Source organism: Populus nigra, chromosome 16 (genome assembly GCF_951802175.1).
Source record: "Populus nigra chromosome 16, ddPopNigr1.1, whole genome shotgun sequence".
Taxonomy (NCBI): domain Eukaryota; kingdom Viridiplantae; phylum Streptophyta; class Magnoliopsida; order Malpighiales; family Salicaceae; genus Populus; species Populus nigra.
Window position 1 is genome coordinate 8490965 of NC_084867.1, and position 72089 is coordinate 8563053.

General features: G+C 32.7%; 5 protein-coding genes and 1 long non-coding RNA gene across 9 annotated transcripts; 2 read left to right on the forward strand and 4 right to left on the reverse strand.

Moving 5' to 3' along the window:
* Positions 1–12132: 12132 nt before the first annotated feature.
* On the reverse strand, positions 12133–13071 carry LOC133675559 ((-)-isopiperitenol/(-)-carveol dehydrogenase, mitochondrial-like). Its single transcript, XM_062096978.1, has one exon. It carries the CDS (start codon positions 13023–13025, stop codon positions 12231–12233), a length of 795 nt encoding a protein of 264 aa, XP_061952962.1. The 5' UTR covers positions 13026–13071; the 3' UTR covers positions 12133–12230.
* A 5322-nt stretch (positions 13072–18393) lies between these two features.
* Positions 18394–24248, reverse strand: LOC133675760 (uncharacterized). Of its 2 annotated transcripts, XR_009835470.1 has the most exons (5): positions 21637–24248; positions 20445–20577; positions 19558–19977; positions 19128–19342; positions 18394–18881 (listed from the first exon to the last, which is right to left on the reverse strand). It is a non-coding gene; the product is annotated as an uncharacterized LOC133675760 (long non-coding RNA). The 2 variants fall into 2 exon arrangements; XR_009835469.1 differs by lacking the exon at positions 21637–24248 and having other exon boundaries at positions 20445–21313.
* Positions 24249–26942: 2694 nt separating this feature from the next.
* LOC133675151 (grpE protein homolog 2, mitochondrial-like) lies at positions 26943–30990 on the forward strand. Of its 2 annotated transcripts, XM_062096439.1 has the most exons (6): positions 26943–27217; positions 28362–28590; positions 28675–28868; positions 29012–29179; positions 29304–29432; positions 30559–30990. In XM_062096439.1, exons 1-6 carry the CDS (start codon positions 27062–27064, stop codon positions 30646–30648), a joined length of 966 nt encoding a protein of 321 aa, XP_061952423.1. In that variant the 5' UTR covers positions 26943–27061; the 3' UTR covers positions 30649–30990. The 2 variants fall into 2 exon arrangements, with proteins under 2 accessions (XP_061952423.1, XP_061952422.1); XM_062096438.1 differs by having other exon boundaries at positions 26944–27217; positions 28362–28868.
* Positions 30991–35620: 4630 nt separating this feature from the next.
* On the forward strand, positions 35621–41841 carry LOC133676341 (trigger factor-like protein TIG, Chloroplastic). Its single transcript, XM_062098004.1, has 13 exons — positions 35621–35988; positions 36124–36207; positions 36318–36446; positions 36659–36747; positions 36963–37146; positions 37631–37721; positions 38865–39019; positions 39896–39988; positions 40079–40171; positions 40400–40480; positions 40657–40806; positions 41011–41106; positions 41556–41841. Exons 1-13 carry the CDS (start codon positions 35725–35727, stop codon positions 41631–41633), a joined length of 1587 nt encoding a protein of 528 aa, XP_061953988.1. The 5' UTR covers positions 35621–35724; the 3' UTR covers positions 41634–41841.
* A 3305-nt stretch (positions 41842–45146) lies between these two features.
* On the reverse strand, positions 45147–53910 carry LOC133675073 (ATPase 11, plasma membrane-type). 2 transcript variants are annotated; one of them, XM_062096352.1, is made up of 22 exons: positions 53564–53910; positions 53391–53470; positions 53158–53277; positions 52973–53071; positions 52724–52861; positions 52399–52533; positions 52131–52310; positions 51834–52040; positions 51628–51747; positions 51427–51546; positions 51187–51309; positions 50993–51097; positions 50683–50827; positions 50104–50268; positions 49708–49946; positions 49601–49633; positions 49416–49497; positions 48939–49099; positions 48408–48593; positions 48141–48323; positions 47862–48040; positions 45147–45807 (listed from the first exon to the last, which is right to left on the reverse strand). In XM_062096352.1, the coding sequence occupies exons 2-22, from the start codon at positions 53442–53444 to the stop codon at positions 45711–45713; spliced, it is 2871 nt and encodes a 956-aa protein (XP_061952336.1). In that variant the 5' UTR covers positions 53445–53470; positions 53564–53910; the 3' UTR covers positions 45147–45710. The 2 variants fall into 2 exon arrangements, with proteins under 2 accessions (XP_061952336.1, XP_061952335.1); XM_062096351.1 differs by having other exon boundaries at positions 53391–53910.
* Positions 53911–64056: 10146 nt separating this feature from the next.
* On the reverse strand, positions 64057–67990 carry LOC133675249 (uncharacterized). The gene is made up of 2 exons (XM_062096570.1): positions 67308–67990; positions 64057–64970 (listed from the first exon to the last, which is right to left on the reverse strand). The coding sequence occupies exons 1-2, from the start codon at positions 67883–67885 to the stop codon at positions 64526–64528; spliced, it is 1023 nt and encodes a 340-aa protein (XP_061952554.1). The 5' UTR covers positions 67886–67990; the 3' UTR covers positions 64057–64525.
* Between the last annotated feature and the right edge of the window lie 4099 nt (positions 67991–72089).

The following is a 72089-nucleotide window of genomic DNA, read 5'->3' on the forward strand; positions in this document are numbered from 1 at the left end:
GAGTACTCATAGGGTTCAATATGGTATTAATACTCGAAAAACAAGGTAAGAAGTGTGTCAAAAATACATTTGACATGAAAAATACAATAAGAGGATGTGTTCCTAAAAATAGCTTAAAGCAGAGAATAAGTTAATGAGTCATGAGCATCTTATGCTCTCTAAATAAAGATGATAGCAAAGACATTTCTAACATATGTAAAGATAAAAATATGAGCTATTATAGAGCACTTGGTTAAGGAGTTGCAACTTCCTAATAAAAAAAAAGTGAAGAAACCTTGGTTTGAAAATATGAATAGAGTCACCAAGTATTCTGAGTAAAAGGGTACAAGTGCTAAAGCGGAAGGTAAAGAAGCTATGAACATAGAAATCAAAATAAAAGTTATGAAAGGTGCAAACCACAACTCTTTATTTCTTTGTGATTAGTGGAAATGATCTCTTTCATAATGCACATGTTTGTAGAGAGTGTTAGAGTCACTTTTAGATATCTTCGATGAAGGAGGATGCAACCATTGTATTATAAAAAAGGTAGATACCTTTAGTAAAAAGGTATGAGGCTCAGATGTGAGCTCAAGTAAATGGCTTAACATGAATGGATATAACAATGGTGGAGTATTGGTTAGGACGAGTGTGGAGACAAATGTCGAATTGATTTTTATAGATATTGTCTCCATGATAAAGTAAAGAATTAACAACATCTACTCTTGATGAAAAATAGATAACTTATAGAGTAATAAGACATGACTCCTAAATAGACGTGGAGGTCATACGTAGGATCGTAGGTAAGCAAACTCTTTTAGAAATAATGAGCTCATGATGACTTTGTAATTCTTAGAGCATTAGACAAATACAGATAGACATTCATGGGTTGTCTCTATAGTAAAAGTGGATAACTAGTTGGACTCTTGATCAAAGAGCGAATGACTTATGCTGTAAAAAGATGTAGTTTTTAGGTCGGAACAAAAAATAAACATAACATCTTAGATGAGAAGACTCTTGAAAGAATGATGAGCTCTTAATAGCATTGTAATACTTGAATGGTATTATCACATTAAGAATTGGATTTATGGTCAGACTCATTGATGCAACCATATTATTCAATAGTTTCACCCACATTTAACTAGTGTTTTGCCTATGTTTTATATATAAAATGCCTTGATATTCTTTGTTTTATGTTTTGAAGGCACTTTTGGATGAAAGATGCAAAAAGGAGTAAATTGGAGATAATTGGCAGATTTGACCTTCAGTCGATGTTTTGTGCAGAGCGTGAGCTCTAGAGGTTGAAATGAAGTGATTCTAATGGAATTAAAAAGGTAACATCCATACCTTTCTGGACATCTAAGGCAAGAAAATAAAATAAGGAAAAGCATGGAAATCGCAGCCTTCAAAGTCAAATCTCGCAATCTGCCAGTGTTGACCTTCGGCCATTCCAACTTGAATATCTGGATCTACAGACGTCCAATTGATGTAAACTAAATTTTTTTGGATTCATGACTCAAAGTTATATAAACGCTCAAAATTTCAGCCAAAAAAGATGTCATATGAGGGAGATATGATTTTTCAAAGATGACATCTGAATTCTGCCAGCAAACAGGTTTCGTGAAAAAACGAGTCCAAATTACGTTCCGAAGCATCTAAACTGATATCCAAGTTTTTATTTCAGAAATTTAGCTCCTCTAAGTCAAGGCTTGAAGATTTCATGCAAGGCTATTTCTTCTTTTTTAGGAAAATAGTTATTGAAGTACTTAAATGTAAACAGTCTACTTAATGGAGGAGTATTTTGTAAAATAGAGATCTAGGGTTTCCTAGGATATAAAAAGAATGAGAGAAGAGAAGTGAGGCAGCCAGCCAAGGAGAGAAAAACGCCCCCTTCCTCTAAGAAACCCTAAATTATGCATTCTTCCTTCTTTTTGATTAGTTGTTCAACAAACATGCAAGGCTAAACACTTTTTCTTGGTTGCAAGGACACGGGAACCTTCGGATTTCAAGAACTGTGAGATTTATTTTACCTTTTCTTTTCAGTTTATATGATGAATATGTTTGTTCTCCTATGCTTATTTTTCCTATGATTGTTTATTTTAATTGCTAGAGCGGACTCTAAGTTATTATTGTAGACAATCTATTGTTAAGTTTGATATCAAAACCGGAGTTGTGGTATATGAACTTGTGAAGCAACTAAGTTTAATAATTGTGGCGGATCTACGTTATTAATCTTAGGGAGAACATTCAATCAAATCAAACATAGACTGCGGACAGTTATGTTTTCTTGATTAATCAACTTATCTAGTTCTTAAGGCTGCCATTGAATTAAATTACTAGTGCGGACACTGTGGTTGTTTGATGGTTAGGGCTAGTTATACGGCGGATCCGTTAACTAACCAATGTTAAGAAGAGATAAATATTCAGAATATAAATTGATGTTTCGTTTCCATGATCAGTTCTGATTTCTGTAGGTGGATGTGTGCTTGTGACCAAAGTTTGTTCTCTTGATAATTTTCTGATTTTATTAAATTTAGTTTGATAGTTTTCTGTTTTCTTTTGCTTTAGCCTAGATAACGTCCAACCCCCCCCCCAAATTACATATCATCTAGCATAAAAATCTAACTTGAATCTTCCTCGTGGGATCGACCCCTTGCTTGCTCTATACTATCTTGTGTGTTGTGTTTGAAGCTAGGGTAATTAATTTGTGCGACCGCGACATCGCAACAAATTTTGGCGCCGTTGCCGGGGAAGTAATTTTAGTTGATTCTTGTGCTATTATTTTTATTTGCTGTGATTGTTATTTCTTTTTCTAAAAAAAAAAAACAGAATTTTTGTTTGCTGCGGTACTGTTCATTACGGCAGCGGTACTGTTCAAAACAGATTTTTTGGTGGAATTAGGTATCGGCCGTTTGTTTCCTGAAGGGAAACGACGTTCTAAACAGGACTAGTGTTCAACCACTAGCCCCACCCTATCGAGGCCAAATTCCGCTGTTTTCTAGGGTTTTTAGGCAGTTTTTGTTTTCTATCGTAGGATTTTCGTACAATTTGCATTGTTTTCGATCTCTTGTGTGGTTGGTTTATTTTGAGTTTTCTTGATGATTTATGCCAGTAACCCGTACTACTAATCAAAGTCAAGTGCATTTGGATCTCGAAATAGAAAAAACTTTACGCAGGTTACGAAAGGAAGCTCGCCTTAACACCATGGCTGTTGCACGACAACAAACACTCAAGGAGCTTGCTGCTCCTAACGTGGAAAATCAGCCATTGTGCATAAACATCAACAATAATGTAAACTTTGAGCTCAAATCTGGTTTTATACATTTGCTACCAACTTTCAATGGTATTGCAGGAGAAGATCCTCATACTCATCTCAAGGAATTCCATATGGTTTGCGTTGGCATGAAACCGAATGGAGTTGATGAAGAACAGGTTAAGTTGAAAGCTTTCCCTTTCTCTTTAAAAGGGGCAGCAAAGGCATGGCTTTTCTCCATTCTACCAGGTTCAATTGGAACGTGGAATGGCATGAAGAAGATCTTCCTTGAGAAGTATTTCCCAGCATCTCGAGTTGCCAATATAAGGAAAGAAATATGTGGGATTCGACAATCTCATGGAGAGACACTTTCCGAGTATTGGGAAAGATTTGAGCAACTGTGTATTCAATGCCCTCATTATCAAATACCCGATCAGCTGCTCATTCAATATTTCTATGAAGGATTGATGCCTACTGACCGTAGTATCATTGATGCTGCAAGTGGAGGGGCATTGGTAGATAAGACACCCGAGGCTGCACGCCAATTGATCTCAAACATGGCAGCCAACTCGAAACAGTTTGGCACTCGTGGAGACTTCGCAAACAAACGAGTAAATGAGGTAAGTATTTCTAACCTTGAGAATAAAGTTAATGATCTTACTTCTCTTGTGCGTTCTTTGGCTTGTGGCAATATACAACAGGTGAAAGTTTATAGCATATGCTCCTTACAAGGACATGCTTCAGATATGTGCCCAACAATGCAAGAAGATTACATTGAACAAGCTAATGCAGTTGATGGAGCATTCAATGGACAACCTCAGCATAAGTATGATCCTTTTTCCCACACGTACAATCCTGGATGGAGAGATCATCCCAACCTACGGTATGGGAACCAGCCTCAACAAGGCAATCAAGGCCGACAATTCCATCCCCATGGGTTTCAGCCCCAACAGAATTATCAAGCAAGACAACCCCCTCCATTCACAAACTCCAATGTTATGGGGTCGTCATCCAGTGATGATCTTCGTGAGATGATGAAAACTTTGGCTTCTAACACTGTGACCTTGCAACAAAATGTCATGTCTTTTCAACAGGAAACAAGGTCAAGTATTCACAACTTGGAGAAGCAAATGGGGTAAGTAGCTTCAAGTGTAGGGAAATTGGAAGCACAAATGAATGGAAAATTGCCCTCCCAAGCATTGAATCCAAAAGAGAATGTTAGTGCGATCATGCTGCGAAGTGGGAAAGAACTTGAAGAGAAAAGGTCGAAACAAATTGAGATGGAGGAAGAAGAAGAGATAGAAACTGAATTGAGTACAAAAAATAAACATCCTTCTCCTTCACAAATTGAAACCACGACCAACACTCTAAAGGTAAGTCCTCAATCAATGACTTCCAGTTTTAAAACAATTCCACCCTTTCCTGTGAGTTCTTCTAGGTCAAAGAAAGAGGACAAAGAAAAAGAGATTTTAGAGGTTTTCAAGAAAGTAGAACTCAACATTCCTTTGCTTGATGCTATCAAGCAAATTTCCAAGTATGCAAAATTCTTGAAGGAGTTGTGTACTACCAAGAGAGCTTTCAAACTGAAAGGTCATGAAACGGTAAGTATGGGTGAAGTTGTATCTGCCGTTGTTTAAAAGAATCTGCCTTTGAAACAAAAAGACCCAGGTGCGTTTACTATCCCATGTGTTATTGGTAATGCTAGTTTTAAAAGAGCTTTATGCGATTTAGGTGCATCCATTAGTGTTATGCCCAAACATGTTTATGATTCTCTTAGTCTTGAGCCTTTGAATAAAACTAGCATTGTAATACAACTTGCAGATCGTAGTTTTGTTTACCCACTTGGTGTGATAGAAGATGTCCTAGTTAAGATTGATAGTTTGGTCATTTCATGCGACTTTTATATTCTTGATATGGAACATGATTCTTGTGATTCATCAAACAGCACTCCTATATTGTTTGGGAGACCATTCTTGAAAACTGCCAATACAAGGATAGATTGTGGTAAGGATACTTTGTCTATGGAAGTAGGAGATGAAAAGATTGAATTTAATTTTCATGATGCAATGAAATATCTTTATAGCAATGTTTATTCTATCACATGCTATAACCAAGTTGATAAGTGTGTGCAGCAAGTTTTTGATTTTGATTGTGAGGATGGATTAAACGTAGCTTTGAGCTATGGCTATGATTTTACCGAGATAGAAGAGATGGAGAGGCACATATGTGTTCCCCAAAACGTGCATGAATCAGCATTGGCTTTGCAATCATTGCAAACTGTTCCCCATGGTAATGTCTTTGTTGATTTAGTACTCTCACATAAAAAGCTTTTGCCATCTATTTTACAGGCACCCGAGTTAGAATTGAAACCTTTGCCCGATAATTTGAAGTATGCATTCATTGGCGACAACAATACACTTCCTATTATTATAGCATCAGGTTTGACAAATACGCAAGAGGAAAAACTTGTGAAATTGTTGTGTGATCACAAGACGGCCATTGGATGGACTTTCGCTGACATCAAGGGCATTAGTCCCTCAATGTGTATGCATCACATACTATTGGAGGACAATGCGAAACCAACAAGGGAAATGCAAAGGAGGTTGAACCCGCCTGTGATGGAGGTAGTGAAAGTTCAAATTTTAAAACTGTTAGATGCAGGAGTCATTTATCCCATCACGAATAGTAAATGGGTTGCGCCAATCCATGTGGTGCCTAAAAAGACCGGAATCACGTTGGTGAAAAACAAAAATGATGAGCTCATTCCTACTCGCATCTCGAGCGGATGGAGAATGTGTGTTGATTACAGAAAGCTAAATCTTGCTACACGCAAAGATCATTTTCCATTACCATTCATGGATCAAATGCTTGAACGCCTAGCAGGTAAGTCTTTTTATTGCTTTCTTGATGGATATAGTGGATACAATCAGATTGTTATTAATCCTGAGGATCAAGAAAAGACTACATTTACATGTCCATTTGGTACATATGCATATAGGAGAATGCCCTTTGGTCTCTGTAATGCACCTGCAACTTTTTAAAGATGCATGATGAGTATTTTTTCTGACTATGTTGAAAGAATAATTGAGGTTTTCATGGATGATTTCACGGTGTATGGTGATTCTTTTGATAAATGTCTAGAAAATTTATCTTTGATCTTGAAAAGGTGCATTGAAACTAACCTTGTCTTAAACTATGAGAAGTGTTATTTTATGGTAGAACAAGGAATAGTTCTTGGGCATGTTGTGTCTTCACGTGGATTAGAGGTTGATAAAGCTAAAATAGACGTTATTTCATCATTGCCTTACCCCTCCTGCGTGAGGGAAATTCGTTCTTTTCTTGGCCATGCAGGTTTCTATCGATGCTTTATTAAAGATTTCTCAAAGATTACAGCACCCTTGTGCAAACTATTAGCCAAAGAAGTGGATTTTGTGTTTGATCAAGCATGTAAAGATGCCCATGATGAGCTTAAGAGGCGTGTCACATCTGCCCCTATCATCCAACCACTAAATTGGGATGAGCCTTTTGAGATAATGTGTGATGCAAGTGACTATGCGGTAGGGGCTGTCCTTGGGCAAAGAATTGGGAAGAATTTGCATGTTATCGCCTATGCTTCCCGCATGTTGGACAGTGCACAATGCAATTACCATACAACTGAAAAGGAACTTTTTGCAGTGGTGTTTGCTCTTGAAAAATTTAGGTCATATCTACTTGGTACAAAAGTCATTGTTTTTACTGATCATGCAGCTTTAAGGTATCTTTTGAAGAAAAAAGAGTCCAAACCAAGATTGATTAGGTGGATCTTGCTTTTACAAGAATTTGATCTTGAGATCAAAGATAAAAAAGGTGCCGAAAATCATGTGGCTGATCACTTGAGCCGACTGAGGACTGAGGATATACAAACCGAAACAATAAGAGAGACATTCCCCGATGAGCAGTTGTATGTGTTACATTCCTCTACAAGACCATGGTATGCTGATTTGGTGAACTATTTAGTCACCAAAGAATTCCCTCCAGGTTTGTCTACATCCCAAAAAGACAAGTTACGAGCTGATGCTAAATATTATTTTTGGGATACTCCTTATCTGTGGAAATTTTGTGTGGATCAAGTAGTTAGGAGATGTGTACCACAAGATGAATTTCATTCCATTCTTACCTTTTGTCATTCTAATTCTTGTGGTGGGCATTTTGGAGCAAAAAGAACGGCCCACAAGGTACTTGAAAGTGGTTTTTATTGGCCTTCAATTTTTAAGGATGCATATCATTTTTGCAAATCATGTGAAAAATGCCAAAAAACAGGTAATATCACTCATAAGAATCAAATGCCTTTAACGAATATTCTTGTGAGTGAAATTTTTGATGTTTGGGGTATTGATTTTATGGGTCCATTTCCTTCTTCTTTTGGCAATCTTTATATCCTTCTTGCTGTTGATTATGTGTCCAAATGGATTGAGGCGAAAGCCACACGAACTAACGATGCTAAGGTTGTTTTAGATTTTTTCAGGACTCACATATTTGACAGGTTTAGAATCCCTAAAGCTATCATTAGTGATCGTGGCACTCATTTTTGCAATTGTTCAATGGAAGCATTGTTACGCAAATATCATGTGACTCATCGAACTTCCACAGCATACCATCCTCAAACGAATGGCCAAGCTAAAATTTCAAATCGAGAAATCAAGTCCATTTTGGAGAAGACAGTGCAACCTAACCGGCGAGATTGGAGTCTACGACTTGGTGATGCACTTTGGGCTTATCAGACTGCTTACAAATCACCTATAGGAATGTCACCTTATAGGATGATTTATGGAAAAGCATGTCATCTACCGGTGGAGCTTGAACACAAAGCTTTTTGGGCCATTAAAAAATGTAACATGGATTATGATGCTGCTGGGATTGCAAGAAAGTTGCAATTGCAAGAGTTGGAAGAGATTCGAAATGATGCTTACGAGAATGCAAGGATTTATAAAGAAAAGACTAAGAGTCTCCATGACCGAATGATTACAAGAAAAGAGTTTAATGTTGAGACAAAGTCCTTCTTTATCATTCGCGTTTGAAACTTTTTCCTGGAAAGTTACGCTCTCGTTGGATTGGACCATTTGTTGTTTCTAATGTTTTTTCTTATGGTGCAGTTGAAATTACAAGTTTAGAAACCAACAAAGTACTCAAGGTCAATGGGCATCGCTTGAAACCTTTCTATGAAGGTTGGACGACAGAACTCACCGCTTTTGCGGAGTTAGCTGAACCAATCTATGAAGAATAAGCATGCAACATGTCGAGCCAATGATATAAAACAAAAGCGCTTACTGGGAGGCAACCCAGCACACACAAAAAAAACAGATTTGCTTTCTTTTTCCCTTGTCTTTTATTTTTCGCATTTTACTTTATTTTTGTCATTCTCCAATATTTCTTTTCTTTTATTTCAACATTGAGGACAATGTTATGTTTTAAGTGTGGGGGTATTGGGAGAATGTTGGTTTTCTAATTTTGGTTTTCTTTGTTATTTTTCAAAATAAAAAAAAAAGTATGTTTGATCTTTTGAACTCCCATTGGTTTTTGAGAATATGAGTATTATGTATGAGAATTAGTTGAGATAGATGAAGATATAAATCGAATGAAGGAGTGTGCATGCAAGTTTTAAGGTTTAATTGGTTTAGGGATTGACTTTGAGAATATGCCATGTTGACTTTATAGTGTTATACCAATGCAAGCTTTTGAGCCTTCAACATTATATTCTTTGATTGTGCCTTCTTTCAATGATATGTATCTTTAGAACTTACTTCATATCTTGTTGAGATTACATTCATATTACATACATACATGAAGATGATAAAGGCATTAGGAATTTTAACCACTTGAGCCTAAAAGCCAACCTAAAGCATATTATCCTTAGTGAGCCCCTTTTGAGCTTGTTTATCTTTTCTTTGCTTTATCCATGTATAAGCCTTAACTTTCTATATGTTTTCCTTTTCCCCTGGCCAAGGATTAGTAGAGCATATACTGATGATATCTCATGGAATTATGGTTGGAAATTATGTGAAAAGAAAGAAGAAGTAATGCTTGATGAAAAGATGGGCAAAGTTGCCAAAGGTAAAAAAAAAAGGAAAGAAAAAGAAAAGAAAAAAAAAGAAAAAGAAAAAGAAAAAGAAAAAAGTGTTCCTTTATGTTCTTAAGATTTTATATTGAAAAAGCTTGAAATCAAAAGAAGTTAAGCATTGGTGATTAAAGATGGAAAATTTATGTGCTTTGATGGAATATCTTGTTTGAAATATCATTTTTCAGAATGCTCTACTTTCTTTGGTTTGAACCTTTTCTTTTACTCTCTCTTACCTCACCTTAACCTTAGCCCCATTACAACCAGAAAATAAGACCTTTTGATTCATGCATTGTTTGTAATATGTTAGTAATGGAGATGAGATTGAAGAGCAAGTTTATGGTAGAACATATTCATTGATTGAATTTGAGAGATTTAAACACATAAGCCTTAAACACGTGAGTGTTGGAGTGTATATCAATGAGAGGACCTATCACTTTGGCATGGCATAGATTTCATTTAAATCCCGACGATTAATTAAGTTTTGAAGTTTGCATGTAAATAAATTCATGAAAATTTATACTCTTTATCCTTCTTAATTGTGTTCTTGTTTATAATGCATATATTCTTGGATATTGATGGGAGATTAGAAGATTAGTCATAGTGATTTCATTTAATTTCACTTCAATTTGGTTTTACCTATCCTTTCTCGAGGACGAGCAAGAGGTAAGTGTGGGGGTATTTGATGCAACCATATTATTCAATAGTTTCACCCACATTTAACTAGTGTTTTGCCTATGTTTTATATATAAAATGTCTTGATATTCTTTGTTTTATGTTTTGAAGGCACTTTTGGATGAAAGATACAAAAAGGAGTAAATTGGAGATAATTGGCAGATTTGACCTTCAGTCGATGTTTTATGCAGAGCGTGAGCTCTAGAGGTTGAAATGAAGTGATTCCAATGGAATTAAAAAGGTAACATCCATACCTTTCTGGAAATCTAAGGCAAGAAAATAAAATAAGGAAGAGCATGGAAATCGCAGCCTTCAAAGTCAAATCTCGCAATCTGCCAGTGTTGACCTTCGGCCATTCCAACTTGAATATCTGGAGCTACAGAAGTCCAATTGATGCAAACTAAATTTTTTTGGATTCATGACTCAAAGTTATATAAACGCTCAAAATTTCAGCCAAAAAAGATGTCATATGAGGGAGATATGATTTTTCAAAGATGACATCTGAATTCTGCCAGCAAACAGGTTTCGTGAAGAAACGAGTCCAAATTACGTTTCGAAGCATCTAAACCGATATCCAAGTTTTTATTTCAGAAATTTAGCTCCTCTAAGTCAAGGCTTGAAGATTTCATGCAAGGCTATTTCTTATTTTTTAGGAAAATAGTTATTGAAGTACTTAAATGTAAACAGTCTACTTAATGGAGGAGTATTTTGTAAAATAGAGACCTATGGTTTCCTAGGATATAAAAAGAATGAGAGAAGAGAAGTGGGGCAGCTAGCCAAGGAGAGAAAAACGCCCCCTTCCTCTAAGAAACCCTAAATTATGCATTCTTCCTTCTTTTTTATTAGTTGTTCAACAAACATGCAAGGCTAAACACTTTTTCTTGGTTGCAAGGACACGGGAACCTTCGGATTTCAAGAACTGTGAGATTTATTTTACCTTTTCTTTTTAGTTTATATGATGAATATGTTTGTTCTCCTATGCTTATTTTTCCTATGATTGTTTATTTTAATTGCTAGAGCGGACTCTAAGTTATTATTGTAGACAATCTATTGTTAAGTTTGATATCAAAACCGGAGTTGTGGTATATGAACTTGTGAAGCAACTGAGTTTAATAATTGTGGCGGATCTACGTTATTAATCTTAGGGAGAACATTCAATCAAATCAAACATAGACTACGGACAATTATGTTTTCTTGATTAATCAACTTATCTAGTTCTTAAGGCTGCCATTGAATTAAATTACTAGTGCGGACACTGTGGTTGTTTGATGGTTAGGGCTAGTTATACGGCGGATCCGTTAACTAACCAATGTTAAGAAGAGATAAATATTCAGAATATAAATTGATGTTTCGTTTCCATGATCAGTTCTGATTTCTATAGGTGGATGTGTGCTTGTGACCAAGGTTTGTTCTCTTGATAATTTTCTGATTTTATTAAATTTAGTTTGATAGTTTTCTGTTTTCTTTTGCTTTAGCCTAGATAACGTCCAACCCCCCCCCCCCAAATTACATATCATCTAGTATAAAAATCTAACTTGAATCTTCCTCGTGGGATCGACCCCTTGCTTGCTCTATACTATGTTGTGTGTTGTGTTTGAAGCTAGGATAATTAATTTGTGTTACCGCGACATCGCAACACTCATAGACGAGGAAAGTATTCCATTAGTATGTTAAGAAAGATAACATGCATAAAACACAAGGATGTGCATCGAGCATGTGCTAGATAGGCTGCTCAAATCAAGTGGGACTTATTTGGCTAACAACTACTCAAATCAAGTGGAACTTTGCCAAGTGATGAATATTTAAATCAAGTACGAGTTAACTTATGAAAATTTTTTAAAAATTTTAGTTTTGTTTGATTTCAGTTTTAGATTTAGAAACGAAAAATACTAAACGGATCAAAACTAAAAGGGCATTAATTCAAAGCCATTCAAAAATAGTAGAGCTAAAGGCTCATTAATTCAAATTAGACTTATTTGATTTTAACAAATATAAAACTAAACCGAAACAATTGGTTGAGTAAAACTCAAAACTTTTTCATTTGATTTGATTCAATATTTATTAAAAAAATCAGCTTGATTGAAACTTTTTTTTTCTAAATTAAACCATTTAAATCGATGCTTACCAAAACAAATTAACCACCAACACAACCCATGCTTAAAACAAAATACTGGCTAGACTAGGAGAACACTAGATTGCCTCAGCCAATCAACAGTGAACACATATATATAATCATTGAATTCGATATCCTCCATCAACCAGAAGATCATGCCCAGTGACCATTTCTGAATCATTGCATGCAAGAAAAAGCACAGCATCTGCCACATGTTTTGCTGTCAAAGCCGCTCCTTTCAAGCTCATATTGGTCTCATACATGTTCTCAAGCTCCTCCACACCCTTCCTGTGCGCGTGGAGTGTCATCGGCGTCACCACCCCATATGGGGAGACGCAGTTCACCCTAATGCCGTGCACCCCCAGCTGCATGCTTGCTGATCTTACCAGCCCTAGCACGGCGTGCTTTGACATGTGGTAGTCAGTTCGCCTTCTGCCTCCATTGCTAGCAGCCACGCTAGCCGTGCACACTATGCTTCCTCTCAGGCGCTGCTCAACCATTACGCGAGCAGCATGCTTAACGCAGGTGGCCATTCCACGTGCATTGATTGCAAATAGACGGTCAAATCCTGAAAGATCAAGATTTAGGATGGTCTGATCTGAGCTCCCTAGAATTCCGGCATTGCTGAACATTATGTCGAGCCGACCAAACTTCTTGACCGTCCACTCCACTAATGACTTCACTTGCTCTTCATCAGTAACATCACAGTGCATGTAACTGCACTTCTGGTGTCCAATTGCTGTAGCTACTTGGTGGCCTAATTCATCTTGGATATCAGCAATAACCACGATAAGAGCACCGTGCTCGGCAAAAAGACGGGCAGTGGCTTCGCCAATTCCACTTGCGCCGCCTGTGATTATTGCCACTTTGCCTGCTAGCTTATTGTTATCGGACGGTGATGGGGTTTCTGCCATTGAATATATATGTGCCACACAATAGAGATAAGAAAGCAACAACTCTTGTATATTTGTTTCAAGAAGGTTGGTTCCATATATAACTAGAGTGGGGTATGCTTCAAAGATCATTATGCCATACAGTACTGTATGCTAAGTAAATTGTAAATAACGGCTTTAATATAAAATTATTCTTAATCTTTGTATAAACATGTGAGTTTTTAAATTAACATAGATTTTAAATATAATATTAATGTTAAATAGATTTTCAACAATTCAAATCTTAATATAAATTTTAAATTTAAAGATTTCTTGCTCAACAAAAAAGATGGGTTAGCATGTAATATAAAATTATTAGAAGATCTCACCTAATAAATTAAATTAATTTTAATATTAAAATGTCATTTTACAATGATATCACACCTAGATTTAGCTGGGGTGTTTTAGAGTATGGTAATGATTGTTTTTTAAAATGTTTTTTACTTGAAAATATATTAAAATAAATTAATTTAAAATAAAAAAATCTGAAAACACAAAAAAAAATTAATTTAAAATAAAAAATAAAAAAAATCAATTTTTTCAAAAATATTATCTAAATAAATTCAGAGACTTCATGCAACAGTTTTGTTGTGTGAAACACATGATCGGAGTCCCAAAAATAATTATTTTGGAGCGGACATTCTTGACAGAAAAAAAGTGAAAGAAACACAAAATTCGTGTTTTTTTTTTATTATTATTATTATTTTATCCCAAAATCAGAGCGCAATCTTCTTGCATCCATATGAATTACATTAAAGAAACGTGAATACAGCGGCTAATTTGTTCTTATTCATGTTCACTGGTGAATCTGCTCTGGCACCGATGTTTCCAAAGCATCAATAATAATCAATATGTATTGGCCCCATTTTTCCTTCCTGCTGTCTTACTGTACGGCCTTACAACCATTATGGTTATGGTGACCATATTTTTAATGTGAAGATCACAGCCCAACTGCACAGACAATTAAAATATAATTGTTTTGTTGAAATATTTAAATGTTCTTAATTGGGTAAAAATTAAGGAATAAAATATTCCGATGTCATTGGTTTTTTTTAATAAATTTGAGGATTTAATCAGTTTTTTATAATAATTAATATTAGGTTTCTGACCACTTCTAAACCAACAAAAACTAATAATATTTCTTCCGAAGGTCTAATTAAGAATTTAGCTAGACACTTTTTCCCCTAATGTAGAATTAGAGGGAGGTTGAAAGTGAAATAATTTTTTTATTTTAAAAAAATTATTTTTAACATCAGCACATCAAAATAATTTAAAAATATTAAAAATATATTAATTTAAAATAAATAAAATAAAATGTTTTTAAAAATATTTCCGGAACACAATATCAAATGCCCTCTTATAGTAAAAGGATAAGGCTATCTCCGCCTCTAATAGGTCAACATATATAGCTATGGGAAAAAATAATAATTATGTGGCCATTATTTTCTAAATGTGGACCGGAGAATCATATCCTTACTTTATGGATATTTTCCTATGAGTATTTTGACTTTAGTAATTTTGTCTATTTTATTTTGTATTTTTGTATTTTCGGGACATTGTCTTTCAAGTCCATTAAATAGTCGTTGGAACGTGTTTTACCTAAACGACAAAGTTACGTTTGTTAGTAAGCGAAAAGGATATAATCATCCAAAATTATTTTAAAAAATCCTCCTTGGTATAAAAAATATGTTTTAATTGAAATAAAATTTATGCTATACTTTTTATCCAAAAGAATTATATTATATTTTCTATGTCCCAAATAATTTGTTCATCTTTCCATGTTGGTATGCTCTAACACTATTCTCCATTATAATAGAGTCAAATTATCCGATTTATAGCTAACATTTGTTTTTTATCCAACCACTTCCTTTCTTATTTATATTAAATACTCCATAATTTATTTAAATAAAAAAAATAAAAGATAGAGGGTAAAAAATTCAAACAATGATATTATATTAATTACTACCTTAGTAAAGTGATTGTTTAATTTTATACATCATGGAAAAATAATTATATTGTATGAATATTTAAAATAAATAAAAAATGATGTCGATTAATTACATTGTCTTAATCTGCTTGAAAACTCAAATCGTACTATGCTTTGCATCTAGTTACCATTAAAGAGAAAATAATCAAATGGAACTAAAACTTTGGAACAATCTAGAGCTAGTTACCAGCAGACCAACTCAAAAAAAAATTTCAATGTAAAAAAATATGTTAAAATGATGTAAGTGTTTATAAAAACCCTAAAAAAATTTGAGATTTCAGTCATTGACTCAACTATGTTTAATGAGTTTGATTAATTTAAATAATATAAATAAAAAAATACAGCAATAATAAATAAACTGACAAAAGAAATTAACAGTGTAAATTTTTTTAAAAAAAAACAACTCGGGCCCATGCAAGTTAGCATTCCAAAATCTACGACCTGGTCGTGACACCAGGGTTACCCAATTTAAAGCAAACAGAAGAAAACTATGAAACTCAATTACCAAACAACTCAATGTTGAAGGACGAAATTGAAAACAAAATAAAATTTAATTAAAAAATAAAGAAATTTTTTTTGAGTCAATTTAGGTTAAATTGCTAATCTTATAACCATGAGCACATGATTGGGATAACCTAATAGAGATAATTTTTTAAAAAAAATGTAAGAAGATAAATTTCTAATAATTCAAATATTGGGGGATAAAGTTAAAAAAAATTAATTTTAAAAAAAAGACCTAAGAGAGAAATGAGTCCGAGACTAATCTCATAGAAAGCAATCCTAAAGATAACAAACCAAAATTCTAAATTAACAAAATATTGAGGGATGAAACTGAAAAAAAAACACATTAAAAAAAGAATCCAAAATAAATAAAATAACAATTAAAATAAAGAAGACTAAACTTGATATAAAAATTATTCAAAATTAAATGTTAATAGTTGAAATTAAAAATAAAATTTAATTAGAAAAATGATAAAAAAAATCAAAAAAATAAGAACCAAATTTGATATAAGAATTAAATGAAACAAAATGATGATGGAAGAATACGAAGAAAAATATCAATAAAAAAAGATGAAAAATAAAATAAATAGCAATCAAAATAACAAAAATAAAATTGAATAAAATAAATAAATAAATAAAATGATATTTTTATATTTTAACAAGAAAAAAATAAAGAAAAAAGAGATGAGAAGTTTATCCAAGTCTAATTATTGTATGGTTATGTACACACGTCACATCATTAAAAAACAATAACGATACGCTTCTAAAAGATAACATTTGAAGGAAATTAAAATGAACATTTGACGGCATGCTTAGAATTCTGATGTAAAGTGGCGTCAGCCCATACGGCATGAATGGAAAGTTGAACAAGTCTACGTGGAGGAGAAATAAATAGTATGGCAAAGTTGGTAAAATGTCAAAATCTATTTTAAAATTGAAAGGACATGGCCGGTTACTTTGGCAACCATTTCACGCATGGCTTCTACCGCGCTGGACAGCTATATATATATATATATAAGATTCTAAAGAACAGCTGACATTTCTATGACCGGTGGTTAGAAAATAACTGAAAAACCAAGAAAATTTAAAAAAGTTTTAAACAATTAAACAGTGAAAAAAACCGATTAAATCAATTAAAATTTTAAAAAAATCAGACGGTTTGGTTTGGTTTTGATTTTATAGGCCTAAAACTAAAAAAACCGAACCTAGCCAAACCGGCAAAAAACCGAGCCAAATTGGAAAAAACAGAGCCAAACCAGTTTGAACAGGTTTTTGTCCTAAAAAATCAAACCGAACCGAACCAAAACCGGTCGGTTTGAATCGGTTTCGGTTCGGTTTCGGTTTTTTTGAAATTGTTTTTTGGTTTGGTTACTTTTTTAATAAAAACCGAACCGAAAATGATTTATGACTTTTGTAAGATTTAATAATATCAAATTTCATTGATTTTTAGGTTTTGCTCATAAGTGTTCAGAATCATTTGGTAAGAAGCGTTATATTAGATAATAATATAAATTATATTTTGAAATTTTACTTAACAATTTAAGTTATTGGGTTAAAATGGATTTTTGACATGGTATCAGAGTCTTGATAACTAAGCGGTCATGAATTTGAATCTCACCATCTCCAATTATTTGATAAAAATTAAATACAAGGTAATGTGGACCTGTATAAATTTCAAGTCTAAAGGGTTTTCACTTAAGGGGATGTGTTAAAGAATAATATAAATCATATCCCGAAACCTCACCCAACATATTAATGGAGTAATTAATGGAATTCTAAATCTATTTTAAAGTAAAAAATAGATATAAAAACAAGATGAGAAAATACATTTCAAGATACATAAAAAATAAAAATAAAAATTTAATTTAAATAGATATCTAAATGAGTTGATGTTTTTTTTATGAATAATTATCTAATCAATAAATAATAAATATAATATAGATATTGTCAAACTCGATCTCAAAATTACCTTTTATCTATATATATATATATATATATATATATATATATATATGTTTTTTTAATTCTGAAACCGTTATGATATAATATATATTTCATATCATAACTGTTTTAGAATTAGAAAACATATTGTATAAAATGTTGTTATTAAACTATTTTCTCGATGAGAAACATCCGCTTAATTATAATCCACTTAATTTATTTAGTGGAAAAAGAATATTTTATTTTAAAATATTTTAGAAAAATTTTATTATTAAATTTTGCTATTTTTAAGGATTAATGTTACATTTATTCAATGACAAGATTCAAAATATTGATTTATAGGTTCTCACTGCCACAATATCATTGAGAACGAGCAATAAATTCTGTGTTAGTGGTTTACCCTTCACGCCGCGGTTCGAATTATAAGAAAACACTGCTAATATTTTTAGATTTTATTACGAAATTTTTTTGTCAGTATTTACTCATAATTTATGGATATGAAACTTAGTGATGAGTTCATGAACGGAAATAATCCATTTCTTGTTGTTGGTGATTTGTAGTCTCTCAATAATAATTTTATTGATAGATTTATTAACGGACAAAACACACATAAAAAAATTACATGTTTTATTCTGGTTGTATTTTCATCGCTAAATATAACATATTACTGACAGAAAAATCATATGTCATTTCATCAGTGATTTTTTTATCCATTGGTAAATTTAACATATAATCATCAATCAGACTGTCAATTATTTCGACAGTGAGTAAGCTGTAGTAGTGATATTTGCAATAATTTTTTTCCAACTCTTTATAATTTACCGATGAACTAAGTCTATCGATAACCCCGTCAGTAATAATTTAGAAATGTTTTTTAAGAAAATCTATTAAACATAAATAGAAAGTAATTAAAAAATTAAATTAATATAAAATTCAAATATTTATTACAAATTTAAGCATTTATAAGTTCAAATACAATTAATTTAGAATAAAGGCATTGTAGGACAAGGAGGAGGCGGGTCTTCGTCTGAACCGTGGGGTGAATAAGAGGGAACACATGTACCACCCATATGTGATCGCATCTCCATTACCAATCGACGAAGTTCACCTGTCTCACCATTGAGTCGTTTATAATCAGCAGCAAGATGGGTCATCCAAGCTTGAACTTGCTGGTTTAAAATCGCCTTGAACTCCGAAGTCTGAGTACTTGCAACTGATTGCAAGCATCCAACGATTGAAACACTGCAGATCATTCGCAAATCCTCGGTTGTAGTGCTAGAGAGACAATACATTCTATTTTTATCGGGTTCACCAGACAATTCTGCCTCCAACTATAAATTCAGATTGAGATCCGGATGGGTTGAAGGATCGTCACCATATCTCTCCTTCAACCAAGTGTTATATGTATCCTAGAAAAAAAAAGGTCAGCAAATTCAAAAAATTAATAACTTGCTTAATTTTTGTATGAACATGCGAGTTTTTTAAAAAATTAAAAAATTAATAACTTGCTTAATTTTTGTCCTCAATAGAAAGTAATTAAAAAATTAAATTAATATAAAATTCAAATATTTATTACAAATTTAAACATTTATAAGTTCAAATACAATTAGTTTAGAATAAAGACATTGTAGGACAAAGAGGAGGCGGGTCTTTACCTAGACCTTAGGGTGAATAAGATGGAACACATGTACTACCCATATGTGATCTCATCTTCATTACCAATCGATGGAGTTCAGCCGTTTCAGCAATGAGTCATTCATAATCAGCAGCAAGATGGGTCATCCAAGTTTGAACTTGCTGGTCTAAAATCACCTCGAACTTCGAAGTCTGAGTACTCGGAACTGATTGTAAGCATCCAACGATTGAAACACTGCAGACCATTTGCAAGTCCTCAGTTATAGTGCTAGAGAGACAATACATCCTATTTTTATCGGGTCTACCAGACAATTCTGCCTCCAACTATAAATCTAAATTAAGATTCGGATGGGTTGAAGGATCGTCGTCGTATCTCTCCTTCAACCAAGTGTTATATGTATCATGGAAAAAAAAGTCAGCAAATTCAAAAAATTATTAAAAACAACACACCACAAAGTGTTGAGCATGTGTTTCCTTATAAAGCTTCATCAAGCTTGATTCGCATCCAAAAACCGTAGCCTATAATAGAAAATTGTTGTTAGTTAAACATATTTATAAGAAGATAAAAAAAATGTAATTAAAAAAACAATCTTATCATTCGTTTCACATGCAAATTGAATAGGATGGAGTTGTTGGTATGCGTGGTAACGAAACTGTGAACATGTTGGTTCCAGTTATTTGCACCGAAGTGTAATTGTTGCACAAAACAATCGGATGTCAGGTGTTGAATATATTCCATCCACACGGCCTCTGAGACGTACAATGGTCTGAAATCCTTCCAAAACCGCCATCTCCTTTCAGTCTGGAAGCTCTCTTTCTTTCACATATTTCTTGGCTTTCTTTTGCGCCTTGTACTAAAAAGCATGCAACCTATATGATACAAATAAATTATTTGTTAGTAAATGAATAATAAAACTGAATAAAAGGCTTTAAAACATTATCTTGATCTCAATCTTATTTAGTTACAGCGTGATTCTTTCAAACCCTCATTGCAATATCGTTGTCAACTCTATCTCATTCAATTTTTTCCTTCCAGTTAAAATTTTTACAAGAAAATTTCATTAATATTAATAAATTAACCGAATTAACATAATAAAAAAAATATTTAAGTTAATACTAACCTTAAACCTTTCGAACCATGCATCAATCATAGGTTTCCATTTAGGATATTTGGAAACTTAACTCTATTGAAACAATGAAATTTTCATCAACGATTTCATTATCGATGTTTTGGTTCTGGAACCCTCAATGTTTGTAAACCTAAAATTGATGATGTTGCTTGAAATTATTTTTTAAAAAATTATTAATATGTTGTTCTGAAGCGAAAATAAACTTACATTAAAAGGTCGTTCTTCCATTGAGCTTGGTGCTTCCAGGTAAATAGATCTTACTGTGTAGAGACCCCCCTCAACGTGGTAGGATCGCACTCGATGAGCCCGCGTCGAGTGTGGTTTCTTGTGTCTCAAGTGTCTGTTCTTGGCAACACCGCACGACTTATAGTAGTTAGAAGCACTGCTAGTTAGAAGTACCAAAAGCAATCATGTTTGTACGATGTGTTATTGACTTTTTCCTAAACATCCAAACAAATTAAAAGATTAAGAAACCTCAAACCATTCATAATTAAAAGAAAATCCGGCAACACCTCTCTTATATGAGAAATTACCCAAATTTTTTAAACTTGCAAATACACAATAATTTAAATTGGATTACAACAAACAAATTTATTTTATTTCAATCCATGTCAATCAAATAATTTCAATTATGTTAATTTAACCAAATTTTCAATTAACTTTGTTATGGACCATTTGCGAAATGATCATAGGAGGTTAATATAAACACATTAAAGGACTTGTAGTATCAATATTTCACATTAAAAACTATTCATTTATCCTAGCTATTATATTATCTATTTTTATTTTTATATATATTTATGATGACTACTATTTTTTTATTTTTAAATAATTTTTATTTTTCATGAAATTACAAATAGTTTGTTAACACCAGGAAATCAATTAGCTAACCATATTAATAACAAACAATTAAAAAAAATTAAAAATTCCAACAATCTACATTCAATCATTAAAGAACATAAAAATTAAAAAAAAATAAAACAATTCTAACAACTTTTATACAATCATTAAATTTAATGAAAAATTAAAAAAATTTAAAACAATTTATATACAATCATTAAATAACAAAAATTTTAAAAAATCCTAACAATCTATATACAATCATTGAAGAGTAGAAAATATAAAATAAGTAAAAAATTTCCAAACATTTATACAACTATTAATAACAGAAAAATAAAATAAAATAAAAATTTCCATCAACATTTATGCAATTATTTATAAGATAAAAATAAAAAAAATAAAAAATTGCCATAAAAATTTATAAAAAAATATTTATAACAGAAAAAAATAAAAAAAATAAAAATTACCATTGACATTTATACAATTATTAATAACAAAAACATATAAAAAATGTAAAAAAAAAACACAAGAAAAATATAAGGAAAAACAAAAATCTTACCTTAATTTTGAGTTTTCATAAGCCCGAGAAAAGAAGAAAAATCTAAACAAATCATTAAATAATAAGAGAAAAGGATAGGGAGAAAAGAGGAGGAGACATACTTATGTGTGGAAGAGAAGAAAAGAGAATGGGTTGAGGAGAGAAGGAGAGAGAGAAGAGAAAGAAAGATGAAGATTTGGGAGGAGAAGAGAAAAGCTACAAAGGAAGAAAAAAGAAGAGATGTGTCTGTCTATTCTGATTTTAGAGATTCTGTCTTTAATTTAGAGTTTTTTTACCGATAATTTTGCCAATGGTCAATTAAATATTAATTTTTTTAATTTTTTAATCTGTGGTTTTCTCTATAAGTCTAATTGGAATTTTTAATTTAATAAAAAAATTATAGAAACACGCTAAGTATTACTGACGTCTTTACTATTAGAAAATTAAACATTAATATATTAGTTGTTTCATCGACATTTCTACTTGTCAAGTCTAATTGTAGTTTTCAATTTAATAAATTTTTTTCAGAAACACGCTAAGTATTATTGATGTCTTTAGTGTCATAAAATTAAAAATTAATATTTTAATTGTACCATTAGTGTTTCCATCTATCAAGTCTAATTGAAATTTTCAATTTAATCCAAAACTTTTAGAAACCCACCACATATCACTGATGCCTTTACCAACAGTAAATTAAATATTAATATTTTTAATTTTTCTGTCGGTGTATTTGTTTGTAATCGTCTGTAAAGTCTAATTGAAAATTTTGATTTAATCTATAAAATTTCATAAACCCACCAACTATCACTGATGCCTGTACTGATGGTAAATTAAAAATTAATATTTTAATTCTTCTGCTGGCAATTATGTCTGTCAAGTCTAATTAAAATTTTCAATTTAATCTAAAATTTTCAGAAACCCACCAACTATCACCGACTACTTTTCAGTATCTCAGTGATTTTATCTGCAAAGAACAATAATAAACAATGCAAGTGAAAAGTGAACAGTACCTTAACTCTCAGAAAAATACCAACATACATTAACCATCTAAGATCCTGTATGCACTGAATAATAATAAAAAGTGCAAGTGTTAAGTGAATTGTACCTTAGCTCTTGAAAAAATACCGACAAATATTTGTTATCGGTGACCTCGTATACATTGAACACAATGAACAATGCAATTGAGAGGTGAAAAGCACCAATACTCTCAAGAATATACTGGTGACCTTAATTCATCAATGTGTCTATTAGTGTTTTCTAGGGTTGTTGGCATTTCTATTGATAAAAAAACAATTTATGCTGCCATATTGTAATCATATTCCTTATATATCCATCCTACAAGTATTTAAAATCACAACAGCACCCAACACAATAACATCACATTTTTGTATAATAATAAAATCACATAAAATAAATGTTTCATTATGATTTAATAATAAATATTGTCATTGCATTAAAGTTAATTTCATCTAGAAATATTACATTATAGTTTATAGAATTACACATTCGTGTTGTGCAAACTGATCAAAATTATTTTCTTCTTTAATTTCATCATTGTCATATCCATCACAATCTTCTATGTTGATGTCATTATTATCATTATCTTCACTTATTTATGTATGTTTGTTGGTTTTTAAAATATTATTTAACTCATAAACATCAATATCAACCACAAAAGTAATCTCAACTATATAAAATTGAATTTTCTTCTAAAGGAACAAAATGTCTATTTTTTTTTTTCGGGATAGCTAAGTACATCACTCCACAAAACACAAACCCAGTCCCATCACATACACAACCCTAGAACAGCCAAAACCAAACAACATCAACGCAACCCTCTCTAAATAAATGAAAAATCAACCAAAACCATGTATCCTGATAAAAAAAAAAAAACATAGTTGCAGCCACACGAATACAGAGCATACATGACAAAATTCCCAATCTATCAAGATTGGAAGCCCCTAGAAAAACCACAGACCAAATATCAGGCCCTTGTCCTGAACAGTCCAGTTATTTTTTAAGTAAACCTCGGCTAACCCATTTATCTAAAACCTCGAAAGAAATCAAAACAGAAGAGAAAATCACAAAGAAATCATAGTAATTGGGGTTTTTTAGATAAAAGAAACTCATAGTAAAAAAAAAAAATGGAGAGAACATAAGCAGAGAGTGAAAAATAAAGGCTTAGCTCTTCAAATCATCGCTGACAAAACCATCTCTCGCTAAGCCAGTCCCTACCTCAGAAGCGCCTCACTCCTCTCCCATATGGGCCATATCGTCTGTCTGTTCTGTGATTTCTTTTATATTCTCTGCAGATTTGTACTCTCTGAGCGCGCTCTCTCTGGTGAAAACAAGGAGAGGACAAGAGCGAAAATAAACTTGGCAGATATTGATCCACGTTTCCATGAACAGAAATAAAAAAATAAAAAACTGGAAACACCCTTCTCTAAATACAAATATATTTATTAAATCCAATCCAAAAACTGATTTAATAAAAAAAAACCAAATTTTAGATTACATGGAATAACTCGAAAATATAAAAATAAATAAAAAATTTACTATAAATCACTCTAATATCCTCTCAGATCAAGAAAAATAAATAATGTAAATCTCTTTCACTAATTCACTTTACTAAAAAAAAACTTGAAGAACAACATGCAGTGCTACAACATTGAAGCATTACAATTGGAAGCACACAAAAGTGATGTTCATAATACCAGTATTTTTTAGTGTAAGATCAAGCATACAAATACATAGTACTACAACATGATTTTTACAAATGCATAGTACTATAGTACAAATACTTAGTACTATAGCATGATGCATACAAATACATAGTACTACAACATGATGCATACAAATACATTTGTCTTTGAAAACTTTTATACATCAACTTAGATCTGCTGTTCCTGCTGTCACTGTGATACCTGAAGAAAAACCTACTGTTTTTGTTAATGAACAAATGCAATACATCCTCTCTTTGATTTGTTTCCTTGAGAAACAATAGATCAACTATATATATATATATATATTAACCCAAAGTTCTACTATATAGAACAATATCCTCTTCTCAATTTGGCCTAGAAATTCATCTAAATAATTAACTAGTTAGCAAAAAACACAATATACCCACGATCATGTGTACGGTAGTGTTTTCATAGATCCCCAGACAATGTGTACTGTAAGGATTTTGATGCAGACTATTTCTAAAAGGTTATGCAGACAATAAACCCTCAAACTTTTCATTGCCAGGAAAAGTTCCTCTACACCTATTTTTGATAATGCAGGCTGTCATATGATCAATCTTCATAGTCAAAAGTGTGACTATTGCCATTATTCAAAAATAAAAAGAACAATCGATTGATTAATGGCACCACATCAAACAAATGGTGCCTACGATCTTGATAAGGGCTAATAAATTTGTGGTTTATATGCTTGGAATCAAACAAGTGCAACAGAAAAAAATTCCTATTATGAAGAACAAAGGGAGAAGAAAGTCAATGACCCCCTCTTTGTGGCTCTGGTTGCTAAGATTTTCACAAGTAAATCGTTCTTTTCTTTGATTGCTAGTTGGAAGGAATTGGAAAGAAGAAAGGAGGAACATGAGAAGAAGAGGAAAGGGTCAGGATTTGTATCCCTAAAACAAAACAAGATCGTTTTGTTAATTAGAAAAATACATGTCAGGTCTCTCCCTGTTGCAGGATCAACTAGACTCATCCGGGTCAAATGCAATTCCAGTTTTTACCATGGTTAAATCAGGTCGACTGGGTTCGAGTTAACCCACAAAGTGGAGTTTTATTATTAATGTATTTGATACTGTAGTAGCGGTTGCTTTTCAAATAATTTTTCGTGTTAAAATACATGCTAATGATTTTTTTTATTTTAAAAAAATTATTTTTGATATCAGTATATCAAAACAATTCAAAATGTACAAATTATATTAAATTTTAACAAAAAAAATTTAAAATTTTTTAAAAACTTAATTTACATCTTGTTCCAAACATTTTCTAATACTCTCATACCACTTACCACTTTCCATTTAACACATTTAAGGGCACAATTTGTCACTACAGTATTAAAATCCTCAGTTAAATCATTTACAGTAGACAAGGTAGTGACTCAGTACTTTTAGTTTTTTTCTTAATTAATAATAATAATAATAATTCAAAATAGTGTTTATAGTTGTATTATTTAAAGTTATTTAATAGAACCCTAGCTTGACTAGTGCAAGGGATCATTATTGCTAAATTACAATTCAACTAATAAAATTTAAAATTTAATGAGTTAATATGTATCTAACATGTAAAATCAAACTAAAAACTTAAAAACCAATAAAATTAGATTTAACTTATACAAAATTGGTAAACTCGGTTTGATTTTACGAGTTTACTAAATTTATAATATAAACTAAGTTAGGTTCAAATTTAGCCTTAAAATATCTGTTGACTAGTGTTGCAAGATTGAACATATCTTTCAAACCGTACATTGAATAAAGCTGAAATTTTATAGGAAAATATCAGACGCGTGAAAATATATCATGGTAATTTTTCAGATCAAATAGAGTGCAGGAACATAATATTGTAGAGGTTCAAAGCTAATAGACGAATATTGTTAAACATGTCAAACTAGATCTTCATGTATTGTTTGAGAGATATCTAGAGCTATTAATAGAATTTTGCTACGATTAAAGTTGGGCTAAAAACTAAACATATGAAACTTTTCATAGGCCCAGTAATTCATTCAGAGAGAGAATGACATGTTTGAATCAAGATTCAAATTTGTTGAGAATATGCAAAAATTGGAGATTCGAGCTACATAGAAGAATTTTAACATGAAAACTTTTTTCATTATTCTATTTTATTTGTTTATTTAATTTTGAATAATTATTTTGAATTTGATTTTTTTTTCTAACTTATTAAACATTGTTTAGGGGTCTATTTGATTATTAAATTTATATTAGTTAATTATTAGTTTAAGCTCGTTAACTTTCAACCCAAAAAGAGATCATTAGGTTCATGTCTGTTTCATACCTTTTAGTAATTTCTCTGTATTGAGAAGTTTTTTTTCAAAAACTTTTTATTTCTTCATATCATTAATTTATTAATTTATACTATATATCTCCCTCATATTTTAATATAATTTATTTTTTTAGTTCGAATTTTTATTATATAATTAATTAAAAAAATTTACTTATAAATTTATTATCTGAATTTATATTATATTTTTAAATATTAAAAAACTATTTTTAACCCCTTTGTAAGGTACCATAAAAAAAATTGAATCAATTAAAGGGATAAAATTCGTGACATTATTTTATTTTTATTTTGCCGAAAAGAAAAAGAAAACCTAGAACTTGCCTCGGTTTACCATTCCTCTTTCAGTTTCCTAATCAACCCTTTATATTTATACTCTCATTTTCTCTGGTAATAATTTATCAGACCAGGCAAGGATGTTGATGACCAGGATGTTGTCACGCCTTTCGAGGAGCGTGGGCCGACGCTCTCTGGTTCTACACTCTCCGTCTCCGTCCCATAATCACCACCTCTTGCCGATCCTCTCTCATCAGTTTCACTCTCTTGTTCACGAGTATGGATATCCTGACAAGGTGCGTTCCTTTTTTACTAATCAATTTTCACCTCAGGGTTCTCGCTAGGGTTTAAGGATTTGACTCTTAATATTTTCCTTTTTCTCCTTGGGTTTTTCTTTTCGTGTCTGATTTCCTTTTAGGTTTTTGCTAGGGTTTAAGGATCTGACGTCAGAATTTGGTTTTTTATGGGTTGTTCTTTCTTAGTTTTTATTTTTTATTTTCTAGGGTTTAAGGTTTTTTATTCAAATTACTCAGAATTGATTTCATGGTAAGTTTTTGCTAGGGTTTAAGGATCTGACGTCAGAATTTGGGTTTATATGGGTTCCTTCTTCTTTTTTTCCCTAGGGTTTAAGGATTTTGACTCAAATTACTCAGAATTTGGCATCATGTCTGATTTCATGGTTATCCTAGGGTTTAAGGATTTTGACTCAAATCACTGGGATGAGGATTTTATTTGTGCATTTTGGTTTTTGTTATTCATGGGTTGGGTTTTGCTAAGGTTTAGGAAATTTCAAATTTTATGACTTGAAGTTGAGATTGAGATAGCAGTACACCATTATTTAATTTTGAAATCATTATATGACCAATGTTCACTTGTTGCCTTCTGCTTCAAATTTGCAAGTTCTAATAGTTTACTGAGAGAGCAAGTAAAATCTAATTGCCTTTCTACTATCATTTGGGGGTTTTAATCAAGAGTTTTTATTTTTATTTCATTTATGTTGTTGAATTAATTGAACTAACCTTGAATTAAAACATCTGATTACATTGTCCATAACATGCAATAAGTTATATGTGGGTATCGTAGTGGGTATTGTCAGTGCCATTTAAATTTTTTGGGCTCAGCTTATGGAGGGGAGCAGTCTGGAGTTACTATCCAACATTGTCAATGTTGGAGTTCGTTTTTTCTATGTTGAAATATCATTCCTTTTATGATTGTTGTTTTATGACTTCTAATTAGTGTGCACATGTGTGTTAGTTCCTCTGATCTATTTAAGAGTCCACTAATATTTCTTTCATAATACAAATAGTTGGATTTGACTTTCAGTCATTTCAAAGTACTTCGGGTTTTTTTATATTTGATTGCTTCTTGACTAGTTTGAAATCCCCTTTTTAATTTTTCTCCAGTGTTTTAATGTTTTATAACTTGCATGTCCTGTTTCAGTGTATTACAAGGAAGGTGTGTCTGTTTCATCATTCAGCACTAAACTCCCCTCCTTTTCAAAATTTTGGGTTCACTTCATCTGCATCTCCTGAGCCTACTGAAAAGGAGCAGGGGAGTGCTGTAGACTCCAACTGTGATCCCACAAATGCAGAGTCAGGAAAAACAAATGGAAGTGCAGACCTTTCTGATGAGACAGAAGATTCAGTTTTGCGTGAGACCAAAGAGTCAGGTTTCAACTCAGAGTCCCAACAAACCATATCCCGATCTGTTAAAAGGAGGAGAGGTACTAAACGAACTGACTATTCTGATTCAGATTCTGAGGCTGGGAGTGATCTATCTATGGATGATTTGGTGAAGCTTGTGGCGGAGAAGGAGGAACTCCTGGAGGCAAAGCATAAGGAGATTGAGACAATGCAAGATAAAGTTCTCCGCGCATATGCTGAAATGGAAAATGTCAAGGAAAGAACAAAACGTGAAGCAGAGAACTCTAAAAAGTTTGCCATACAGGTCAGCTTCACCTAATGACAGCATGCTTTTCTTCCTTCCTGTCATTCTTTTTTTTGTTGGAAATGTGGATTCATTAATTATCTTTTTGGTTATTCTTGTATCTGGAATTTTAACTGAATGTGTTCTCAAAATATGTGCCTCAGAATTTTGCAAAGAGCCTACTTGATGTTGCAGACAATTTGGGAAGAGCTTCATCAGTTGTCAAAGGCAATTTCTCAAAAATTGATGTTTCTAATGACACTGCTGAGGTAGTGCCACTCCTTAAGACGCTTTTGGAAGGAGTTGAAATGACTGAGAAACAGCTTGGAGAGGTAACATTTCTTGTTACATCATCAGCCATCACCTCACCTCACCTCACAGCCTTCTCTGTATGTATACATTTTACGTTTGTATTAAATCATTGCTCAAACAACCATGTGATGTTTTGGATTTCAGGTATTTAAGAAGTATGGAGTAGAGAAATTTGATCCAACAAATGAGCCATTTGATCCACACAGGCATAATGCAATATTCCAGGTTCCAGATGCTTCTAAGCCTCCAGGGACAGTAGCTGCTGTTCTCAAGGTATTCATTGAATATAATCAAGCTCTTTTATTGATTAACCATATAACTCACTGTTAACCATTTGATTGAAATTATTGTTGATACAGTTTCTTTATTTTTCATCAACTGGAAAACAATATTTAGTTATTGATATGTGATTATGATTTTTATTGTTTCTTTTTGTTATTGTTCCATTGTTGCAACTAGAATTATTTCTCAGGGAATGCTAGCAGTAGTCAGTTGACAGCTTTTCGCGACAATCGCCTTAATATTAAGCCATGTAGTAAGTAGAGTTAGAAAGGAACACGGGAAACCAGTTACACTTGCTATATTAACTTTTTACTTTTAAATCGATAAAGAATCTCTCTCTCTCTCTCTCTCTCTCTCTCACCCCATCCTGTGTCACTCTCCCCTTAAATCATTTTATCAAACTGAGAATTTTGAAACCATGTGTGAACTGTGAAGAGACAGACCCAAAGCATAAATAGAAGGGTGAAACAGACGGACCCTTTTCTTTGCATTTTCAGTTTCTTTCCTATTTCCGGCTAATTTGACATGATGCTTTTATCCCCGGAGGTCATGCAATTTCAATTTTGAGGTTTGCCTCCATGACCAATTTGAAAAGAAGCCCTGTTCTCGTACTTTTTTTTTTTTTGATGATGACCCAGTTGGAGATTATCTATAATCCACTTTGGTTTTGAGCATACTCAACCTACTGTATGGGGTTATGAGTTAAAATCTTTGATTCATTCTAATCTAACATGGATGGGATCATATATTGGAGATTGTTTATAAGTGAGATTTGGGGGGGATGGTGTGGTACTTGCTCTTGTTGTGCTGTGATAATGCTATAACTCAGTTTTTCTTTTTCTTCACTTAACTTTTTAACTGGTTGCCATGGATGTTACTGGCTATGTGGACATTAATGATGGGGAATGTTACTAGTAACTGTCACTAGCATTCCCCTTTTTATCTTTCGGTAGAATATCTTTTCTTGCCTTTCTCTATGACCAAGCCTGATGCATGTGGTATTACTATTAATCGCATTTGTAAAGCTTTTTTGGCTGTTTCTGAAAATTCACAGTTGCTCGTGACTAGTATTTGATTTAAAGTGTTACTGAAATGCTACCTTGTTGTATCTTTACAGGCAGGATACATGCTCCATGACAGAGTTATTCGACCAGCTGAAGTTGGCGTTACTCAAGCAGTGGAGAATGGTGCTGAAGCAAATGAATAGGGAGTAGGAAGGCACTTATACTTGAAGACATGACATGGTAGAGATTCCAAAGTTTTGTGTTCTTCCCAGGAGAATGAGATGTAACATTTCTTGTCACATTCAACTGTGCCTTGAAAAGGACTTGGTTTTTTTATTTCTCCATGATCTCTTATAGTCTGGACTTGGTTTTTTTTATTTCTCCATGATCTCTTATAGTCTTCGAAGATGACGCAATGATAGGGCCTTTGCTCTGAATAATCTTCATGCTTTAGATGCTGTTTTGAGCTAGAGGAGGATGGACTGCGATTTGTTGACAGTTGGGACGTATCATTTGGAGCTACTGGTATCACTGCTTTCATGTTATTTTGTGTTCATGACTTTAGAGGACTGCTTTCTGTTGTGTTGTAGAAAAGAAGTGTCTCATCATGGAAGCAAGTGTTCGCAATTTGTGGGAGGAGATTCAACCAAAATATTCAGATAATTATCGAACCCGCGCATATTGCACTTCTGGAAGCGGAATCAACAGCAGTGTTCACAATCCTTGCCATGACTTTCGAGTAATTTTGGATCTGAAACAAGTCTCATGACATGGATGTTTCAATTTTTTCTAGGGTTTTCTGCTAGCGCCTAGTCTTGAGAAGCACTCAAGTCTCGAGATTATAGTGGCATGTGTTCGGAAGAAATAGATAATAACCATTCATATCAAAACCTGTAAACCCCTAATACGCAAGACCGGACTCTGCAAATTAAGAACACTCGTGCAAGCATGCACAATGTTGGAGGCGTCTACGAGGACCAAGCCTCAGGCAACAAGTATATGCCTAGGGTTGGGAACAAGTCACCGAGTATGTAATAGGCTTGGGGATTGAAGGTGCCGATTTCCTGGCATCGTATCTTCTTGCAAGAACAAAGAATTAGGACTATTGTTGTCTTTGAAAGACATTTCATAGGGCAAGACAGACAGATGGAGAGAGAACAAAGAATTAGGACTATTGTTCTTTGAAAGATATTCGATAGGGCAAGACAGACAGATCGAGAGAAGATAGAGAATGAACAGTCAAAATGCCACCCCAGGATGATGCCAAAAACATGGATGACATATGCTTAATGTTACAAGCAATGGTGCGTGGAACCAGATATTTATGCAAAGGAAAACAGCAGTGTTTGAACCAGCAAAGAATTAGTCTTTAGTTAATCGAGGACCCCAAGTATAATTCAATAAAAATAATTAGTCTTTTAAATTTAAATAAAATGCTAGCAATTTCCATTATAAATAGTGTTAAGAGATTTAAGAATAGGATCCAATGAATTATTTCTGAACTTTTAGTTTTGAACTTGGAGGTCCGAGCTACCTTTGAAAATGCCTAGAATTTTTTTATTTTAGTTTTTGCAATTAAGTTCTTAGTTCCTAAATTTCAATTCAATCCATTTATATCTCTTAAATCCTCATTTCAATAAAATAACCTGAATCTTTTTAGAAAATTCAATTATAAATTCCACAATTTTAATACATTGAAATGAGATTCATTATAACTTGGTATTAGAACTATTGATCATGGCAAATGGAACACACATGTCACAATTAATTGAAGCAGTAGTGGAGATGAAGCAACAATTAAATCAACATATACAACAGAGGGTACTTGAAGATCTAGTGCAACAACTAAAACAATTTCAACCAAAGTAGATCATCTTGCAAAGGCTAAGGGGAAGAGACTAGTAGATTCACCACTTAACAACCCCATCACTTTAATTTATGGGCACCACCAACAAGAGATAGAGCCACCGAATGACCAGCAGATTTAGTTGAGAATGATCAGATTGGATTTTCCCGAGGTTTAATAGGGAAGATCCCATGGGTCGGGTGTATAAGGAAAACCATTTCTTCTATTGCCATAATACTAAACTACAACATAGATTGTTTATGGCTAGTTCTCACATGGAGGGAAAAACAATCGTATGATTCCGAGAAATGGACGAGACAAAAGCAATGACAAGTTGGGATTCATTGTTAAAAGCTATACAAATTTGTTTTGGAAAGTCTTTCTAGGACAATCCTATGGAATAATTAATTTCTTTAAGACAAATGCCCCGATGGAGAATTACAAGTTCTAATTTGAAGTCATTTCAAATAAGGTCAAAGGCATATCGAAGACCCATAAGCTAATTTGTGTTTTTTTTAATGAAAAAAAGAGGTTAAATTGGGTGTAAGAATGTTTAACCTGCTTAATTTAATTATTGTTTATAGGCTAACCTAAATGCAGGAGGATAGCTTAAGAAACCTCAGAAAAAATTAGAGGCTCAATGCTAGTTTAAATTCTATTAAGTCAGGGGTAGAGAGCTCAAGAAGGCTAGATGGAAAATCTAGCATTACTATACAGAGGTTAACTCCTGTTTAATTAAAAAAAAAAAGGAGAAAAGGTTTTGTTTCAAGTGTAACAAGTGGATTCCATGCCATGATAGGCAATCCTAATCTTAGGACCATGAAGGTTAGGGCTAAGGTTGGTAATTTAACTATAATAGCTCTGATTGATATAGGTAGCACTTATGATTTTATTCCCCCTTAAAATGACTGAGAGGACGGGCATAGAGATATAAGCTCAACGATTTATGAGAGTACAAGTTGTTGATGATACACGAATTAACAGTGAAGGGGAATGTGCAAACTTTAAATTCAAAATTCAAAGAAACCATTTTGTGTCATAGGCTATAGTGTTACCCTTAGAAGGTTGTGATGTAGTTTTGGGGATACAATAGCTACAAGAGTTAGGATCCATCCTATAGGACTTCTCTCAACTCACTGGAATTTCAATTATTAAGTCGAGGTATCAAGCTATGTGGATTAGAGGTTGAAGAATTTGAGATTGACTATGGACCTAACTTTTTACAGGATTTAAAAAAGGAAGCTAAGGGATTGATCTTGCAAGTTTAGGAAATAGAGGTTGAATCTGACTCTGGTTTGCCTCTTTGGCTGCATAAGTTGTTACAAGAATATTAGATGCTATTTCCAGAGCCTTAAGGACTTCCTTCATTCTTAATTCATGACCACCTTATAAGGCTCAAGGAGGGCACACAACTCATTAGTATCAAACCCTATCAGTATCCATTTTATCTGAAGGCTTAAATTAAAAGGATTGTGAAAAAATTAATGGAGTTAGGAACTATATGACCAAGTCAAAGTCTTTTCTCTTCACTTGTATAGTTAGTAAAAAAGTCTGATGGTTCCTAGCAAATATGCATTAACTATCGAGCGTTGAGTAAGAAAACCATCAAAGATAAGTTCCTTATTCCCATTGTGGAAGAATTGTTAAAAGAGCTATATGAGTCTAATTTCTTCTCCAAATTGAATCTAAGATTATAATATCATCAAATTCACATAAAGACCAAAAACATTCCAAAAACTACTTTTCAAATTTATGAGGGTTATAATGAGTTCTCAGTAATGTCATTCGGTTTGACAAATGCCCTATCAACTTTTCAGTCTCTTATAAATGAGGTATTTAAGTCTTTTTTATGCAAGTTTGTCCTAATTTTATTTTTATGATATATTAGTGTATAGTAATACTGAGGTTAAACACATGATCCATTTAAAAAAAGTATTGAATATTCTACCTAAATATCAACTATAAGCAAAGAAATCTAAGTGCAAGTTTGTTTGCTTAGAGGTAAACTATTTGGGCCATATTGTATCAAGGATGTGGAGGCTAATCCTAGAAAAGGATTTTTGGGTTTGATAGTTCATTATCATCGGTTTATAAAAAAATATGGATCAATTAAAAAGATTATTAAAGAAATGAATATTCTAATGGAATGATATGATAGAAGAGGCTTTTATTAAACTTAAGGAAGAAGTCACTAAGCCTTTTATATTGGTTTTAGCTAACTTCACAAAACCTTTCACAATTGAATGTGATGTTTTTGGAATGAGAGGTTGAGCTATTATGATGCAAAAGAAAGGCCTTTGCATGCTAAGTAACTGTTTAAAAGGAAGAGAACTAACTTTGTCAACCTATAAAAAAGAATTCCTAGCCATTTTATTAGCAATTCAAAAATGATGTTCTTATCTACCGTACAAGCTTTCAAGATCAAGTCTGACTAGCACAATTTAAAATATCTAATAGAATAAAAGGTCGAAAACCCTACACAGTAGAAATGGATTTCTAAGCTTCTTGGTTATAATTTTACAGTGAAATATCAATATGGTAAGGAAAATGTGGCAATCGATGCTCCGTGAAGGAGGTCAGAAGGGGGAAAATCAAAGGAAGACACAGACTTTTACTATGTTTATTGCCAGTTGGGCTGAGAAACTTAAGGAGAGCTATAATACCGACTTAGAGATCCAACAACTACTATAATTAATGAACAAGAACAAGAACACAGTGGAAAGTCTAATATACCAGTTGAAGAATAACATTATTTTATACAAAAGAAGAATATACATCAATAAGAAACATCCTCTCATGAAGGCTATCTTGCAATACATACATAATAATCTTGCAGCTAGTCATTTAGGGTATGAAAAAACCTCAGGTAATGTGTATTTAGGATGATACATCGTTCCTTTACACAATTAATTTTTTTATTTAAATTTTAAAGACTAGTTAAGATCCATAATGATCAAAATACTAACGGAAACTATAAATTTTGCTAACCAATAAAATATAATAATTCTTTATTATTTTAATTTACACTGAAAAATCATAATTTAAAAAAATGATTTTCACGATGCCGCATACAAAAAACTTCAAATCCAAATATTTACAATGAAGTTGTCTAATTTAGATGTCTGGAAATTACTTGTCAAGAGATATCTCTTTCATTTGATGGCGTTTCTAAGCGCTGAAAATGAAGGACAATATAGTAATTGAAATTGAAGCCCAATTCAGGAAATAAGGCACGTTGCAAGGCACATGAAGCATAACATAACATAACATAACGCAGGGGCATTGTAGAGATATTGTGGCATCTGGGAGTGTGGACCCTTTCCATATCTATATTTCTATCTCACTGTTTTACTTGGTTAAAAGCAAAGACCAAAGCAGGAAGGGAAAGGGAAGTAAGTGATTGCAGCAAGCAAGCAAAACAAATATCCAATCCATGGAGCTCAGTGTCAGCTCCACTTCACCTGCTCTCCTCAAACTTAACCACCATTTTCTCTCCAAAAACTCTCTTCCCATCAAAATCCCATCTCTCCATTTTGCGAATGACAAAAAGCTCCCTTCGTTTTACCGCCAAACCAAACGCCCTTCGTTCCTTCGTAAATTCGCTTCTCCAGCTTCTTCATCAATTGCTGTTGGACCCAGCAATGACCGCCTTCCTGCCGATATTAAAGTCACTGAAACCCAAGAGCCCAACTCAAGAGTCAGTACTTTTCTCTCTCTTTTTCATGGAAAAACCATTATGCGAAATTCAAGTAATTTATTTTAGGTAATTTTTCATTATCAATTGCTGGCATTCCCCTTATTTGTTTTGCTATTTATTGTTTTAAATGTGCAGATAAGACTGAGTGTAGAAGTTCCACCAGCTGTATGTGAAGATTGTTACAAAAGGGTCATGAATGAGTTCACGAAACAAGCTAAGGTTCGTTGAGTGTTTTTGTTGGCTTCTGATGATATGTTAAATAGAAGAATTGTTTGCTGTATGGAGTAATTAGTTTTGTTGGTCTTTGTACGTATGCTTGCTTTGCTCAGGTGCCTGGATTTCGTCCTGGAAAGGATGTCCCAGAGAGCATTCTTTTAAGTTATGTTGGGAAACAAAATGTTCAAAAGGCTACAGTTGAATCTATTTTGAAAAGGACCCTTCCACATGCAATGTCTTCGGTATGTTCAAGTTAGTTAGGTTTCGCTTCATTTAGTTCCCAACTTCAACTTGCTTCTTGTTTCTCAATGTGCAGGCAACCAGCTAATTAATTATATTAATTAGATGTTGATTTCACTTTAATGGATTAATTACTCCAATTGTTGCCCTGATATTTAAATTATTTTAAAAGTACCGTGCAAATCTATTGAGGATCAGTTCTCCCAATCCACAGGTGACTGGAAGGGCTTTGAGGGATTCGGTGCAAATAGCAACCAAATTCACAGATATGGAGAAGACATATTTATCTCTCAACTCTCTCAGGTTTGTTACCCACACATCCTCTAAGTTATCTATTGCTTGCATCTTCTTACCTCAGACAACTTCTCAGAGAAGTAAAATGTGCAGCTCTAGCTTTTGCCTACATTTTTTGTGTGTTTTGTTTAAACGAGAGAATCTTATATATGAAATTGGGCAGTATGTGCATTTTGAAATTGCAATTATATGATCTGTGCTCGCTGAGCTGGCTTGTGGTACAGATATGATGTTGTTGTTGATGTGGCACCTGAAGTCATATGGATCCCTGAGAATGGCTACAGAGATTTGAAGATTGTTGTTGAAATAGATAGTGAGATAGATGCACAGAGAGCTTCTGAACAAGAATTAAGACAGCGCCACAAATCCTTGGGTTCGATGAGAATTATAACTGACAGAGGACTACAGGTAATAAATATTTTAATTTATAGTCCCTCCCTCCTTTTTTTATTAGTTAAAGTTTATTTAACGCTTCATGGAAAGATCCAAGATATTAATAAGCGGGTCTATGCTATAAGCAGCAAATGAGAAGAATTTATATCAGGTCTTAAATTCAATGACTTTGGTAAACGTTGTGTAATGTGGAAAATGGAAGGGAGGGAAGAGGAAGTTGGCTTGTTCTTTTGGACTAAAAGATTATAGTTTAGAAATTGTTGAATATCTGTTAAGCAATCACATATGCCACCATTTTTTTCTTTTAGTTTTTTGGGGCTTTATACTCTCAAAAACTATGAACCCCTTATTTTTTTTTTATATGACCTTCAGGAACTTTCTCCTTTATGGTCAATTTGATGTGCTCTACAGCCTGTTAATTAAAGTTAGAAGGTTGCATTGCATTTGATCTTTCCTATTTTTCATATGAGGCTTGCAACTTATGTTGAGATCTCCACAGATTGGTGATGTTGCAGTACTTGATGTTTCAGCAACAAAAATTGACGAGGATGAATCAAATGTTCAGAATATTCCAGCTGCAGAGAGTAAAGGTTTGCCATTATGTTCTTCTTCAAGTTCTTTTTTTTTTTTCTGTTGTCGTTATTATATTTGGTGATGTTGCAATTCCTATCCAGAACCATGCCTAGAATCATTGTATAAGGGCATGACCTTGACATTGGTGGCACAACTATTGAGATTTTAACTGTTGGGAAATGCGAGTTCTTAATAGTTAATACTCCTTTGGTCCCAATCTGATAGTCCATTAATTTCTTTAGGATCACCAAAGTTTGTTCCACTTTCTAGATTTGGTCTACTAATTATATAAGTTCAGAGAAGAACTGTCGTTTTTAAGTTTTAATTGGCCTATTATGAATAAAATACAGAGTTTATTTGTAAAGACACTTAGGCAGTATGATAAATAAACCCTTTAATGTTGGATTTACGTAGATGGACAAAGGGAACATGAGTTTGAACCTGAGCATGATTGTTCATACCCGACATGGATACTCACCAGTCAAAAGAAGATTTTCCGAGTTTAGAAAAGTGGCCCCCCAATCTCTCATATTCTTATTGGAGAACATACTTGGTACACGACTTTCTAGTTTTTCAATTCTAGATAAAAAGAAAAAAATAGTTGGTTGTTTTGGTTTGGTGGGAAAAAAAGAAAGAGGGAGAGAGAGTTTTTAATCTAAATATACACTTAATTTTTTTTAATGTTAACCTGGAAAGTTAACTGTCTTGAATTCAAAAGGACATGGCACTAGGTTACTATGAAAATATTAAGGCAGCAGTCAAATGATGGTTCATGAGATGCTGATTTATATACCAAGGCACAAGAGGTGGGGATTAGCATTTACTTTTTTTTATTGCTAATCCGGGTAACTGAAATAATTTTACTAATGAAATGTGAACAATAAATTACATGAATGATGTTCCGGTTTTGAACCAGTTGCCTGTCATTTTGCTACTTCAATTTAGTTTATTTTTACAAGCACTTAAATTTAGCTGTTCTCTTTTTCTGCTTTTACAGTATTTGCTAAAACTTGAGGAACATGGTAGCCTGACCAAAGGAGTCCATTGCCTTAAAGTCAAAATATTCTGTGTTGTTTGTTTGTTCCACCTCTAAAATTTGTTTAATAATTTTATTTGCACGAGTCTCAGATTCCTTGACATTACTTCTTCATTCTTTGCAGGTTTTCATTTTGATACAGAGCATGGTGATAGAGTGATACCTGGTTTCCTTGATTCAATAATAGGGATTCAACGAGGTGAAACAAAGTCCTTTCCTCTTGTATTTCCTGAATCATGGAAACAAGAAAATCTCCGTGGTGTTCATGCTCAATTTACTGTGAGTTCCTTTCTGTTTTGAAGAATTTGCCTCTTGAACAAGATATAGTATTCCCAAAGATAATAATTTGATCAATTAATGGAGACATAAATACATGATAAGTCACGTTGCTTTGTTCTTTTCTCTTACAATTTTGGCCTGTTTGTTCAGTTTAATTGGCAGTGGTCTTCGAGCCGTCCCCTCAAAGAGTGGAGGTTTTAATAGGCTTTACTATTGTATGTTCTGTCAAAGAACCATCTTAACCCAATAGCTTAAGCTATTAGGTGAGATCCCAAGATATAGTTTATATTATTCTCTAACACACACCCTCAAGTGAAAGCTCTTTGGTCTTGAAACTTGCACAAGTCCACATTTCTTTGTGCTTTATTTTTTATCAAATAAATGGGGATGATGAAATTTGAACTCATGACAGCTTGATCATCAAGGCTCTGATACCATGTTAAAGAACTATCTTAACCCAATAGCTTAAGTTGTTAGATGAGGTTCCAATAAATTATTTATATTATTCTCTAACATGTTCTCCCCTTGCATTGATGCAACTTGTCCCCTTATTAGTGTCCCAAAATGCATGCCCGTGATTTTGATGAAGAAGAAATAATATAAAAAAAAAATACTCTGTTTGGTGACCTTAAATTATGGAACGGGGGAGTCTTGTGGAAAAGAAATAATTTTAGCAAACTAGGTTGAATTAGCAAAACAAACGATAGCTTCTGCTGTGCTTCAGTTTGAACCTTCATGTTCCTTTACCTTAGGCACTCGGTTAGAATTTAAATTGGAGAGCATCATTGTAGACTGACAAGCATACAAATCGTCTGTAAGTTCAGTAGGTTTTGTATAACTGCATTAACCATCCAAATGTATTATGTTGCTCTTTAGGTGGAATGCAAAGAATTGTTTTATAGAGATCTGCCAGAGTTGGATGACTCATTTGCTGACAAACTCCTTCCTGGGTGCACCACCTTGCAGCAGGTGATACTTGCATGTGATCTTGACACAGTTCTAGATTCAAAATTTTTCATAGAGCTCATAACTAAGATATGTTTCCTTGCACGTTTGCAGGTCAAGGAATCACTGTTACAAAAGTTCCTAGAAGTGGAGCAAACAGCAAGAGAACAAGCAACTGATAATGCAATTCTCGACCAGCTTTGCAAGGTTTTTTTGTGTTCTGAAATATTAATTTGTAGATTGTTGCTTGCCCATTGAGGTCTATAGCTAGCTTTTCCATGAATTGGATGAGGGTGACCTTTTTGCTGTAGAGTTTTTTGATTTTCCATGCAGTCCCCCCTTTTGCATTATCTTCAACTGATGATGTTTCATGGATTCAGCAGGTCACTCTACTAACTGGCTTGTAATTTTTTGGATGTTTTATCATACATTCAGATGGTGGAGATTGATATTCCTCAATCCTTGTTTGAGGAACAAGGTAGGCAGCTTTATGGAGCCAAACTTCTCCAGATTCAGGTTGGTTCTAAAACAGAGTGCTAGTTATTTATTTATTTATCCTGGGTGTGTGTGTGTGGGGGGGGGGGGGGGGGGCGTCATGGGATACAAGATTTAATTTTATGTTTCTAGATTCTTTCAATTTAACATTCCTATTGTGTAGGGTGTACTAGTCTCATCATATTACATTTGTGCAGGCAAATATGAAATTAAATGAACAGCAGCTGGCTTCACTATCAAGTCCAAAGGCAGTTAATGAGTTCCTAGAAAACCAAAAGGAGAATATAACAAGGGTGATAAAACAAAATCTGGCAGTAGGAGATATATTCAAACGTGAAAATTTGCAGGTGTGTCTTTTTAGTTGAGATTTTATCCTCTATTTACACAAGTTTGTTTAGCCCAGTCTTACACTGCTTTGTGTAGAAATTTAGTGAAACATTGAGTTGACATAACCTGAGTCAATTTCACCTGATTGGACCAACCTTTTAGATGTCAGCTCTTGGAAAGTTACAAAGTTTTTCACTATTCACACATGCTGCATTTTGCTACAGTTTTCTACAGAAGATCTTGTCAAAGAGGTTGAGAACTCCATTGCTGAATTCAAACGACATAAACAAGAGTACAATGAGGAGCGTGTGGAGGAACAGGTCAGTAAATCCCACCCTTGTCAAGAATTGAAGTGTTCTGCTTTCTCTTTTCCACTGTACTTCTGAAAATGTTTTGAATATACAGTTTATTTGGGTCTGAAATTTGTTGAATTAAAAGAGACTAACATAAAACATGATTTACATTAGTCAGAAATGGCATTAGCATTGTCAAAGCTTAAAACCAGAGCTTACAGCTACAGTTTATTTTCTGGGATGGGTTCCATTCTACTATGAATACCGTGGTTGATGGTGGCTCTTATTTCTTGTCTGGTGGATATTGTGAATCCTTTTTATTTGCTTCTTCTTTAAAGGATGTCTAGACCTTGCGTTCCATTCTCTGTCTGGGGGCAGAGGCTATGTTCTTTACAAATTACAGCTGAATTCTGCATTGTTCAAGCTACTTCTTGGGTTAGCTTGTTAACTTTACTGGTGCAATTGCATTTGCATAGGTGCAAGAAGTACTGGAGGGAGCAAAAGTGCTTGAATGGTTAAGAGAACACTCAGAGATTCAATACATAAGCAGGTGATGTAGAGTTCAATATGCTTGGAAAGAGTTGAGAAGAACTTGCACTCTGGACAGAAAATGCCGTTTTTCAAAATTTTGTTTCTGAAATAAATGTTTTAAAAAGTAGATCTTCTGTGTAGCACTTCTAAAAATGATACAGGACATGATTCTGCTGGCAAAGATTAGTACCTGTTCTGAAATTTGCAATGAGACGAGGCTATTGATTCGAAGTTTTAAGATTCCTAAGTCAAGTGTAAGAGATCACTTGATACCAATCCCCTGATAGGGAGCTAATTGAACTAGTTTGTTTGACTTTTAAAACTTAGGAATTAAGAACATGAATTCGAATAATGTTTCAATATTTACCAGTTTATAGTTAAGATAAAAATCACTCTTAAAAACTTTGTACTAATTTATTTGATTATATATTGAAAATAAAATTTATCAATAAGTATGATACGCTGGGAATTTTCTGGGTGGTGAATTCAGTATGACACCAATAACATTATTATTGTTTTTGAATCATATTATTTTAAAGAGGAATAGATATTAACAGCCCATGAATGCATTGAATAAAAAATTTATGAATTCTTTTGTTAAATAGATTTATCTTTTTATGATAGTATAGTTTGTTAAAAGGGATCATCCAAATTTCATGAATCTTTTTATCCAAAACAAAAGGTTACAAGTAATGTAAGAAAAATATTACCTTATAAAAAGTCGATTGGCAAGGACTAGAAATGAAGGTTAAGGCAATTATCAAGTTTGTCTCGATGATGATGTGATATATCATGTCATGGATGAAGAATTATCCGTGGTAATTTGGGCAAAACTAGAAAGTCAATATATATCTAGATTGTTGTCAAACAAATTTTATTTTAAAGAGAAATTGTTTGGTTTTAAGATATTAAAGAGCGTAAATTTGAATCAATATATCAACATGTTCAATTAAATCGTTAATGATTTGAAACGAATTGATGTGAAGTTAAACAACGAAGACAATGCTAATGTGAGGGAAAGAAATTCTCATATTGGTTATGAAAATTCATAAGAAAAAATTCTGGCAACGAAGAGTAATCAAGAGCGTTAAAGAAACAAGTCCTATTACAAATTGAGTAACAACAAAACTTGATCCAAATCTAGAAAAAAAACAGGACATGTTATAAGTGTGGAAAAAACAAGGTATATAAAATAAGAATGTCTAGATGAAAAAAAAAAAAGAGGGGGGAGGGAATAAGGTTAACAAAGAGGATTCATCAAAGTCTATAAATATAGTAGAAAAGAACTCGGACAATAGAGATTAAAATTTAGAATGCTTTTAATATTTTTAAAATAATCTTATTTAATAGTATGGAATTTTTTATAAGTTTAAATGTATTTTGGTTATAGAAGTAAGTTTTTATAATATCTTCATATTTTTGGGTTTTTTGTTTTAATTTCATGATATCTTAAGGGGGCTTATTGAAATATATTAAAAAAATATTAAAGATCCAAATTAATAATTTGATTATTTTTTATAATTAATTAATTTGATATTTTCCTATTTTAATTTAACTTCTTTGAACATAGATCTTTAAATGTATTCTGATTGTATCTATTGAAATAATATATATATATATATATATATATATATATTAGCATATTCTTAGCATTATTCGTGCTTCAAGTCTAAAGAATAATCTTAACCATCCATTTGTTCTTAAGGACTGATTGATCTGATGATAAAAGAAACGAACATAAAGGACTTTGATGATGTGTCCTGTTTTATAAGAATAATCCTCATTTTTCAAAAAAAAAAAAAAAAGATGTTGGCGATCATAAAATTACCATATATGTGTAGAATTTAGGATCCCTGTCAAGTTGATGAGTTTTAAAATTTAATATTACTTAAAATTAAGATTAATGTATTGAATAATTAATTAATTAATTTTTTAGTTTAAATAATTTAATTTATTTTTTCTAGTTAAAATATCTGATAACTTAATATGAAAAACTAAATGCCTAATAAGCAGTAAAAATATATATGAGTTTGAAAACTAACTTTTACACTGCGCGGTATTTTTAATAAGCTATAGCTAGTAGTAATTAAGAGGCAGTTTCCATAACCTAATCCTAATCCTAATCCTAATCCTTTCGTTATCTTTAATTTCTTAATTAGACTGTCAACCTCTGCTCTAGAGGCCTAAAACGCAACGGGTTGACCGTGGGCCATTATCTTCATCATTCTTGGAATAATTATTTTTATTATATTACTTCTTTAATTAAGACTTTCTAGATTTTAATGAGATATAGACAAGTGCAACCTCCACTCTAATGGAAACGATCATGGTTTTTTTCCGATAAATTTTCCAAGCCCATAACCTAATTTTACAAAATTTTCTTTATTTTCCTTCTTGTTTTGGAATATTTTTTATATTTAAATTATAACTTTTAATTAAATTAGAATTTTACTAATTAGAACTTTTTCTTGTATTTAAACACCCTTATATGCTATTTTTAGAACAGATTATTCAATTAAAGACTTTGTAGAATATATTAGATCTTTTTCTCTATTAATTCTTCTATAGTTTTATTAGTGTAACCCTCAAGAATTTTAATTTCTATCCATGCTATATACGATTGTGTAAATTGGTATTAGAACAAGTTAGTTTTTTTTATGGATGAAGATAGTAGACACCACTCACCCACGATGCAGGAGTTGAGGCCGTTTAGTGTACTATGAAGGCCTAATTGTAGAGGCTAGATCATTTGAAGCATATAATGCAACAATGTCAAACAGTTTGGAACATCTAGTTTGGCTTGCGAGAGGAGCGAACAGAGATTGCAAAAACGAAAGAATGTGCGTAAAGACTTTACTTAGGATAGGCCCAACTCCAAACTTGTTCTTGAAGGTCTACCTAGACAGCCACTTGTCTAGGCGGAGAATGTTCGGTAGTTCATGATAGACAACTACTACTGGATAAATAACAAGTTAACAAGTTCTGGATAAGAGTAGAAGTTCTCATCTTTAATGGAGATCTGGACACAAAAGAGTTTTTTAATTGGGTCTCTGAATTTTATAGGGTCAGGGAGTGCAAGAACATTGTGGACAGCGGCGGAACCAAAACATAAAATTAAAGGGGGCTAAAATGCTGTGATTTGTGCGGTGTTTTATAAGAATGCTAAGAAAGAACTTATCGTGACCTATTTTTCATCCTTATTTTCTAATATATTTTTGAAAATACAAAAATACAGAGTGTATCCAAAACAATGTCTCCTCGCTCATTTGAAACACTAGTTGTGTTATGTTACATTTGACCACAGCAACTTTTGAAAGGTGCAGCCCTTCGTGGAAAACGCTCCTTCTCTGCCGGATCTTTCATATCATAAGTTCTATCGATCATCAATGCATAATTGTGCACCTTACGGGAAAACGAAAGGTTTTTCTAAAGATTATCATGTTTTCATCTTACAGACAATCTTAAAAAAAAAAAAAAAAAATTCTTAATTGCTTCATATTCTCTCCTAATATTATAATATTAATACATTAAAACAATTTAAAAATATCAAAAATAATATATCAAAAATATTTTTAAAACACAAAAACAGAATTCAGTCAGCTGTGCTGGTCATAATGGGGCATAAAATAGTGCGACAACAGATGACAAAAAAACAAAAAGACAGCAGCTGAAACAGAAGTTATATCACCCCACTATCAGATTTGCAAAGGTTCTTGGCCCCCAACGACATTGACTACCATGATAATTACTAAACCGAACATGAGTTTGTGTCTGATACAGTAGAGAGAAAGAAGGGCAGTACCTTGATGATCACCCACCACCTACTATTGAGTTTGTGCATAATACAGTGTAGAAAACAACCAGCGGCCATGACCTTACTATATAAACATAAATGCCTGAAAGACGAACTTTCCCTCTTGCGGGCATTGCAGAGTATGAAAGGACCAGAGAAGAAGTACAGCCGCATCACTGTTAAAGTATGGAACTCGGAACGTTGTAGCCATAGGTTGCGTTGTTGTTTAAGGTAACTACAGACTATATGTCTCTACTCTTCAGTAAGATGCGCCATTTATTGTGTCGTATTCTCCCCCAGACGATCCTCAGACTGTGTATGCTTGTTGAATTGTGTCTATATCAAGGCCCTTCAGTCTCACCACCGATTCTACATGACCCTTGAGTGTATGGAGTTCCCTCAGCCTGCAATCAATGCAAATATATCAGGAAAAAAAGCAGCGGCGGAATTATATATGAAATACAATGACCGATCTAAACATAAGTTAGTTTTTTAAAATACTTTGAAGATGACAATTTAAAAAGGAAAAAAAAAGAATGATAGATTAGATCGATCTATGTGCTCCAACAACCATGTTATGAATTTCATTGAGTTTAATAATTTTTTTTATAAATTTTTTTTAATTATATGATAAAAATATATGGTCACAAAATTAACCACCAAACTAAAAATAAAAACTTAATTATAGTAATAATTCTATAGAAAACAAACAAAAACAAATCATGTAGTTTATTTCCAAACCAATATAATATTGAGAGATAAAATCGAGAAAAAAATTAAAAACAATTAATGGACAAAAAACAAAAAAAAATCAAAAAAGATAACAAATATGTCTACCCTTAACCTGAGTCATCAGACTTGAATCACTATACATGACATAATCATAAAGCCCAATTCTTAGGAAATAAAATGTTGAAGAATAAAATAAAAAAAAATCAAACAAAAAATCCAAAATTAAAAAATATCAATTAAAAGAATTAAGGTTAACATTAAAATAAAAAATAAATTAAAGAGTAATAACAAATTTTCACTTTGAGATTTAAACTGAAAAGAACAAAAAAATTAATAAAAGGAAAAAAAATTGAGGATGAAAATGAAAAATAGAAAAAACATTAATTTAACAATTCAAATTGAAGGGTGAAATTTATAACAATTAAACTTTTCTAAAATGGTTAATTAAAAAAATAAAAAATCATAAGACTAAGGATTAAATTGAAAACTCCAATACATGATAAAAAATTGAACACGTAGAATTTTTTACATTAAAAAAATTATAAATAGAAATTGAAAAACCTATATACACATCAAATTAAATCAATCATGAACTATTTTGTAAATAAATAAATAAAAAATAGTCATTAGCAATAAATAAAAACATAAATGAAAAAATTAAAAGACAAATCAAGATATTTAATATCGCAACACGAGTTATTTAATTGGGTGTGTTAAATAAATTGGTTTATCAAAATCAATTTATAATATAGATCAACAAATATAAAATGTATTTAAAAAAATTAAAACAAATAAAGAATGCACATATTCAAACAATTATAAAAATAAATATTTAATCTAAATAAAATACATTAAAAAATTACAAATGAAGCATACTAATTTATTAACAAATTAAACACTCAATATAATAAAAAATAATCATTATTTAAAAAAAGCTAAATAAGCACACACAAAATCATAGAGAAGGGGTATTAATTAAAATATTAATTTAAATGTTTTTTAAATACATATAAAAAATACTAATTTAAAATAAAATTAAAACAACAAAAAATTAAGGCCAGGCCTGGCTCAAATAGAAAGGGCTCACACACGGGCTGTATTTTTTTAAGTTAAGGGCAGACTATTTTTTAAAAAAATAAAAAACAATTGAGATCCCAAAATCCACCACTGTGGTGGCAAAAAAAAACAGGTCTACAATTTTTCTCATCCAAAAACTCATTTTTAACCCGTTTTTTATCTAAAACACCAAGGACACACCCTATGAATCTTGTTAAACCAAACCATGGCTTCCAAAAATGCAAAAAACTAACCCGAAATCCACCCAAAACCAACAATTTTCCCAAGTTCGGATCTTTTTTTTAGAAGTTTTCAAGGTAAAAAACACATAATCCCCCCCCCCCTCATTATATAAAACCTTTTGACACAAAATATACGTTTTGGTGGCCTAAATCTTCCCCAACAACAATTCTCTCTCTAAATCGGAATCTGGCAACCCCCTCTCTCTCAAATTGGGCTCTAATTTGAGCTCAATTGTTCCCAATAAAAAAGTTTTAAGAATCAAATTGAAAATTTTTAAAATTTTCACTGCTTTAATCCACAATAAAATAATCCACAATAAAATATGAGAGGTGCAGTGAAAAGGCCACCCATTTTAGCTTTGTACTTGATACTTAATGTTAGATGTCACATGCAAAGCTGAAAATGACGGCTAAATATCAGTGCCTACCTTGCAATTTCAGCTCTCCTTTTAGCTTCTTCAGCCATATGATTGAGTTCTGTGAAATGGGTTCGCTCTGTGAACATCTTTGAGTCTGGTGGTTGCAACCCATGCAATGTTCTCTGAGCATGTGCCCACTGAAGCTCACGCTGTTCCTTCCCAAAATCTTTTTGCCTTGTGAAAGCAATCTACAGAACAAGAAATACATCAGAGAAACAAAACATGCACACACGTAGACAGACCACACTCAAGTAAACAGAAGCCCCATTAAGCCTGCGGAACCCTTACCCTTTGCTCAATAACAAGATCCCATGCTCTCCCACTCAAAGCATAGCGGATAAGGAACTTGATTAAGTCAAGTGGGATGTAGAAGACGATGTTATAGAGCCAAATTACACCAGCCCAACCCCAACCGATCCCTTCAATTGCCGCAAAGCTCCAATTTGCATAGACTGCAATCAGAGTGGCAATCTGAACAAAATCAAAGGTCACGTTAATGTTCACTTCCAAATTATTTGAGATGTCACAAGAAAACGATTAAGGCAATTGGCTCACCAGCTGAGCAATGACAAAAGCCACCACAAGTAATATCCCAGGACGTTCAACATACGACCAACTTCGAGATCGGGTGACAAATATAAGTGCTTGACTGATAGTGCTCACTTGCAAGTAAATTGCTGATGCAAGCTTTCGGAAGTCATCGTGAGCTGTTTTCTCCAGAGTTGACACTCCAAATACCCTCTGGAAATTAACAGCAATGACCAATTAACTTTTGAGTATCATCAGTTCAGTAGATATGCCAAACAAAAGATCCATCCTGCATACTGAAATTACAGGAAGACAAATTCCAAATCCACTGAAGATAGACAACATGTGTACAATGTATCAGTTACCCACAGCCTTTCTAACTTAACACCGGCTACACGAGTTTCATATCCCCATGAAACCTTGTCACTCATTCTTACCAAACATGCCAAACATATAAAGTACTTGAGAGTTTATGGTCCAAGGTACTTCATAATAAAATGCATCTTCCATGATCAAAACAAACTTCATAATAAAATGAAAGAAGGCATGTCATCTTACTGGGAAGAAGTTTGTTTTATATGCTGCCCAAAAGAATATGACTGTCATCATAGCCAGATAGCTACCAAGAACAATTCCAGTTGTAAATATCTCTGCCAACTTCCAGCTGTCTGGCAGAGGAGATGGCTTCACCCTATCTTTCGATATTGTCATAATGGTACCTGAAATTACATGGTGCTAGTAATCTCCCAAGAAAACAATTGGCAGGTCATAACAATGATGCATAAATAAAGACAAGATGAGAAGTGAACCTACTGACAACAAGATACAAGGAAAATTAAACAAATTCAAATCACTTTGCATAACAGAAAACGATTTTCGTAGTGTGTCAACAATGCTAAACTAAATCTGAAACTGGACAGAGCATGGAAACTTTCTACTTTTTTTAGTTTATTTGATGTATTTTACATGTGTGAGTGCATGCGTGCATGTGAGAGAGAGAGCGGAGGGGGAGGGAGAGGATAAGAAGCAACAAACCATCATTGAGAATAGCAATGATAAGCACCATAAAGGGTGGAAAGTCAAACTTCCATATGAGAGCCAGTAGCATGAAACCAAGCTATCACCATATTAAACCAAAACAAGGGTAAGCAAACATCAAAAATTTCTTCCCAAGATCCATCTACTTTACACACTCACCCACACACAGAAATCTAACTTACCACAATACGGATTGTAATGGAAACTGCATAGATCTGCCAAGGGAAAAGGAAAATGTCAGCCAACAGTCTATTAACAAGATATGACATGGTGAGAATCCAGTGCTTACGGTGTAATTTTTCATCCTCTGAAAGATTGCTCGACTTGTCAAGACAGCACTGATAATGACACTAAGGCCAGGTTCAGTAAGGACAATATCAGAAGCACTACGAGCTGCATCAGTTGCATCAGCAACAGCAATCCCAATGTCAGCCTTCTTAAGAGCAGGAGCATCATTAACTCCATCACCAGTCATCCCACAGATATGTTTCCTAGCTTGCAAACGTTTTACTATCTCATATTTGTGCTCTGAAATGATAGGCATGTCAAGCCTGTCAATATTAGCAAGGAAAACTAAAGATCCAATGCCTATATAAAAGAAATAGCTAAAACATTTCTGTCAAGCAATGCATCAAACCCAAGTACAGAGTTCCAAAACTGAGTTAGAGAAATAAAAGAAACGCACCAGGGAAAACGCCAGCAAAGCCATCAGCCTTTTCAATCAATTCATCAATCGGTAAAGCAACAATAGACTCATCTTTGTCTTGCCCTAGCAATGCAGATGAAGGGTACATGTTGGTTCCCATTCCTAAACGACGTCCAGTTTCCTTCCCTATCGCCAGTTGGTCCCCTGATAAAAGCCACAAGGGTCAAAACTCAAAACAGAATGCCAAAGGTAATCCGACATCTTTTGAAATGAAATGGTGTTAGAAAGATTAGACAAGTGCAACACTTGGAAAAATGATTAACAGAATTGCGAAGGCAGTGCAGTAATGCTTGACAGGTGAAAAGGGACCCACAAAAAAAATTTCTGACACGAGTTTTAAGAAATGTACACTTTCATGGCAAATAGTAATGAATTTCCCATTCTATAAGAATTCAGGGTTACATTTATGGAAAACCTATACATAAGCATGTCCCAAGTGAAGAATAACATTTTATTCTACATGACATTTTTAACCGCTATAGTTATTTCTCCATAAGTAAACATAACATAATTTAAGGGAAGTTTTCACATGGCTTGCAACTAGGGAGCAGAACAAACCAGTGATCATTTTGACATTTACTCCAAGATTCAAAGCCCTCCTAATTGTCTCTGCACTATCATGTCTTGGTGGATCAAAGAGGGGCATGAGGCCAATAAATTGCCAAGGGCCTCCAGCACTCTCTTTCCTTCCTTCTGGAACTTTCTGCAATAATGAAGAAGCAGATCATGAAAGCTAGTGGTGAAAAATAAAATCGACAGTGAAGCTAGAAACAAACATCTATGAGAGAAGAAAGAGAGAAATAGGATTGTCATTAACTGGTAACAAACATCTAAGAAAGAAGAAAGAGAGAAATAGAATTGTGATTACCTGGTATGCTACTGCAAGAGAACGTAAACCTCTTTCTGCAAATTTATCAATCACAGCATGTACTCTTCGCTCAATATCTGACTTATTGTGTGCAAGATTCAGAATCTAAACAAATATTTGCAGCCAAGAATTAGGATAGAAGGCAAAATATAGAACATCCAATGCAAGTATAACGAGCATTGTGAGCAGATTACCTGTTCTGGTGCACCTTTGCTGACTCTGTGCATTATACCTCCACTGTCAATATAAGTCAAGGCTGTTCGCTTATCAGTAGGATTAAAAGGAAGGAAATGGACTTCCTGAATTCCAGCACGTGCCTTTTGGAACAAGGAAATAAAATAATTCATCATATATATATAACCATGTTAAATTGATAATTACTAATTAGACAGTGACCAAAAATTAAAAAAGAATATACCATATGGATCAATTACCTCCTTTGGATCAGCCAGCATTCCGACAATAGCAGTATCTATTGCATCTTGGTTCTCTATTCTAGAGGCTTGAGCGGCCATCAACACAACAGTATCTGCATCTACTCCTTTTGCAAAAACCTGAAAGTTATACCGAGGGACATATAAGCAAGAATTGTGCTCGGTAGTGGACGTTTGAAAAACAGTTTTCACTAAAACAACCTCAATAAGATTTTTGTCCACGGTAAGTTTGTTTAATGTCAATGTTCCAGTCTTGTCACTGCAAAGCACATCCATGCCAGCCATCTCTTCTATTGCTGTCATTCTCTTTGTGATGGCTCCCTGGATCATATTCAAAACATAATCATTTTACACCAAAAACTCATCATTCCAGGGTCAATTAGAACATTCCCAAGACCTTGGCCAACCTGCTGAGATAACCTATGAGAACCAATAGCCATTGTGACTGAGAGAACCGTAGGCATGGCAATTGGAATTCCTCCAATGAGAAGCACAAGAAGATTGTCAATTCCAGGACGATACTGCCTATCTTGAATGGGGTACATGACAATAAGCTCTATAATCATCCCGATTGCAATTGAACAAATGCAGAAGTTTCCTATTGCAGTCAAGACCTGCACCAAAGAGAAAACAAATCAGAATCCGAATCACAAAAGTGAAGCTTAGAACTCAACAAAGAACATGTAACAATTATATCTCCTTGCCTTTTGGAAGTGACCAACTTGGTTAGTTGTATCCACAAGGTGAGCAGCCTTCCCAAAGAAGGTGTGGACACCAGTGGCAATAACTACTGCTTCAATCTCTCCTTGCTTGCAAGTAGAACCAGAGTAAACACCATCTCCAGGGCCTTTCGTCACAGGAAGGGACTCGCCAGTAAGTGCAGACTGAGAAACCAAAACGAAGGTGGTCAGTAAAACAGCCATACATAGACCAAGCCAACATGAAGTGGTAACTAAGTATTCGAAGACCAACTTGGTCAATTTTAAGAGGATCTCCTTCTAGTAAACGAGCATCAGCTGGGATAATATCTCCAAGTTTGATACTAATAATGTCACCAGGAACTAAAACAGCAGCATCTTGCTCACTCCATCTTCCATCTCGAAGAACCTTGAGAACAATATTATGAGAGATGAAACAAAATTAGGACTTCAATCTAATTACAAGTGCATCAGTCAGTCATATTTGCAATTTTGGATTTGGGTTTCGTCCAAATCTCAAGTAGTCGGATATAGAAGTAAATTCACAAATTTAAGGAAACAGATGTACAATGAAACAAAAGTTCGTTAGATTCACAAACCTTTGCTTTGGGAGCAAGACGTGCCATGAGAGCAGCAGCAGCATTACCTGCATTATTTTCTTCGATAAAACTGATGGTAGAGTTAATGAAAAGAAGTGTAATAATACCCACAAAGTCTTGCCAATCTGGAGGCTTTCCCTAAACACAAAAAAAAAAAAAAATTATATGACCAACTTCTTAACACAAGTCCCAAGACAAACAAATCCATAAGTGGAATTTTCATAAAAACCAGAACATCCTCCTACTTACTCCTCCATTTGCAAGAGCAATAGCCATGATAGCAGCAGCCTCCATAACCCATGACAGAGGATTCCACATAAAACCCAAGAATTTCAAGAATTTTCTCTCCTGAAACACACCCAGAAGATAACTTCGAGTTAAAACCTGAATTAAAAAACAGTAAGAAAAATGTTCACGACGATAAAAGGCACTACCTTTTTCTCTTCAAGCTTGTTGTGACCAAAAATAGCTAGCCTCTCCTCAGCAGCCTGACTTGTGAGACCTTCTCTGCTACATCTCAGATTCTCAAACACTTCCTCAATGGGTATGTTCTCCTGCGATAAAAAAAAAAAAGTTGAAAATTTTTTACTCAAAAACAAACAAAGAACACTAAGACAGATAGCAACCAAACCAAACAATGGCTTCAAAGTATGCTCTGATCTATTACCAAATCCACAGTTTCCTTCAAGACAGCCTCCAAAACTTCAGCTTTTTCCCCCATCTTCTCCTTAACTAAAATTTCTCTCTCTACAGACCAAACCAAATAAAGATCAAACTTCACTACGCGACCACCATGAAAAGATGCGAAAACTTGAGATATTCAGTCAAGCCAAGCAATACCAAGTTAAAAAGACTGGATTTTGAGCATGAACTAAGAGTTTAGGGGCCAAATGAGGACATCCCACCAACACCAAATCTGCAAAGAAAGCCAACAACACGAGGAACCAAACCGCTATAGAGTAGTGGCAAAGAGTGTGGAAGTAACAGTCCACAATCATTTTCTATCTTCCCTTTTGGGTCATTTCCATAAAGGTATACAATTTATGTTTTTGTTTTGAAAAGGTCCCCACACTTGCTTCGATTATTGTGCTGGATGCAATTTAAAGCTGTACTTCAGGTCGTGTTGAAGATTTTGAAGTCTTTGAAGGACTGAATTTGATTAAAGTATTTTTTTTTCCTTTTCTCTATCTGCAGAAATAAATGTGGTCTCGATTTCTACAAAAAGACAAGTGTCTCTTAACAGTAGCCGCTCACCAGACAAACATTATTCCAATGTTCGTTTAACTACTAAACTAAAAATACTATTTAATACCATGTAGTTTACTTTCAAACTAAGATAGTATATTCAAATTCAAAAAAATCTACTACTAATACATTTGTTTTTATTTTTTAAAAAATATATAAAAATGAGTTTTTTATCATTTGAATATATTTTTTACATCAAAGAAATACATTAATTTATTATTCTTTAAAAATCATAAAGAAAATAGTAATAATAACTTTTAATATTTTTAAATTAAAAAATAAAAAATATTATTTTAAAATATTTCATGAGAAAAAAAGCTAGTGATTCTGCTTTCCCTTAATTTCAGCCTGCTTTTCGCTACCCTTCTTTTATTTTCTTTTAAAACTACAAATCAGTCCCTCAACTATATGCTTAAGCCGTACAGTCCCCAACCTTCAAAACCTGTGCTGATTTCTTCTTAAAAGTGTCTTGGTGCATTCATTTTATTTAATCACTTGCAGCCATGGGCTGAGTTTCTTTATGTGCTGAGACAATATTTTTATTTCATAAACAATTGAATGCTTGCTTTATTTCTTATCAATTAATTATAAATAAAATATCAAGCCTTGGGTGAAACAAAAAAATCGAGTAATACTATACCAATAATTGTTTTTATGCACATACATGTCTGGAAATTACTCTTTTATATAAGATTGATCATTTAAAATTCACACTTTAATATTTACATGTTAATATTAGCAATTATTCCTTCATTTAAAGGTTTTCTAAACAGATTTATTTCAAATATTATTGGTTATCCTTCTCAATAGAACGGTCATCTAAGTGTGTATGTAACGTGAATTATGCTTAATATTATTGGTATATTTCCTATGAAAGTATTCTCTTAAAATTTTTGTTTGTATTTATTAATTTTCTGGTAATGATTCGAGTACTTCTTCTTTTAATTTTTTAACCAAACTCTATAAATATACTTTGTAATGCAATATAAAAATAATCTTTTCTTAGCACATTCGTACGAGCATGTATAACAAATTAAATCTCATCATATAAAATCATATTAAGAGTATGGTTACGGTTGTTTTTTAAAGTGTTTTTTACTCGAAAATAAATCAAAATAATATTTTTTATTTTGAAAAATTATTTTTGACATCAGTACATCAAAATAATATGAAAACACTAAAAAAATATTAATTTGAAGCAAAGAAAAAAATAAAAAAAAATTAATTTTTTCAAAAGCATTTTTAAAACGCAAAACAAACAAGGTTTAACATAACTTGAAAAAACAAAAAAAATAAAGTTTTATAACCAAAATGCAAAATGCAAAAAGTTTTAGGAACCTTGAAGTAAAAAAGAGGTTGTTAACAGGGGAGTAAACAAGTACATGTACAATGAATCACCTAACTCTTGAATATTGCCAACAGGGTCGGAGCTGGAATTATATAACAGAGAGGGTTAAAACTTAAAATATAATTTATTATTAGGAAATTTACGTATTTAAAATAAAAATATAATATATTATTTTATATTTAAACGTTAAAAATTTAAAAAAATGTACAGGAACCCGAGCCCTGGCCCTGCTCACCTCCCCTTGGTTCCGGCCCCGATTGCCAATACGACTCCTTCCCCCTCCGCTTCCCTTCCTACGTTAAGATGCACGCACTCCTCTTTTCCATTTATAAGAAAAGCGGAATGTAAGAAAAGCAAAGGAAGACTGCAAGTTGCGAGTAAACCTAAAGACAAATCTGTGAAATCAGTGTCACAGAGAAAGTGACAATCTTGGAGATCAGATGGGTAATCCTTGTACCAATCCAACGGCTGAAATACGCAACTAAAGCCGACGACGATGGTGCTAACATGCACGGAGCTGATGGCAAGTCCCATCAAGAAAGACAGACGAAGCCGATCCTGCTGCTGCTTTTTTTCTTTTGATAATGGAAGATGAGGTGTTACGGCCTTGGTACGGACTGTACTTTTTGTTAAAGAGACTACTAGTTCTAGTTTTGGCCTTTGCATGCGTCTTAGAGCTAGCTTTTTGGTAATTCTAGCATGCAGCCAGACAAACACCTTTGGCCATGTCCACAGGACCACCACCACTTGGCTGTGGGGTCGTTTCAGGCCATCTGCTTTTCCAGTTCACATGCCCTCGCAACCACGCAGGGACCCAGCAGCACTAACATCTTTCCTGCTGTTTTGAATTCTATCTTCATTTCAGTGGATGTCCACGTATACCAATTCACCGATATATATATATTTTTAAAAGAAAAATTATTTAGGTTGCGGTCAAATAATAAAAATCTGTGATCTATAATAAAAACTTGAAATTAATAGATTTGTTTTTTCTATAGTTTCATGTTTAAATTTTATAATTATTTATATAATGATCACTAGAGATTTACATGGTCGTTAACTTCAGAGCTCGTGGGATTAGTCGAGGTACGCACAAGTTAGCCCGAACACCCACATTAAACTAAAAAAAAAAAAAAAATTTCCAGATAATTACATCCATGGCCCCACTACTATGAAAGTTTTGATCAATTGGGTCCTCCTTTTTAACTACAATTTGGACTTTCAATCCACGAGATTTGGCGTATACTAAGTTTACATTTAAAATGGATGCATGGAAAATATATATATTGTTATAATTTCCATAAATTTGCAACAATTTTCTCATATTTATATCCATTAAATTAAATAAATTTTTAAAACTATCATCCATAAATTAGAGTTAATTACCCCCACTGCCTTCCATTTTCATTGTTGTTATAATTTTCCAGAATTTTGCAACATTGTTTTACCCTACAACTAATAACGTAATCTTGTTATTACCTAATTTTTTACTCTATTTTTCAAAAATAGCAAAAAAATTCAAAAATATATTCTTAATATATTTGCATTATCTTTAGTATTTTTTCCAAATAATTTAAAATTAAAATATGTTCTTAACCTATTTGGATTTTGTTAAAGGTTGAATTATCTATAGCACTTGTGAATACAAAAGTTGTTTGGGGTCAAAATAAATACAACAGTGAAAACCAAATGAAATCTCGAGATAGAAAATTATGTGATTACTATTGTTTAGTTTACACAAAAGCTAAATATTTCAAGACTTCGTGTTCACTATTCAGAGAATAAATTCGATAGTATTTAACCAAGAAATGTTCAAACCCAAAAACTAAGTATCCTGATATGGTGATCTACCAAATTAATATCTTTCAACAAATCTTTTAATTGTTTTCAAACTAGTTAGACATTTTTCAATCATGGAGAGGATTGTTGAAATATTTGTTGAACATGGTTTTGAACACATTTGAGATCAAATTAAAAATGGGGTTTGCTCACTTTTTGGGTTGAAATCTTTTTGGAATTTAATCTTCAACACAAGTATTTTAACATAAAACATTAACATGTTTTAAACAAATTATTGATAAATGAGAAATTAATATTAAAAAATTATTGGTTGACCTGTTTTAGTGGAACCTAAAACCTTTTGAAAGAACTCTATCTCACATAGAAAAGAAATAAAATTTTCTTAGTGTTTTATAAAATAAAAAATTTAAAATTTAAAATTGGAATCAAAGAGCACTCAAGCTTTTAGATGAGAGATGTTCTAAGAAAAATAAGTTTTGGGTTTAAACTCACACACATGTGTGCCAGCTCGTGCTCAGGCTTTAAGTTAGGCTTGAGTTTGGGTTCATTGTAAAATAATGTTATGGGCAACAAAAGATTATTTTTTGCCAACTTAAATTTAGACTTGAATTTGGTCCATGAAGAATTGTTTTTTTTAGCCTAACCAATGTTTTTTGTCTAGCCTATAAAAGCAAGAATCCGACCAATTTTTACAGCATTGTTTCAACAAAATCTAAATAAGTTTTTCAACTCAAAAGATGTTTGTTTTATGAGCATAATGTTCAGGTTTTATTATGAATTTATGGTGGATAATAAAAAGTTAATAATATAAAAATTAATTTTGGTTAATAACATAATTAATTCTTCATCTTTTTAGCTTTCAAAATCAACTATAAAAAGAAAGGAGGCTGCAACAAGAGTTCAAGAAAGTGTTTTTTCTCTCTCCTAATTTTACATACTCTTCCTTACCATAAATTTTAATGTTTTTCTCCTCATTTTTTAAGCTTGTATATTCCTCCCAAATCTAGAGTGTAGATTTATTTTGTTGAGGGATTATTGAGTCCATTTGCTTTGGTTCAAAGATTTTGCCCGTTTATTTGCTGGAAAGTTGTTTCCTTTTAGAAAGTGAATTCCGGAAAAATGAATTATTTTCCGATGTTTGATAGTGTAATGGAAAATAAGTTGGAAAATATTTTCCAGTATTTGGTTATGTCATGGAAAATGAGCTGGAAAATAACTTATTAATGTTTTATTTTTTTCAAATTTATCAAAATAATGAGGAACAAACCTTACAAATTAAAAAAGTTGAATGAGAATGAAATTGAAAAAAATATAATTTCATCAATTATCTCAAATAAAATCAATAATAATCAGAATAATAGAGATCAAATCTAAAAAATAAAAAAATTGAAAGATGAAGAAATTAAAATAATAATAATTAACATTTCATAAACTATTTCAAATAAAATAAATAACAATAAAAAAAATGAGAACCGAATTTGATAGATAAAAAATTTCAATTAAAAAATGATAAAGAAAAAGCAAATAAAAATTATAAAAATGAGAATCAAAATTAATATAAAAAATAAATTCTAAGAGATGGAATTGAAAAACAAATATTCAAAATAATATATATATATATATATATATAGCAATCAAAAGTTTGAGGATCAAATTTGATGTTATCAGCAAATAATATACCATTTTTAAATTTTTCACAACTTCTGAAAAGTGTTTTCCGTTCAAAATAAAAGGAAAATCCTTTTCTGAAAATCAAGCTAAATTTTTCTTTGACCGGAAAGTGTTTTTTATTGACCGAAAAGTGTTTTCCATTAACCAACTTTTCTAATGACAAACAAACACAGAAAAGTTTGGAAAGTGATTTTTCGAAAACCTTTTTTCAAAAAACAAACCCAGCAAAAATGCATTTAAACTATGGTGAAATTATTGGAATCTTGGAAGGTTTATTGCAAGTAATATTTGCACCAAGAAATGAGTAATAAAGTTGTAAGGACAAAGTACTTATAATTGACAATAATAAAAACTTTATTATTTAAAATGTTTCAATAACTAAGTATATATATATATGTATGTATGTATGTATGTATGTATGTATTGTTTAATTAGAATACAATTTATGCCTAGTTTGCATGCTTGAATTATTATACATGTTTTTTGTTCGATTTGATTGAGAGAAATATTAATCTAATTATCACAATAAAGATAAAAGGGTATTCTAAAAAAAATTCAATGGTTACTTTAGGTGATCCATACACAACTTCATTGCTTTACCATCTTTAGTCCAAATGTGACATAATGAAGCTTAATTAAGGATTTTATTGTATAAAAAGAAACACACACACACACACACACAATCCCAAGACAGAGTGAACAATTCCTTTTAAAAAGCCAGCTATATATATATATATATATATATATATATATATATATATATATATATATATATAACATACTTGGCCAACATCGATCGTGATATATGTATGGGAACCCTGCTGGATGGCAAGAAATTAACGACCAAACTGGCCAGACATGGCCCCATCAATATTAATTAAGCTGCTGCTCATAATTAATGCCAGCGATGGGAGCCCATGTGATGCTGATCTTGACTTTGTGTTTACCCAATGAGTAGTAGATGATTCCCAACTATGGTGATATTGAATCATCCCTTTGGATTTCTCTGTTGCAGTTGATGATATTAGGTCTAATAAGTTGCCAAGGCCTACTTCTTCCTTGCCTGTATCAGCTGCGAAGAATTCATGTATTGCGAAAAAGGTGTTTGTGGAAATGTTGAAGTGAATAATGGGTTGCAAAGGGAGGAGTTTTTATTTGTTTTCAAAGATTAAAGGTAGGAGCTTTTAATGAAACTAACGTTAATGTTGTTGTTCATGAGATTACTAGGATTGTTCATGCAGAAAATTGCACAGCATCAATGGAGAGAGGCAAGATAATGTGGGGTTTCAGGTAGAACCAAAGTTTGATGAGAAAGTATTGAAGAGGTGCTATAAAGGACCACATTTAGCTTTTATAGATTCTTCAATTGGGTGAAGATGAAAGATGGGTTTTGTCATACAACTTGAGTTCGCACAAGATGTTATTGAATTGCTTGGCAAAGTTAGGAAATGATAGTGCAGTTCAATTGGTGGTTGATGACATTATTAGGGTTTCTCAGATTCTAAAGAATGATGTTTGTTGTAAGGATTTTTTAGCTATTAAATTTAAAATAATAATAGTATAGTAAGTAATTATGTATTTTTTGTTAATTTTTTTTTTTGGAAGAGAATGTTAATATATGATCACAATTTAAACTATATATATATATATATATATATATATATATATATATATATATAAAGGGCACTAATTAAAACTAAAAAAAATCAAAATTAAAAATAGAAAACATAAAAGGCTCGGAGGTGTTGGACCTGGTAGGTCGGACCCATACAACTAATTTTTAAAAAGCCACGTGTGTGGGCTTGCTAAGGCAAACTCGTGCTTTTAGCCTTTCATTTTTTTTTTTCAAAAGAGAATAGATGATATGTCATCTATTTTATTTTATTTTTAAATAAAGATAGATGGCACATCGTCTTCCTACCTAGTTTTCGATTACCATACATGTGATTAAAAAATCAGGTGGGGTTTTTTTTCTTTACATTAAAGTATAATATTCAACATAGATAAAGACAACAAAAAAACAATAAAGATGAAGAACCACTCAACCAAAAAGATAATAACATAAAAAACAATAAAAATAAAGAATACACCATGAATAAATCTTTGAAAGGAATATAGAAGTTGATAAAACAAGACTTATTGTCAAGGGTTTCAATCAGACAATTAGGTATGGATTCTTATAATACATATTTTAATAGTTATTGCAATTAACTTTATAATATAACTTTTCTAAAAGGGTTTGTTGTTAAGAAAAAAAAATCTATAAGCTATTGTATGGTTTGAAATAAACTTTTAAACAATGATATAAAAACTTTGATGATGTCATGTTATCAAATGAGTTTATAATCAATGAGACTGATAAATATATTTATATAAAAAATATAAATAAATGATATATTATTGTATATCTCTACATAGATAGTGTATTAATCTTAGAAATAATGATTACATGATAAGTTTATCAATAAAATGTTAATTAATCAATTTAATATAAAGAATCTTAGATGTTTAGATGCCGTACTAGTAATAATTTTTTTTAAATATTTGATTCCATTCTCAAATTCTGAGATTTAATGTAAACTTTTTAAAAGGGACAATATTACCGTCATGATACCATTGAATATGCCCAAGTGAAAAGAAAAACAATATTTACTTTATAAGAAAACATTTTAAAATGATACGTGAACTAATAAATAGGTATTAGTTCACATATCTTTTGTATTAATATTATTATTTCGTAAATTAAAAGACAAGCACACAAATAATGTTAAAAAAAAAACCTTACAATTATAACTCTCAAGTTTATTCCTAATCATAGCAAAATGGAATATTAAGAAAAGAAGGATCAAGAATTTGTATGGGATAATCATCTAACAGGTGGGTGGTCTAATAATAAAAGTTTGAAATTAAAAAAATTGTTTTTTTATAGTTACTACATGATTGTTAACTCCAGTACTTGTAAGATCAGTCAAAATACATACAAACCAGCATAAACATTGAAGTTAATAAAAAAATAATAAAAAAAAAGAATTTGCATGGGGCATCCCCCAGAAAAGGAAAAAAAAGAGTCCCCAAAAGCAAATCGTTCTGTGAATGGACAGTGTTTGGCCTTTTCATCACATGCCCAAGTGGATTCTGATATGGATCTTACTTTAACGTCGTTTCACTTTTCCCTCACACAACTACTTTTGTTCTTTACTTTACTTTTCTCTAATCTTCTTTTTTCTTTTTAGGATTTTCTTCTTCAAGAGAATTCAAGAGTGCATATGATTGCAGCTTCATTACTAGTGTGCAGAGGCAAGAACAAGACAGAGATTACCAGGAGAGACGAATAAGAATCTAGGCAGCTAGAGACATGATACTGAGGCCTGTTGTTCTAACCCCTTCCTTGCTTTTTCATCGAATAAAACAAGAGCGAATAATTGAAAAAAGTTTTCACTAATGGAATTTTCATCTTCTCTTCTGTTCTAAAAAGTGTGTGTGTGTATATATACAAAGTGGCCGTCGCATATCATTTTCTACGTGTTGTCGAATCAGTGTGAGTGGACATACCGTCCATCTAAAAAAATTGCATTCATTAGCTGTGTTTTTTTTCTGGTTTAGTTCATTTTTACTTATAAAAAATAATTAAATTAAAATTTTATAAAATACACAAAAAGAAAAATCAAAACCACTTCAAATTGATCAATTGCAGTTTAGTTTGATTTTGGTTTGATTTGGTTGTTTTATATTAAAAACAAAAAAATATACTGTTTTTTTGGTTTTTTTGACTTTTCTAATGGGTTTGGTACGATTTGGTTTATTTTTCCGGTTTGGTTCGGTTTTTCAGTTTCAGGCTTACGAAACCGAAACCGAATAGAACCAAATATTTTTTTAAATACTCTAATCGGTTTTTTTCACGTTTCGGTTTTCTTGATTATTTTTTTCCAGTTTAATCAGTTTTTGATTTTTTTACTCACCCCTAATATTTATGATTTTGCTTGGTAGTGTGATAGCGTTTAAAGTATTTTTACTCGGAAATATATCAAAATAATTTTTTTTATTTTAAAAAATTTATTCTTAACATCAAAATATTAAAAAATATATATTTTTATATAAAAAAAATTCAAGTTTTTAAAAACATCTTTTAAAAAACAAACTAAGATGATAGCATAACAAACCAACCCATGGCATGAACGAAAGATTGTGATTAAAGCCAGTGTCCCACTTCAGCCTCACGACACAACATGTTCACTGATATATTTGCATTCAAACAGAATCCTTGATTTGACTGACTTGTATTTTGCAACCTCATTCAATCCTTCACATCTGCTTCTATTTATGCATGTAATTGTAATCAGTGAAAACCCTGCATTGATATGGCCACGTTCAAGTTCACGCAGAGCCCCTCTTGTTCTTTAGCGTTTTGCTGTCGGCTTTACAGCACGTTCAAACTCCAAAGCCCAGATCCAAAAAGAAAACGGGAAGACGAAGACGATCGACTTTCCAGGTCAGAAAAGGTGTCGTGTAGCCGAGAAGAATATTCAGATGCCTCCCCACATACCTTCCCGCTGGGACCATACCGGAGTAAATCAATTTACCAAAAAGGGTTACAGATTCGTCAGTCAGGGCTCCATGCTCGCTATGATAGTTTTTGGCACTACAGTGAAAGTGAAAAGTATTTTTTAAAAGAATTAAAAAATTTTTATTTTGTTTTTTTAAATTAATATTTTTTAATGTTTTTAAATTATTGTAATATGATGATATAAAAAATAAAAAATATTATTTTAATATATTTTAAAATAAAAAATATTTTAAAAAATAATTTTTATCACAGCCAACTCACCACAGACACTCACAATAAAAAGACAAGAGAAAAAGGAAGCAATAATAACCATCGAATTTCCCTGTGGTACGAGCGAGAGGGACAACTGGACCTCAGGGCTGGTTTTCGAGGCCCAAAACAGAAAACTCAAACAAGTAAAGCCTGCCGTATAGATGGCAAACCCTGCCTTGAAACTAGCCTTCAATCTGTATCAAGGAGAAAACTGCGCAGGCAACATCCACCAACAGCATCCCAATAACAATAAGGTGTCAAACATTTTCAACATCCACCAACAATGGCTACCTCTTGCCCTACACCCCAGGGACCAGCCAATTGTTGACGGACGGTGAACTGGACTTTAAGGCCAAGGAAATAAGCATAAGCATACAAAGTTTTGCTGTATCAAATCGTATCGTAAGTGGTTTCTATTATAAACAGTCCTACGACGAGGAGAAAACGAAACAATGAATTAAATCCATATATTTAGGAATCAAGATAATAACAAGCATTTCCTTGGCATCTTGAACAATAAATGAAATCCATATTTCTCAAAGTAAAAAAGGAAAAAGAAAAAAAGATCAATTTGCTCCACGATGCTCAAACCCATGCACCATGCTTCCAAGTACATAGCATCCAAACATGCAAGCTAAAAATGCTAGGCAAACATCAGAAGCCAGGTAGGATTTTTATTTCCCTCCTATTTCTTTTGGTTAGATGGTGCGTAGCCCCACTATCAAATACATCCCTCTTACCACATGAGTTCTCCAAGACTAGACACACTAAACCCTCAACTTCCCATCCAACCAAATAAATTTCCTAAGATTCACAATCTACGATAGCGTGCCAGAGTTGCATGCTATATATTCATCCAACAATAACTGCAGTAATTACTAGTGTTAATATACTCCAGTTCAACAGCTAAAGCAAGGAGCCATCATGAAACTCCTCCCAAAACCCTTCTTAGCTCGAATTTTTGTTCTGAAGTAAGCCTTGATGGGTACCTGACATCAATCTTGACTCTCAAATTTCCCTTCTTCCCAGGTTCTTTAGAGATTGGCATTCCTTCATTTGGGACAACCACTTCAACACCGGGTTTGACAATATCTGTCAGTGGAAGCACAATATTCCTTCCATCTAGGGTAGTCAGGTCGAAGGTTTTGCCTGTGAGAGCCTCCAGCAGTGTAATCTCCTGTTTGATGACCAGATCATTACCATCCCTCACATAAGTAGCATGAGGTTTTTCATCGACCACAAAAACAATATCTGCAGGGATAATGCCAGGCTCTTGGTTGCCCTTCTCAGGAAATGTGATTTTTGTGCCCTTCTTCCAACCAGGTTTTATCTCAATGGTCAATATCTCTTCAAGAGTCCGAACCTTACTGCAATAGAAAATGTTCATATATCAAGTCAATTAATGGAGAAAGGGAAGGAAGGCATGCACTCAAAGTCAAGTCAACGTCAATCTTGATTTTTTTAAAATTTCAGTGCAAAGAATTATTCATATCTCAAGTCAAAAAAAAGAGAAACAGTGAACATGCTGGTCCAAAGTCAGCTTCCAAAAAGCAAGTGATAATTGATATGGAAGGCAACCATTTTTCTTGTTATTTCATATCTAAACAAAGCAAATTTTTTAATAATCTGTGTGCAATGCACAGGTTGATCTGAAAATATCTCCAAATTTGACCAGTAACTAATAACATAGACTAGGGAAGGGGAAACTCTTGACCCCACAATGTTCATAATCTCAATAGGTGGCCAAAACAAGAAGACAAAAAACATGGACTAAAGTCAAGAAGCCTTACAGTTTCAGGGAAAAAGAAAAAACAAAGGAGAAATAAAGTAAAAAAGACCAAGAAACAAACCCCCTTTTTTGTTTTAGTCTGTCATGATGGCTACAGCGCGCGCGCGCGCACTTACTCTCAGTCATTCATTTAGCTATGTATTTATTTTCTAGGGACAAAGTTTCACTACTTACAAAAGTTTTTACACTCCTAAATTTGCTCCATTTCATCCTCCAAACCTGGAAGCCATGGGAACAAATTTTCATCTTTCTTTTTTCTAAATTCCTTTCATTTGTCATTTTAAACAAAGGAAAGTTAGTTTGAACAATAAATGGAGCCATCCAGAAAAATAATTTGAAGTATAAGAAATGACTGAGGATACTTCCCTTCTTGAAAAAATAGTAACAGTTAGCTGCCCTAACATCCCCAAAACATGTAAATGACTAACATTTTAGGATTCAGCTACTATCTAAAAGTCCCACTATAAAGGGAATAGAAAATGAACAACATCCTAACATATAGAAAAATAGTTCCACATAGCAAACTTCTTCCCTTTCTCTTAACCTCACAGCCATATGTAGTCTTCACACTTTAGTAGATCGTGCTGTTTGTACCTTAAGTGGAACACTTCCATCTACTTTTCAGTTGTAGAGTTTCAAGCCTGTTCTATAACATAAGAAACTGAAGGGCGAAGAATGTACAAGTAGCAAAATCATGTCCACAAAATTTCCCAAAATAAACTTCACCACAAAAATCTATAGCTGCAAAATACTTGATCACAGCCCTAAACAGATGCTTTGCAATATATTTATTTAAAAACTTTTCCATAAGATATGAGTAACAATACAGAAACTAATGAAGCACGTGGAGGGAGGTGCTTCTTTCCATGCCTCGTCAAAGAACAAATATCTTATGAGCTTGAATTGCAAGTTGCTTAACTTCTATAATGCTAGTAGAAAGTGGTGAACTTTAGCACTGTATAACCCCAACTCACACCTATTCCATCAAGGGCACATAACACCCAGAACCTAGAATCTGCATAACACACATTTGCTTTCCATTGCAAACATCAGAATAGGTTCATATCCAAGAGCCATAGCCAGATGAAACTCGTAGTTCCAAATGAAGATAGCATAATCAATAGCAAATAAAGAGAGTAACACAGGAAGCAACACAGTGGACTACCTTATTGCATGATTGTCATCCCTCACTGTGCTTCTTAGACCGTACTGAGGACTTTGATATGGTTATTCACAAATATACTTTCACCACAAATTAGCTTTGTACCTCTCTATCAATACAAGACCGGAGACAATCTTCTCACTGTTAACAATTGCGAATAAATCCAAGCAAGGAAGATGGGTTCCAACCATATCCACTAAATCTTCAAAAAAATTATCACTCCATCTACTATGATAGCACCATTCCATGCCGGCATCAAATTAAATGATGATTTCGTACATTAACAACAAAATATTTTAACCACGAGAACCTTACTGCAGGAAACCAAGCAATCGATAACATGATTATTTGAAGGTTTCTTGCAACCAATAAAAAGAAGTAGATTGTTCCTTGCAAAATCCGATGATTCCTCAAAGTGCCTTTACACCAGTAACAGAATTATTCAAGAGACAGAATATATGAAACTAGTTCAGGGCTGACCCCTGCTTTAGTATACCGTAAGCCACATCAGGTAAGACCTACAGTCTAAAGAAACATGTTTTAGGATTGAAATGCCAAGAGACCGAACCAACCGACAAGTGTTCTCGTATAATTCAAAATGGAATTGTACATCATTCCAACTATGGTTAACACCATCATCATCATAGAGCAAAAGAATATGTCTAAGAGCTCTTGCTTCCCATTTTCATGAAAAAGTACAGAAAATAAATTAAATTAAAGAAAAATCAATAAATAAAACAGAACAGAACATACCCAGTACCCTCAAAAATGTTCCTGCAAATTTTCATCTTCTTCGTAGCACCTTTATACAGCTCCTCCAAACTACAAGGCAGCAAATTCTCAATCGCATTCGGCTTTTTCATGTCTCCTCCATTACCAAAGTAGCTGCTGCTGCTGCTGCTGCTATTATTAGTATTATTCCTAAAATGCCCTCTACTATAATTCCCTCTCTCATTCCCACCACCACCACCACTCTCCGATCCAAACAACTCCTCATAAATATCCTCCGCGTTCCTCGGCTTGAACCTGAACGACGGATTGGGGTGCTGGCTCTGAAAATAATGCCTGGACGTCGAAGGAGACGGCGGCGGACACTGCCCCGATTTCAACCCCTCTTCACCATACAAATCGTAGATCTGCCGCTTCTGGGGATCACTGAGGACATCGTAGGCTTCGGAGATTTGTTTAAATTTAGCCTCGGCTTCGGTTCTTTTAGCGGTAGGGTTCTTGTCAGGATGCCAAATCATCGCTAAACGTTTATATGATTTCCTCAGATCATCCTCGCTTGCATTTCTGTTCACTTTCAGTATGTTATAGTAATCTATGCCCATCCCTGTCTCTGCTCCCCTGCCTTCTTCTTCTTCTGTTTCTTTATGTAGGTTTTGGAAGGGGGTTGGCCGCTGATGGAGAAGAGGGCTTCACGACCGTCGGATAATATACGTCAATCTTGATGCGAATCTGACGGTTATGGTTTGACTAAAAGAAAGGAGACCATGTCATGTGGGGTCCTCACCTCCCTTTCGTTTTTCTATTCGTGGCAAACCTTGGCCCATCTGTGGGATGACAGCCCACGGCCCAATCTCACAATCACAACATTACTTAACACCATTGTAATAGTGTGTTTGATATTGCGATAACTATTGTGATTATGATTTAAAAAAATTGTTTTATAAAAAACACTTTTAGTTGAGATTGGTTCGAAAAAATAGATGTTTGGTTAAAACTGTGGTTAAAATTGAGGTTGAAGAAAAAGTAATTTAATGTGTTTGGTTAAGAATGCTTTTGAAATTGAGGTTATAAAATAATTTTAAAAATATATATTAATATTGATGGTTTTTAATTTAAATATTGTAAATTTAACTATTGCTATTAATTCATGAAATAAATAATACTTTATATAAAATATTTTTATTATTCCATTAAACCAAATACAATTCTATTACGTACAAAATTCATCTGACAAGAATTACAGTTTTCATAATTTTTTGAGCGTGTAATAAAATTAGATAAAATATTATCAGGAATAAAATTGATTTGATATTACAGTGCGAGTGAATTTAATTCGCTCTACACTAATTTTTCGGGAAAAAAAATATTATTTACATGACAATACGAGTAAATTTAATTCACTCTAAACTAGTTTTTTTAAAAAAATATACAAAAATTAAACACACCAAAAAAAAAAAAATATTCACTTGAACAGTGCAAGTGAATTGCACTGTGCACGTAAACGTTAAAATTCAAAAAGCAACCAGGAGCTGCTTTGCCAAACCCGTGTGCAAAACATGAATTATCATGGGCCCCATCAAAATTAAACTGTGTTTTTGACGTAACCAAATATAATGTTTGCTGTGATTGCTTCAAATGCAGAAGCAACCACGCAAACAAACAATCTCTAAATCCTTGACGCACCAACGGTTAAAGTTTTATTTTTCTCTATCTAATTCCAAAGCTATCGTTCTTTCTATAATTAAAATTATTTAAAATTTAGTAATTACAAAATTAAACCGTACCTTATTTCTTCTAACCAAACAAAGATGGATTTATATTTATAATTTAATAAATTTTAGTGATTATAATATTTCACCTTGCCTTATTTATAACCTCCATCTTACTTTAGTTATTTGTTCTCACCTTTTTTATTTCAGTTTTTATTCTTATCATTTTTTCTCTTTTTTTTTATTTTAATTTTTGTTTTAGAAAAAAAAACTAAAACACAAAAAGATAAAAATTATATATAAAATTTTTTTAAAGAAATCATGAAATATGCACTTTTAGAGATTTTGGGATACCTCTTCTTTCATTTTAAGTTTTTTTTACGGAGTTATTGGTACGATGGACAAATATAAATCTTTTATGAAGTTATTTGGTGTATATTTAGACAATACAAAAATCATAAATTTCTTTTGTCTAAAGCTATTTTACAGGAGAAATATTTTATACTCTGAAATAGGATAATCTTGTACAATTCTTTGTACAGTACTTTATTTTATAAATTTTGGTTTGGCAAAGGGCTACCTGTGAAATCATGAAAAGTGTTATTTAAAGTGCAGTTCCGGTTATTTTAAAAATATTTTTTAATTTTTATAAAATTATTTTGATATTAGTACATCAAAACAATACAAGAACATTAAAAAAAATTAATTTGAAGTAAAAACAATTTAATCAAATTTCTTTTCTTTGCCATCTAATTTATTTTTTATATTTATTTTCCTCCTCATTTTTTTAATTATTATTTTTTATTTTAGATCTTTTTTTTTAATTGATTTTTTTCTTGATTTCATTTTTCAATATTTTATTTATTGGACATTGGACTTCATGGTTTTTTTATGTATGGTTATTTCAATCTAATAACTCAAGTCATGAGTTTGAAAAGTTAACGCAGGATAAAATCTTTCTTTGGCTTATTTTCTTTTTTTTATTTCATTATATGACATTTTTTTTAAGATTAGTTTTGTGGTTTTCTCTAATTTATTTTCTATTGAGTTATTCTAATCTCATGATCTAAGTCATGGATTTCATAGGTTAACCCAGGTTGGCTTGCCATTTATTACCCAGATTACATGTCAATCACGCTATATTAGGCTGACTCGGGCCCGTTCTTTTTGTTTTTTTTATATCCAGTTTCAAACTTTCAAATTTTTTTTCCAGTTATTGTGATTTTTTTAAAAAGAATTATACATTTACTATCATTATCTATTATTTTTATCATCTAATTAAAATAAAAGTAACTTATTAAACTAGATAAGGGGTATAATCCAAGTCATTTGTTTTTCTTATTTATTTAAAACACACTTACAGCTCCTAGACTATCGTTGCTCTTTTCTTATAGTTTTATTCTAATTCTAGGTTTCATTTTAAGTGATACCTTCTTTTAATGTCTTTTTTTAAAATAATTATTTATGTTTCAATTAATATCACTCTTTTAATATTTTTATTTTACTTATTTAGCTTTGTTTGAACAGAGGTTTTTTTTAAAAAAAAATATTATTTTGTATGTATTTAATTTTAGAAGATACTATTCTAATTCATCTATGATTTTTTTATATTTTATATAGATGAACTTTATTTTTTAAAATAAATAATATTTCTAATGTATACAGTTTTGCATATTATTTTTATTTAATCAATTTCATATGTATGTCCGTTTCTATTATTGTTTGATTGAGTAAAAAATATTAATAAATAAACTCATCAAACATAACCGAGAAAATGATTTATATAGCAAAATAAAAAATTTTGATTTACATTTGTCTCTTAATTTTTTTTAATTTTATTTTTAGTTATAGATAGTTCTTGATTTATTTAAATAGATACATCCTTAAGTTTTTAAATTTATATTAAATATTATTTTATGAAAAAAAACCAAAAATAACCTATATATTTAATTTTTTATTAAAAAAATATTTAACCTGTGATGAATTACAAGTAAAATAGCTAATATACAATATAGTAAAAGGGCTCAATGCCCCTCTTACTGTTTACCTAAACTCAAAGCATTATGAATTGGAGTAGTGTAATGATAGCCCAACTCTTGCCACAAAAAGTTACAAAGACAACGGGGTAGGGGTGGAGTTGTCTTTTCACTGTGATGCATTTGACATTGAATAGATGGTTGGGGAGAAAATAGTCACTTCAAGTTTTGGTGGGGATGCCCTGAGTGTCAGTCAGGTTCATGCCCCACGTGAGGACACCCGACGCTTGGGCAGACCTGCCCTTGCACTAGGTCAGGCCATGTGCCACGTGGCACTGGGGCTGGCGTGCCCTTGCCTTACTCTGGCATGAGCCAGGCCCGCAACCCCATATAGAGACACCTGGCGCTTAAGCTGCCTCGATAAGGGCATACAGTCAGACCCACTCACCATATGACGAGACCTGGCGCTAGGGCTGCCCTGCCTGGGTGCTGGGTTAGACCAGACGTGGCGTTGGGGCTAGGAATAATAATATTTTTTAGTATTAATACTTTCAATGATAATAAAAATAATAATCTTTGTACCACAAATAATAATATTTTTAATATTAATACTTTGAACTAAAATGAAAATAGATATTATTACTTTCAATTATAATAAAAATACAAATATTTGTACCGCAAATAATAATATTTTTTATGTTAATGCTTTGAATTATAATAGAAATAGTAATATTTATAACACAAATAATTATATTTTTAAAGTTAATACCTTCAAGTATAATAAAAATGATAATATTTATGGCACAAATAATAACAATAACAATAACTTCTAATTTTATCCTTCAAATCAACAATATGGTTTTTCTTTGGTAGTAATAAGTAATAACATGTTGGCCCTGGACGCGCCCAACCCCACGTTGGGTTTGGATCTGGACGCGTCCCCGCCCAATCCCACGTTGAGCTGGTCGCGATCGCTGCCAACCCATATTGGGCCTGGACACATCCGCGCCCAACCCTATGTTTGACCTTGACACATCCAACCCCATGGTGGACTTGGACGCGTCCACGCCCACCCAACCTTAGGCTGGATGCGACTGTGTCCACCTCCATATTTGAATATT

Coding starts and splice junctions, on each gene's coding strand:
- LOC133676341 (XM_062098004.1), top strand. CDS start 35,725: ATGGAGCTCAGTGTCAGCTCCACTTCACCTGCTCTCCTCAAACTTAAC. Junction 37,722..38,864: donor TCCAGCTGCAGAGAGTAAAG/GTTTGCCATTAT, acceptor CATTCTTTGCAG/GTTTTCATTTTGATACAGAG. Junction 39,989..40,078: donor GGTGCACCACCTTGCAGCAG/GTGATACTTGCA, acceptor GCACGTTTGCAG/GTCAAGGAATCACTGTTACA.
- LOC133675559 (XM_062096978.1), bottom strand. CDS start 13,025: ATGGCAGAAACCCCATCACCGTCCGATAACAATAAGCTAGCAGGCAAA.
- LOC133675151 (XM_062096438.1), top strand. CDS start 27,062: ATGTTGATGACCAGGATGTTGTCACGCCTTTCGAGGAGCGTGGGCCGA. Junction 29,180..29,303: donor CTGAGAAACAGCTTGGAGAG/GTAACATTTCTT, acceptor TTTGGATTTCAG/GTATTTAAGAAGTATGGAGT. Junction 29,433..30,558: donor CAGTAGCTGCTGTTCTCAAG/GTATTCATTGAA, acceptor GTATCTTTACAG/GCAGGATACATGCTCCATGA.
- LOC133675073 (XM_062096352.1), bottom strand. CDS start 53,444: ATGGGGGAAAAAGCTGAAGTTTTGGAGGCTGTCTTGAAGGAAACTGTG. Junction 51,748..51,833: donor CTCATAGGTTATCTCAGCAG/GTTGGCCAAGGT, acceptor AATATGATCCAG/GGAGCCATCACAAAGAGAAT. Junction 51,547..51,627: donor TGGACAAAAATCTTATTGAG/GTTGTTTTAGTG, acceptor TATAACTTTCAG/GTTTTTGCAAAAGGAGTAGA.
- LOC133675249 (XM_062096570.1), bottom strand. CDS start 67,885: ATGGGCATAGATTACTATAACATACTGAAAGTGAACAGAAATGCAAGC. Junction 64,971..67,307: donor AACATTTTTGAGGGTACTGG/GTATGTTCTGTT, acceptor TTTCTATTGCAG/TAAGGTTCGGACTCTTGAAG.